A 70,831-nucleotide genomic window follows, 5' to 3' on the forward strand; every position below is an offset into this window, starting at 1 on the left:
CCAACATCTGCATGATTATTTCCACAGTCTATCTTCAGTCTTTAATAAACTAAAGACTTTTGGGTTTTGCCATCATGTTCAGCTTCCCCCGCCTTTTTTTTTCTTGCTTTGCCATGCAGCCTTCTGAAGAGCCCTGTGGAACTCAAAAGCTCACTTCCATGTCCACACTCTAAGAACTTAGAGGGAGTGGAAATGTTGGAAATGTCTGGAGACCGTGTGTGTGTGTGTGTGTGTGTGTGTGTATCCAGGATTGCTTTCAGCAGCCCCTTGAAGATAGATACTGATTTCTGGAGAAGCCAAGTCAATCCTGAAGGGTTGGCGACCCTAGCTTTGCCATCCCACCCAGTATTTAAAATAAAAAACAACAACAAAAAACTTGCAAGTTTGCTGCTCACACAACATTGTGCCATTTGGTTTAGTCCTAATAGAAAGTATTACACGACTTGTGCCTTTTCCCCTTTGTTTTGTTTTCCCCTTTGTTTTCTAAGAGACCACCACAAGCACCACAGCTACCTACAATTTCCCACTAAAGAACAAAATCACCTCTTCAAGGGTTCGAACCCTCTTTAAACCTTACTAAGGGTTATTTTAGTTCAGCTGTTAGGCCGAAAAGAAATATAGAATTGCTTTTACAGTATACTTGGTATCAGGATCTGCACTTATATTATCTAAATTTATTTTGGACTGATTTGGATAAAATCTGTTATTTGTTAAGAGGCACCAATAAGGAGTTAACTAAGGGCGCAATCCTATCCATGTCTACTTATAAATAAATCCCATTATAGTCAATAGGGCTAACTCCCAGGTAAGTGTGGATAGGATTGCAGCTGGGCAGCCCAATCCTGAGCTGCCCAGTGTGTGGGGTCGCAGTGGTGCCGAAAATGGCTACTGCCCCAAGCAGTAGCCACCACCTCCTTAGGAGGCTGGGACTTTCGTCCCCTTCCCCTGAGTAAAGTGAGTAGTCCCGCAACGGGGCTGCTCAATTCTACAATGACCTGAGGGTGGGCGCATCTGCCAAGTGGCGGATCTCCAGTGCTCCACCGGGGCTAGCCCAGTGCCGGCCAGTGCTGGGCTAGCACCAGCACTCCACCGGCGCTAGGGCCTGCAAACGTGCCTTATGGCACACTTGCAACAGTGCGCCCAGTGGTGAGCCGATGTGCAGTGGTGAGGATTGGATCCTGAGGGCCCAACCCTATCCAATTTTCCAGTGCAGGTGCAGCTGTGCCAATGGGGCATGTGCTGCATCTTGTGGTGGGGCAGCAGTCACAGAGGCCTCCTTAAGGTATGGGAACATTTGCTCCCTTACCTTGGGGCTTATTGTGGCTGCACTGGTGCTGGAAAATTGGATAGGACTGGGCCCTGAGTTGACAATTAAATTAATTCTATTATTAAGAGACACTGCAAAATGCTGCTATTTCCCTCTGAGCTTTAATGCTTTGAATTGGGTCTAATTTTGTTATAGAAAGTATATGTTTTTACTGTGGGGATTGGGTGGGTTTTTTATTTTCCCTTCTGTGCATTGTCTTACAGACATTGTTTTATTCTGTCATGTTTGTCTATGCCAATAAAGGTTCTGAACTGAACTGTTTCAAGATATACTTGAAGGGTTGGAAGTGAAGACTTGTGCGATATCACACAATCTGCCTCTCCTGGTCAGAGGTTTGCCGTTCACACACGACAAGTGTCTCCTCCTCACTTGTGACTTGCAGCTTGCTTGATCGAGTGCCTTCTTACCCCCCTTCCCACAGCTCTGACTCATGAGCGACAAACACCTGAGGCAACAGCCCAGATTTTCCCGCCAAAAGTGAGGAGACTCTCATGAGGGGGAAGCAGGCCCTGTTGCTGCCTCATTCATTCGCCTCCATAGCTGTGCCAACAATTAAATAGACTGGCTGGCCCAGGCGTGCAGCTAGGCCTGCCTTTCTCTTAAAGGCTGCAATCCAGCCCCTTGAATGAGCACAGCGGGGGGGGGGGGCAGAGTGGCCTCTATTAGAAAGCCAGTGTAATCTCTTTCTTACCTCTCCACTCTCTGCACCACTGCAGGGATGTGTGATAGGTAGGGAGACAGGTGAGGCAGAGCCTCCCCACCAGAGTCCTTCGAAAAACACTGCCGCAGAGCACGTGGGTTGTGAGTGCTAGTGCACCTCACACGGTGGTGGTGCTTTTCAAAGCACTCCAGTAGGGAGGCCCTGCCTCACTTGCCTCCTCACCCAATGCATGTCCCTGCACTACTATCATGCCGAGTGCAGGCCTAGCCATTTTGCAGGGTGGGCAGAGTGTGTGGGTTGTGAGTCCTTGGGCACCTCACACAGTGGTGACGCTTTTCAAAGTACTCTGGTGGGGAGGCTCTGCCTCACCTGCCTCCCCACCCACCGCATGTCCCTATACCAGTCATGCCAAGTGCACTATGTTTTGGCAGGCCCAGCCATTCCGCAGGGTGACCAGATACCCTCTTTTCCCAGGACATGTCCTCTTTTTTAACCTCATGTCCTGGAAAAGAACTTCAATGTCCTCCTTTTCCCTGTGAGCAGGCAGTGCACAGCCTTCTTGCAATTAATAAATTATATGTAATAAATTAAATGTAATGTAGTTTTAAGTTTAGTAGTAATATAGTGTTTAATCACTTGAAATCGATATACAAGTGTTTCTAGCTGTCTTGTCCTCTTTTGTGGTCATGATATCTGGTCACCTTGCAATGGAGGCCTTTCACAACCACATGAAAGTTCTTGCCTCTTGTTAGCCTGAGAGCTTATTTATTTTATGCAGGGAACACACATGTATGTGGAGCTGAGTGACTGCTAGGAAAGCATGGCCCAGGCTAATAATGTGATGCTAAGTTTCAGGACTAGATGGCAAGAGCCCTCAGCGGATTCCTCACAGAATCACCATCATGCTCAATCTCACATAACACCAGAACCAGGGGACATCCACTAAAACTGAGTGTTGGGAGAGTTAGAACATACCAAAGAAAATATTTCTTTACTCAGCGTGTGGTTGGTCTGTGGAACTCCTTGCCACAGGATGTGGTGATGGCATCTGGCCTGGGCACCTTTAAAAGGGGATTGGACAAGTTTCTGGAGGAAAAATCCATTACGGGTTACAAGCCATGATAGCTTTAATGAGAAACAAGTGGTTCCCCTGATTAAAATGTTACACCTACAGTAACCATTTCACAGAGAGTTAATGCAATGGACGTTGAGTCTAATTCAGCAGTCTCACTTATGTTCTGAAAGGCAATGTGGTGTAGTGGCTAGTGCTGGAATACAAACGAGGAGACCAGGATTCAAATACCATGTAGTGGAGTGTTTCTCAACCAGTGGTACTTGAGGTGGTGTCTGGTGGTACTTGAGGGACCTCTAATCACCTGCTGTTTGGCAGCAAGAGCAGGATTGTGACACAACAAACAGCAGTAGGAGGTTTGGCTCAGTGGGCAGAGCTCCAAAGCATGCTTTTCTGTGCTCAAAAAAGCCCACCCTGAGCCTCTTACTGGACTTGATCACATCGCATCTTGCCTCCCACCCCAGAAGTAACTGGCGATGGTGTCATCGCCAGTTACTTCCGGAGGTACTTTGAATAGGTGGACCATGTGAAGTGGAATGGCAGAGGTCAAACATTGAAACAGTGATCTAGTGTGGTTCATACCACAGTGATCTGGGACCAGTCTCTATTTGTAAAAAAGTACTGCTTCTTGGAGAAAGAATTTTAATGGGGTGCAGTACTCCTCTTCCACTGGCATTGACTGTGGTAAAGGAATTAGCACACTGTTGGGGATGTTGGTGGGAAAGTTAGAGCATTTCTGCTAGGGCCAGCAGATCCAGAGCCATCGACAATCCAGCTAAGATGACAACGGAGGGTGGAACAGGGAAAGATCAGGTCTGGGTTTGGCAGCAGTGGTAGTTTCTAAAACCCAATCCCCTTTCCAGTCCTGATCACACAACACATGTCCACAACATTAGTAACCGGTCCCTCACCCACATCATGGATGCTTACCCTTGGGTAAGGGAACAACTGTTCTCTTACCTAGGGAAGACCTCCTGGACATTTCCCCTCCACTACAGGATACAGAGCTAACCATTTTGGCATGCATGCATTGGTGGGGGAGGGAGGAGAGAGGAGAATAAGATTGAACTCTAAATATTATAATAATGTTGTCAATTGGCAGTTGAGACATTATACATTACTTTTTAAGTGATGCCCTTCATGAAAATATGTAGCTTATATTATTAGTATGTGAATCATTTATACAATTATATGCTTCATAACTATAGTGGTTCTCAATTTTTAAAAGAAGGTTATTAATACAATAGCGTCCTGACCATGACAGATTGTGTTATCTGGAGATGATTCTAAATATTATCTTCCTGCTGCCCAGAGTGAATTCACCAGGCAAGAGAAGCAAGTCCAAGCAGACTTCAGCATGCTTTAAAACTTTGCTCACAATTTTAAAATACTTTAATAGTCTTTAAAGGTGCACTGTGAATTGCGATGTGTCTCCACAGGCTGCAGGAAACCCTTTCTGCATAAAAGCGAAGAACAGTAGTTTAAAATTACAGAAAATACCACATACTGCTTATGCACATTTGCTTCAAGTAGGTATTTATTTGACACAGATGTTTAGGAACACTTTCCTGAGTGATATATTGGCAAGCTAAATGGTCAGTGTAAAAGGCTAAATCTAACTCCGAACAGTAGAAAACAAAAAAGTGCTTTCGCCTAAAATTGTACAAAGAGCTTGATGATGAACCTAATCATCTCATTTTAAAATAAACGTATCTTCAATGTTTCAGTGCCTTTTGTTAAAAATACAAGATAAAAACCTTATTACAATTTAAAAGAAATTTTAATGATGAAAACAAGAATACTGAGGACAGCTGGTAGCAAATCCCTATCTGGCAATACTTTACAGAACAAAATGCAAACCAAACAGCAATGATAGTTATAAACAATGCACTGTAACCTACACCTACAGCTTGAATGTTGCCGAGGTCTGTGACATGCCATTGTACATGTAGGTGTTGTTAAAAATTACAAATTGTTTTGTAATAATTTTCACAACCTCCTGAGCAGCAGCTCCTGTCAAACAGCAGGGGAAAGAAAGAGGAATAGAGGGGAAAAAAATGTTAGAATTGTTTAACAGATGAGAAATTGCCCTCAGTGGGGCATTCCTTCTTGCTTAGGAAAGTGCATGCAGGCACCAAATATCCTGGCATGGTGCCTTGCAACAAGACAGCAGATGGATGTGAGCTCCTTCTTGCCATCAACTACAGCAATGAAAGAGGACTCGCGAATGTTTGCCCACTATCCAGTTCCTGGTAAGCTTTCCTGTATGGACACTCCGAGAAAGGGCTTACTGGAAGGCAGTGGTGAGCACACAGCAACAGCAGGCCATACTCCTTCGCCCTTAGTGCCATCTAATAAATTTTAGATGCTCTATACCAGGGTGGACAGACAGCAGCTCATGTGCTACATGCAGTTCTTTAACTTATCATGTGCAACTCTCAGAAACGTTGGCTGAGCTCCTTTTAGCATCACAATTAATTTAAAAGGTAAACAAGGTATTTTCAATCTTTTTCAATAAACTGAGAGTCCACTGGAATAAAACATAAGTTTTACGTTTCATGATGAGTTCATGTGAGTAAATATGTTCATGGTGATTAAATATGTTTAAGAATTTAAATGATTCTTAAATATTTCAGCTCTCAAACACATCAAAATAAACCTGGAGCTTTTTGTCAGGTGCTTCTTACCTGAGGTACATGTGCATGGTAGAAATGTAAGTTTTAGAGATGAGAGAAGTTTTAGAGAAGTTTTGTCATCTCTCATGCATATTGGTGTACAGATGCCTCAAATTCTACATAGCATGCACTCCACAGCTAGCATAAAAGAGATGGGTTTACAAATTCTACTAGCACAAACAGTCAGAATCCAAAGTTATGATGAACTTTCCACATGCAGCTCTGCAAGGACCAGTGAAAATGGCAGTATTCCTACCTCCCAAAAATGCAGCAACGGTATGTGGTTCAGCAGCTCCATAGCGACAACTGTGTAGGAAAAAAAAAATCAGTAATATTTATGATAGGATAAGTTCTGGAAAAATTACTTGATACAACACTCACAATTCATGGACATAATCATCCTTCACTGTTACAGATAATCCATATTCCTGAAGAAAACTATTGAGGCAAGATTTCAGTTTTCCAATATCATCCTCCACTTGGTAGTTATAGACACCTGGGTGAAAAAAAAAATAAAAATTATACATAAAGCTACAATTTTACCAAAACGATGTGGGATAAAATTTTGCAAGATGAGATCGATGCAAAGAAGTTTTACTACAAACATTTGTTAATTCACATTTCTTGCCTCTCACTTTCAGAGCCTTTCTTCTGAATCCTGTTAACATCGTTGTTACTGCTTTCTCTGGGGCCAGCTCTCCATTTGCTTGCCTTCCCTGTGTTTCTCAATTTCTCCATCATCCCCATTCATTCCAGCTTTTTCTTTGTAGTTTCTGCTTAATTGCCTTACTGTTTTGTTATTTCCTAGTTATTTTTCTTAGTTCCTAATGTACCTGTTCCCCTAATGAACTGCATTTTTGTTCTGCCCTAGTTTTAACTGCAGGAACTTTTTAAAGCCCAGTCTTATGCATGTCTACTCAGATGCAAGTCCCACTGTGTGCAATGGTATTTACTCCCAGGTAAATATGTATAGGATTGCAGGCTTAGCATCCTTGCTGCTCTCTGTGGTTCTTCTGCTCTTTCTTTTTCAGCTATTTAAAAAATTCCCTCCTTTGTGCTGATTAGAGGCATTAGGGAGGCTCTGCAAGCCACCAAATTCCTGGGGTAAGTGCGCACTGGACAGGGCCCTTGGGCTGATCACAGGGAGCCGCAGGGCACGGCGAGCTGCCAGGGAAAGAGAGGCATGGTGCTTTGCCCTGAACAGGTGGGAAGATGGGACAATGGAAATGGGGAGGGCTCAGTATGTAAAGAGGCTTTTTTGTCCCTTTCTGATTCACTTCGCTATTGGAAAATGGCTGAGAAATAACCCAACTTATTGCTGTATTCTCAGGAAAGTATCGGCCCTGACATCACAATGCTGACACTTCCTGCATGATGATGTCACTTCCTGCATGACAATGTCACTTTTGACCCTCAATAACATGATGGAGAGCCATGGCGAACTGCCACAGGGGTCAAGGGAGCTGCGGGCCAGAGAAGTTTGGGAACCACTGAATTAAACCTGTACATTTATGAACCTGAAATATTGATTATTATTAATTTTCTATCATATAGTGTCCCTCCCAAGGAATTTGTTCAATAAACATACTATACTCAAAAGTACATTGCTGATAACAGATTGTTGTTTACACTACAGTGCAGCAACTGGATATTATTAAAGTAATCTTACCTGGATATCTACCATGGTGTTTAAAAAATCTATCCACGGCCCGTAACATCAAGTATAACACCATCTCACTGTCTGGATTATCCATATGGGAAACTTAAAAGAAACAAAAAACCCAACCAGTTAATGCCTTAGGAATTGTTTGGAAAAGGGGTTGCATTAACAACAAAAAGATCACAAGAACCTAACATACATTTTTATGTATGTTCCAATGTATAGGAAAACATATTACAGCTTTGCTAAGACCACATGAAACTTTATGAATAAAATGACAAATTTAGCAAACATGAAGCAGATGCACAATGGATATCAGTATGGTTTGTGAATTGCACCTGATGTGCATAAATGTATTCTAACTACATGGGTACTGCATGGAAGTACTAGTTATGTTCCCCATATTTGATTCCCATTCCCTCCGCCCCAATAAAAGTTTACCATTCCACATACAGTAAATACTTGTAAAATGTGTAGTTAACAGAGTTCCTGGAAATGGTCTTCATTACATAATGGCTTAGAACTGAAATAGATGCAAGGGAAACCCTTTTCAAACAGCAGCTTCCTCGCTTAATCGCTGCTGTGACAGAGGAAGCAATGACTCACGCATCTCACATGTGAGAACACATCAGGACCACATCAGGGCTCAGCAATTTCTCTTCAGCTAAAATGCTTATTCTGCTTCCCATGGAACAGCACAAATGAGAGAAAGCAGCAGCCGCCCCAGCTCTTTTATGGGTCTGAATAAGTCTTTTAACTTTGGTTAAAAGTTTGGTTCTCAGATGAAAACATACTCAAATATGTGTTGGCAACCTTCAGTCTCGGAAGACTATGGTATTGCGCTCTGGATGGTCGTTCTGGCACAGCGTCTAGTGTGGCTGAAAAGGCCAATTCGGGAGTGACAATCCCTTCCACACCGGGAGCAAGTGCAGTCTGTCCCTGGTCTGACTTCCTGGCTGTGGGCCTTCCTTCTTTGCCTCTTAGCCTCAGACTGTTGGCCAAGTGTCTCTTCAAACTGGGAAAGGCCATGCTGCACAGCCTGCCTCCAAGCGGGCCGCTCAGAGGCCAGGGTTTCCCACTTGTTGAGGTCCACTCCTAAGGCCTTCAAATCCCTCTTGCAGATGTCCTTGTATCGCAGCTGTGGTCTACCTGTGGGGCGCTTTCCTTGCACAAGTTCTCCATAGAGGAGATCCTTTGGGATCCGGCCATCTTCCATTTTCACGACATGACCAAGCCAACACAGGCGTCTCTGTTTCAGCAGTGCATACATGCTAGGGATTCCAAATACTCAAATATATTTGTAGATAAAGATCAAACCTCCTTATTCACGGGGGCTTTGTTCCCCAAACTGCCGCCAATTAAAAAAATTCAAGTTAAGTAAAACCCGAAATGATGTTTTTCCAGCAGTGACAGAAACCTGCTGTGAAAACGTCCCCTTAGTGTTTTTAAACAAGAAATGCATGTGCGCGGGGGTGGAGCTTCCCTTACCTCGCATGGCAAGCGGGCAGGCAGTCTCCAACTCAGAAAGCTATTTCCAAATCGTTTAGCCCCCCACTCCATTGTGGAAACTACCCCATGGAAGGAGCCGCCCGGCACCTTACAGGACAGCCACCCTGGTTCCTGCTGGTCAGTCGGTTGGTTTCTCTCTCACACACACACACTGACACTCCTGTGCTTTCCCCTTCCCCCCTCGCTGCTATCACCACCGCTGCTGCCACTCTGTGTCCCCTCTCTCCTACAAGCAGCCTCAGCTGGAAGCAGAGTTTAAAGAGACACCGCTGGGGCACTTCTGCAAAGCGAATGACTGAGATCTCCAGTTTCCTCAACCACATGCCTGCCTGGTTTGAGGCTCACTCAACCGTCCCCTTAAGAAAAATGAAGCAAGGGAGAAAAGTTTGGGCTTCTACCTCCTAGTGCGCTGGAGGTCAAGGGAAGCTTTGCAGCTGGCTGGCTGGTGGCCCTTCACCTTGTGGGTGAGGAGGAACCAGAGCCGGGCAAAGTCTCCTTGCAAAGTCTCCTGAGGGGCACGGAGTAGCGGCGGCAGCAGCAGCAAGAGCGAGGGGGGGAAGTGCAGCCCTGTGTGTGTGTGTGTGTGTGTGAGAGAGAGAGAGAGAGACCGACCAGCAGGAACCAGGAGGTGCGGCAGCTTCCACAATGGAGGGTGAATGCAGGGGGGCAATAGCTTCCCTGAGCGCCCGGAGACTACCTGCCAGTTTACCAAGCGAGGTAACAGAAGCACACACACACACACACACTTATTTCTTGTTGAGAAACAGTTAAAATAACTTTTTTTAGCAGCTCCATGTGGATGGCCATTCATGTTGAGTCAAATACGTGGATGCAAAATCCGCTGATAAATAGGCTCAACCAGTACATAAGTGATTTCCTTACTTATCTCATCTTTGTTGGAAGTATTCAAGCCGTACTCGTCAGAAAGAGATCTACACCGCACTACTCGAAGAAATGCTGAATTCCTGCCTGAAACAGAAAGCATAGAGAGGAAAAGTGACACAGTATTCCTTTTTAAAAACAAACAATTCCTTGCAATGTAATGATTCCAATAACAACAGTTTTCCACAACAAAGGCACAAATTGGGGAGTTTTTACACATGCAGGTGATTCATGTGGAAAACCCACATGGAACAGGGACTCCTCGCTCAGGGCATACATCCATTTCACAAAGCTGAAATTCCTAGCAAACCCTAGGAACCCTATGGAAATCAAATTTCTTAAAAAGTTCTTGATAATGACTTTTTGTTACACAGCAACACACACAAGGATCCCCCCCAAATCACAGTTACTTACAAAATAGTTTTAAATCTTTCTGAGATATGGATTCTGGTGCCTACAAAGTAAAACAAATTTATTTGGGGGAGAGAATCAGGTTAATGTACCATTTCTCTAAGACAGTGGTTTCCAAAATCTCTGTTCAATGTTAATTCTCCCATCAAAGGAGAACATTCTGATTAAATGTCACTTCCCCCTCATTCTGCATTGCCACAAGGAAATACAAACAGCAAACAATAAAACATTTTGCGATGTATTTTGAAAATCGGAGAACGTTGCTGGATGTCAGACAACTCACTGATTTACTGCACTTTCTAAGCAATACATATTATAAATTGCTAAGGGCTTTTTGTTCTTTTTGTTCTTAAAAGGGGATTGGACAAGTTTCTGGAGGAAAAATCCATTATGGGGTACAAGCCATGTGCATGCGCAACCTTTTGATTTTAGAAATGGGTTATGTCAGAATGCCAGATGCAAGGGAGGACACCTGGATGCTGGTCTCTTGTTATCTAGTGTGCTCCCTGGGGCATTTGGTGGGCCGCTGTGAGATACAGGAAGCTGGACTAGATGGGCCTATGGCCTGATCCAGTGGGGCTGTTCTTATGTTCTTTGAGTGGAGCCTCAGATAGTGGTTGGATGAGTTGCTTGAATATCACAGAGGGGCAAAAGAAAGATGGCTGTGGGAAAGGAAGAGAGTCCTCACAGGAACAAACTGAACACAGGAGGAACAGAAGTGGGAATATGAAGAAGCAACTGCAAACTATTCTCACGCTGAAGTACTTAGGCAGCCAATCATCTATTAATATGAAGGCAATATGAAGGCAGCTTGGGGGGATTAGGCAATAGAAAGCCTATCTGCAGCAGGGAGCATTCACCCATCCCAAACTACAGTGGGTGTTAAGTTTTGCATGCACACTACCCCCTTTTGCTGCCAGGGATTCTCCAGCAGCAGACATGTGCCCTTGCCTGCAATGGTAGTGAAGCAATCACAAAGGGGAGAAACAGCCAGGATCTAATGATACACATCCTCAAATGAGGTGTCAAACAGTTTGTCCCAAGTGCACCATTGCCCACCAACACCAGCCATCTGCTTGCTGCAAGAACTTTATGTTAAAACTTCTGTTTAAAAAAGTCACTTGCTCAGGAAAAAGTCCTGTGCATGACACTAACAAGAAGCTCTCTGGATTGGGCCATTACGTAGTACTCCTTCAATGTTAAGGACCAGGATGGACAACACACCGTTTTCATTTGCTCACCTTGCCTAGTGACTGTAACAACTTGGCAGCATAGTTGCCAACAGCTTCAACATCTTTCTTTGCTTTCTCACGGTATCTTAAAGAGACAGACAAGAAAGCAAAACTTCAATAAGACAATCATTTCCAAAGGAAAGCAAGCTCTCCACCTTCTCCCGAAACCGGCAGCTGACAAAGCAGCTTGCATGAAATTTAAAAAGCATTGATACTTCTTGGTAGCTTTTTCAACCTTATGGATTTTTTTCTTGGTGGGAGGGGGGGATTGTCCCTACTGTGTTTAATTTTAAATAAATAAAATATACAGCAGGAGGCCATTGTCCAAACTGCTAAATATATACTGATAAAAAACACTGAAGAATACTTACACATTTTGCAACTGGATAAATTTAGTAGAATCTGCTATCATATCTGGAATTGTGCCCCTGAGAGGTAAGTTTCCTTGACCTTCTTTTGCCACAAATTCCTTTACAGCTCGAGCCACAATCCAAAAGGGTGATGTCTAGAAGTACACAGACAGATTACACTGACTTTATTTGGCAGAAACTGAATATTTTACATCAACTCTTAGTATGATCCCTTGCATGTTTACTTGAAAACAGGTCCAACGGGGTTTAAAAGAACTAACTCCCTAGTTAAGTGTTCACAGGACTTCAGCCCTGATCTCTTGTGTTTATTACCTGCTGAGAGAGACTGATGCAATGATCATCACTGAAAATGTCTTCAGTGCATCCTGGTATCTATGAAGAAAAAAATTACAAAGACATTTCAGAAAATTTTCTGATCAGATAAAGATTTAGTATTTATACAAGCAGAATATCTGCCGAGAGAGGGAAGATGAAGCTATTTTACCTTAGTAGTTGGGCAGTTAGATCCCTACATCCCTCTTGTAGTGGGAGTACATCTTAAGAGGACTTGGGAGATGGGGGTCACAGGCTAGCTCACTACCTACACTCCCATATGGGCAAGCACAGGTCGAAGTAGCCCACCTTATTTTCTGCCTTAAGCCAGTCACACATCCCCAGATTTCTCAGTAGGTCGGATGGGCTTCTCTATTAGCAGGCAGCTATCGAATTCTCTGGAATCCCAGTCCCAAAATTCATGGAAGACTTGGCTAATCACCTTGTGGTCTGCCTAAAACCCATGAAATGGTTCTCGCCCACAATCACAGAGGAGGAAGACCTTGTTTTTACCTTAGTAGCAACAACAGATGTGTTCACACTTTTAATAGCTTCTTCAAAGTTTTCTTCATCTTCCAGGACTCCATTTTCATTCTTTAAGATTCCTAGTTTAAAAACAGATACTAATTGAAGGAAGAGAACTTTAAGAATAGCAATATTCTTTTAGGATAGCAAATGTCACACCGATCTTTAAAAAGGGAAAGAGGGGGGACCCGGGAAACTATAGGCCAGTCAGCCTAACATCTATACCAGGTAAGATGGTGGAATGCCTCATCAAAGATAGAATCTCAAAACACAGACGAACAAGCCTTACAGAGGGAGAATCAGCATGGCTTCTGTAAGGGTAAGTCTTGCCTCACAAACCTTTTAGAATTCTTTGAAAAGGTCAACAGGCATGTGGATGTGGGAGAACCCATGGACACTAATCTATGGCATTAATCTATACCTAAGGCCACCTTAATCTATGGTAAGGCCACACCTGGAGTATTGTGTCCAGTTCTGGTCGCCGCATCTCAAAAAAGACATAGTGGAAATGGAAAAGTTGCAAAAGAGAGCGACTAAGATGATTTTGGGGCTGTGGCACCTTCCTTATGAGGAAAGGCTATGGCATTTGGGCCTCTTCAGCCTAGAAAAGAGACGCCTGAGGGGGGACATGATTGAGACATACAAAATTATGCAGGGGATGGACAGAGTGGATAGGGAGATGCTCTTTACACTCTCACATAATACCAGAACCAGGGGACATCCACTAAAATTGAGTGTTGGGCGGGTTAGGACAGACAAAAGAAAATATTTCTTTACTCAGCGTGTGGTCGGTCTGTGGAACTCCTTGCCACAGGATGTGGTGCTGGTGTCTGGCCTGGACGCCTTTAAAAGGGGATTGGACAAGTTTCTGGAGAAAAAATCCATTATGGAGTACAAGCCATGATGTGTATGCGCAACCTCCTGATTTTAGAAATGGGTTATGTCACAATGCCAGATGCAAGGGAGGGCACCAGGATGAGGTCTCTTGTTATCTGGTGTGCTCCCTGGGGCATTTGGTGGGCCGCTGTGAGATACAGGAAGCTGGACTAGATGGGCCTATGGCCTGATCCAGTGGGGCTGTTCTTATGTTCTTATGACATTATATATCTGGACTTTCAGAAGGCGTTCGACACGGTCCCTCTGCTACTGAAAAAACTCTGCTACTGAAAAAACTCCACAGTTGGGGAATTAGAGGGCAGGTCCTCTCTGGGACTGAGACCTGGTTGAAAACCAGGAAACAGACAGTGGGTGTCAATGGGCAATTTTCACAATGGAGAAATGTGAAAAGTGGTGTGCCCCAAGGATCTGTCCTGGGATCGGTGCTCTTCAACCTCTTCATAAATGACCTGGAGACAGGGTTGGGCAGTGAGGTTGCAAAGTTTGCAGACGACACCAAACTTTTTCGAGTGGTGAAGACCAGAAGTGATTGTGAGGAGCTCCAGAAGGATCTCTCCAAACTGGCAGAATGGGCAGCAAAATGGCAGATGCGCTTCAATGTCAGTAAGTGTAAAGTCATGCACATTGGGGCAAAAAATCAAAACTTCACATATAGGCTAATGGGTTCTGAGCTGTCTGTGACAGATCAGATCTTGGGGTGGTGGTGGACAGGTTGATGAAAGTGTCGACCCAGTGTGCGGTGACAGTAAAGAAGGCCAATTTTATGCTTGGGATAATTAGAAACAGTATTGAGAACAAAACAGCTAATATTATAATGCTGTTGTACAAATCGATGGTAAGGCCACACCTGGAGTATTGTGTCCAGATCTGGTCACCACATCTCAAAAAGGATATAGTGGAAATGGAAAAGGTGCAAAAGAGGGCAACTAAGATGACTGCTGGGCTGGGGCACCTTCCATATGAGGAAAGGCTACGGCGTTTGGGCCTCTTCAGCCTAGAAAAGAGACGCCTGAGGGGGGATATGATTGAGACATACAAAATTATGCATGCGAAGGATAAAGTGGATAGAGAGATGCTCTTTACACTCTCACATAACACCAGAACCAGGGGACAGCCACTAAAATTGAGTGTTGGGAGAGTTAGAACAGACAAAAGAAAATATTTCTTTACTCAGCGTGTGGTTGGTCTGTGGAACTCCTTGCCACAGGATGTGGTGACGGCATCTGGCCTGGATGCCTTTAAAAGGGGATTGGACAAGTTTCTGGAGGAAAAATCCATTATGGGTTACAAGCCATGATGTGTATGTGCAACCTCCTGATTTTAGAAATGGGCTGTGTCGGATGCAAGGGAGGGCACCAGGATGAGGTCTCTTGTTATCTGGTGTGCTCCCTGGGGCATTTGGTGGGCCACTGTGAGATACAGGAAGCTGGACTAGATGGGCCTATGGCCTGATCCAGTGGGGCTGTTCTTATGTTCTTATGGATGTTCTTCTTAAATTAATGGCAAAGTGTCAGGTTTTAATGGGCACCTGACATATGACTTGAACAAGTAGCATGATTTAAAGCAAAGATAGCAAGATATGTAATGAACATATGCTTTTAAGCCCAAGATAGTAGTGCCACTCAGTACGAACTAAACTCCACATGCCCCAGCCACCTTTGGTGTATCATCAGAAGATCGCCCTCAATTTTACCTTGCCTAATCATCTCTCGGAAAGCTTCCTTTTCTTTGTAGTTCTTCGGTATCTGACCACCATTCTAAATGGAAACAGATACATATTTGAATTATGTAAACATATCATACCAGTTGCTAAGCATTACTAGGAGGAGACAGAGAAACATAAGCAGCAAAGGAGCACTGGGCATGCATCTGTGTTCCAACATACTAGAAACTGAACTGGGGCAATAATTTCTATGGGGTTAAGGCCCTGTCTGATCATGTGACAGTAAGAAGGATAAACTATAAATTTTACCAAAAAGTAAAAATGTGTTTAATATGTTCAAGTGCACTGAATAAATGCAAGTGCACTTAATACAATAGGACCAGTACAAAATGAGTACAGCACACACACCCAGAAGACAGTCCAACAACACTCCAGAAAGCCTTGTGTTCCTCAACTCCCACCAATAAAGTATACAGATGCATTCATAAGCACTACTGTGGGGAATGGATGGTCTGTGTGCGCCCACAGAACTGCATAGACCACAAAGGTGGTTAGTGTAGTTATAAATGGACTTTGCAATTCCTGAAGTGCCCCCTTATGTTGCCTAAACATGAGCCCATGAACCTATATTGTTGGGGGGCAGGGAGGAAGACTGGGAAAAGAGGTCTTTATTGAATCTTGTAGGATTCCTTGAGTTATGCTCACACTAAACTGAAATTGCTCCAACACTTATCCCTAATAAGTCTCAGAATAGCATTCACATTGTTCAGCTTCTAACTGTGATCCTGAATGCAGTTTAAATTCCAGTCAGGTCAATGGGATTAAAGCACACTTGACTGCAAGCTGAATTGCTGCTTTAGTTTTGAAAGCACAAGTAGCATTCTTTAAAGGGACACAAACTTTACAGTTCTGGAGCACAAGGAACTACTAACACATCTGGTTCCCCCCCCTCCTCGGCTTAAAGTACCATGTACACAGACGACGTTGCATAAATAATGTTAGAACAACACCTCAATATGTACAAAAACAACAAAGGGCCTTGTGGCACCTTAAAAGATAAATTAAGTGTGCCACATGTTTTTGAGGACTATAGGCTAGTAGTTGATCACATGAATGAATTGTAATCTCCTGCCTACAGAGGAAGACACCTCATGCATCTGAACATGTAGTCCCTCCATTGTTTTTGCTGCTACAGGTCAATAAGGCTACCCCACAGCAGCGACGTACCGCATCACACCATTTTTCTAAATACTTGGATACAATCACAATCCATGGGATATGGCTGTGGTCCTGTGAATGCAAAATTAAAAGTGAGCATATCACTCACATGAAAACATTTTAAGCATCACACACACAAAATAACCACCCCTTCCTTTATGTTAAAGTGCAAACTCAATTCTCAGTCAAAAGCCCAGGCTCTGGAAATCTTTCTTCCTGTAGGCCTGTTTGGCCCCATTATTGGCTTCCGTTCACTTGTAAAAACATTTTGAGTAGGCATTTGGTTAATATCCCTATGTATATTTTTTGCGTCCTCATTTCCTCAAGAGATCCTGCTCATTAAAAAAAAAAAATTATTGAATTTGAGATAGATTATGCAGGTGGTGTTTTAAGAGAGCTGATTTTTTTTAAAGTTATTTTTGAGTTATTCAGTCCTTCTTGGGCTAGCTGCCACAGCTTTACAATGAGTGCCACTTTAAATACAATCTCTTATTGCTGCAGCAAAGGGCAGCAGAGGTCATTGGTAAACCACATGCTCTGCATGCAGGAGATCCCAGGTTCAATCCCCGGCATCTCTAGATAGGGCAGAAAAAAATTCCTGTCTGAAAAATTCCTTGGATAACCACTGTTAAGCCAGTGCTGACAATATTGACCTAGATAGACCAATGTGGACGGGCTCAGGGTAAGGCAGTTTCCTAGCTGCATGGAGAAGGCAAGTCTGTGACAAAGGATCTGATTCATAATGCATGTTCACTATATTTTTCAAAGAGGGCATGCACTCATTCATTTACTTAAAAAAAATCTCTCCTACTTTCCTCAAGGCAACTTACAACACCATAGCATGACAATAGAACAGAATACAAGAGAACAAGGCAACATAAAAATACTTCATCCTAGAATAAACTTGTGCATTGCCTCCAAAACTTGCATGCCTATTTCTAAGAAGACTGCAGAGCTTGTACCAACCCTTTTTTCCATATGATCCAAGTCGTAAGATCCCACATGCTCCCTCAATTCAGGAAATGGATTGTCCAGCCTCAAATCGTCCAATGCGTTATCGGGATGCGATTCTACCACTGTTAAATACATATTAAGCAAGATTTTAATTCTGAAACAAAATTCTAAATAAGACTTGAATCTAAATTTGGACACTATTGCAGCCATTAGCACACTAATTTGAAGTGACTGCAACATAGTAACAGTAAAATCACTGATAGCACACAGTGAGAGAATCCAATATTCCCTGTTTAACAATTAAAGAGATAGTCACTGAAAGGTATAGGTCAGGGGTCCCAAATAAACAGCTGCCAGGGCCACATCACTCAGTCTTGCAGAAGTGGGCAGCCTTATGGTGGGCAGAGGTGGCCAATTATAGAAAACAGAGATATTTTGTACATAATGCTTAAGAATTTTCAAAATAGGAAAATCATACTTGCAACCCCCATGGCTGCTTGCTTGTTCTCTCACTCTCTCTGTGAAAGCAGCCTTGCTCAGTTCATCCAGTACAAGGAAGCAAATGTGTGGTGGTGGGCAGGGGTAGGGAAAGAAGAGGAGACTGCATGTAATTATAATGCCACTGGTTCAGGAGGCAGGTCATAAGGTGCTGGTGTGTGGATGCAGCCCTCAGGCTATAGTCAGGGCAGGAGGTCTGGTCTAGAGGGTTGAGCCTCCATTTGCCTGAAGATAACATCCAAAGGTCGCCAGTTCGAGGCCACCAGCACCGTGCGACCTTGAAGCAGCTGACAAGCTGAGCCGAGCTATTCCATCTGCTCTGAGTGTGGGAGGATGGAGGCCAGAATGTGCGGCCAGATCAAGAAAGAAACATCTGAATGTTGTGGTTTCTTGAAAGATAGAACCTTTCAAATTGTAACAATCCCTAGGGATTTAAAAATTGCCTGCCTGTGTGAACCGCCTTGAATAAAGTCTAAGGAGAAATCTGAGGACCAAGAAAGGCGGTATAGAAATACCTGTATTATTATTATTATTATTATTATTATTAGTCTGGGGGCCCCTACAGCAGGTGAAACTTTTAATTACTAAATAAGTCTCTCACCTAGGTGTTCTTTAATAACGATCCTCATGTAGCCAATTAAGCCATAAGTCCTACAAACTAGAAGTGGAATACCATAATTCCAGAGAACATCAGCTAGCCGGAGCAGCGTACTGAAAAACAAAAGATAATTAGCCAGATTTGAAGAAATACAAGTGGGGGGAAAAGACTCACGCAGTGCTATAACAGACGAGTTCCATAACTGGTTTCAAGCTTTTAACACGCAGAAGAACATTTTAAGACTTTTTCACTTTTTGCATGCAATGCTCTAGTGCAGCAGTTCTCAAATATTTTGGTCTCTGGAGCCCTTTACACACCTAAATGGAGTCTCAGGGAACCCTACCAGTGCACACATGGAGTCTTGGGGCCCAGAGTGCTGTTAATTGAGTGGAAAGGTGCAGCACCAAGCAGATGGAGGCAACTTATGGTATTCTCATGGAGACCCAGGACTCCTGGGAGCACACTTTGAGAAACACTATTGTAGCATGAAAGAGCCCTTTGTGAACAAAAGACACTTTCCACATATCCCTCGGGATGCAACCCATTCTTTTCTAAAACTGCTAACTCAATAATTGCAAAACGGAACTTTTCTTCTCCATGGAAGACCAGATACCTCCACTGAATATGACTGCACAGAGATTAATTACACAATCACAAGAGAAGTGAACCATTCCCTTAAGGAACAGAGACAGGGATTCCCTGGGTGGGGTGTCATGATGCCCCAATTTGAAAACCTCTGGATTAATGAGTTTGTAAGCATGGGTTAAAACAGGAGGTGTGTGGAGAAACAAAGCCTTCACAGAAGAACCCCTAAGCATCAAAGTAAACATTTGGCAACATGTAGGGCTGGGAACCCAGGGTGCTACAAGGCAGGGTGGAGGAGGGCAGATTTACAGAAGCAAAGCAGTAATTCGAGAAAGGTGCATAACCTTCCTAGATAGACCAATTCAAGCATTGTGGTTGTTCCTAACTTGTTCTAAAACAGAACTGGGAGTAGATTTGTTCCTCCCCTTGCACACAAAGGTGTGTGTGCCTCAGGCTAGGAGGTGTGGCACAAGGCCAAGGTTGAATCATGGCTTCATGCAACATCTCAACCAGGCCAACAGAAAGTATTTACAGTTCTGGTTTACCTTTCTGGAAGCTGAGTGGCAATCACTACATTAAACCGACAGAAGAACGAAGGATCATTGTCTAGAAGTTTATCTGGATTCTTAAGAAATACAAAGACACAGACACACATGTTGGATCCAGAAGCAACCAACACCAAAGTATGCAAAATTAAATTTTTATGCATCTAAACATCTATTCAAAAGGTGCAAATTACATGCTTACTTTGTATTTAACTTTAAATTTCAAAAATGAGCAGCAAAGCAAGTCCCTGTGATAACAAATCACTCAACACAGTGGTTGGAGTTTAAAGGAAGTAGGGTGACATTTTTTGACACTGGCAGAGGCTACAAAGTGTGTACAACTTAGGGTGCAATCCTAACCCCTTATTTCAGTGCTTTCCAGCACAGGCATAGCTGTGCCAATGGGACGTGTGCTGCATCCTGCAGTTGGGTATCACTCACGGAGGCCTCCTCAAAGTAAGGAAATGTTTGTTCCCTTACTTCAGAGCTGCATTGCCCTTATGTCAGTGCTGGAAAGGGGTTAGGATTGCGCCCTTAGGTGATTTGGCTAAATTCATGTTCCTTATATTTGCATGCAGTTATTTCAGCAAGTGAGGAACCAGTCCTATCCAACGTTCCAGCACTGATGAAGCCATGTAGGCCTAAGGTAAAGGAAAAAAGGTTCTCTTATCTTGAGGAGGCCTCCCTATTGGCACGGCTGCATCAATGCTGGGAAGATGGATTGGACCGGGCCCAGAAATGTATAACCTACTCTTTACAAATGTGCCAACACACCACTATATACAATAAAATTGATACAAACCTCTTCCACAAAATTCCCTGAAACCTCATTATTCAATTCTTGTAATAGTTCTGTGGTACACTGGGCTCGATTCTGCCAAACAAAACAGCTGCATTAGATTACTAAGACTGCAATCCTAAACATGCTAGTCTGATAGCAAGCCCTACTACACAATTTGCTTCAAAGTTAGCATACACAGAATTGTTGTCTATATTCCATTTCCAAACTCATGACATTCTGCCTCAATGCTGTTTGGTTGGAGAGATACGAATGGAATGCAAGACTAGTAAACTTCCAGTCAATCTGAAAAATAAGACATTGGCTGATCTGCTGTGATGTCATAGAATGCTCAGAGGTAACCACAAAGGGCCTATAACAGAACAAGCCATGTGCGGTTAGCAAAAGGTGTTATGGGAAGATGAGGATGAATGAATTTGATCCACTACTTTAAAGGGAGTGGCATTACTTTCTGGTAACTGGCATCATTGGGGACAAAAATATTGACTAAATTTCTGCTTAAGAGAAGAAACTGACATGCACATCTTGGTGACTAGGAGCATAGTGAAGATATTGTTATTCAGAGAGAACTAATAAGGGTTTCAGTAATTTATATAAAATTTTGATTTGTAGCCTATTTATTTGCACTAACAGATTAGAGAAGTACACACATTAAATCTTGGACCCCTGAACCAAATACACTCCCATTGCTATGAGAAAGAAAGGAAGTTGCATTTCATCAAGTAGATTCTCTGTATTCCCCCCATAGAGGTCTTTGTTTCAGGTGAGTAAGACAGGATTACAGCCCAAGTCTTACTGAAAACAATGGGCTTAATTCTGAGTAAAGTAAATAACACCATTTCTAAGCACCTCTACCAATAAATCATAGTTGGAATCTACTTACTTGGCCAATATTGCTTCTTTGCAGGAAAAAACTAAAAAGGAGGAAAAAAAAACAAGTAATTCGTTTAAAGTTTCAGTCTGATGGACAAAATCTGGAAGTCTTGTGCGTTATTTTATGAAACACATGCACAAAAAACTACCCATGTCTCTCCCTCCAGTAATAAATTTTTTACAATATTTGCTGCCTCAGTATAAGGTACCTTCCAATGAATGTCCATCTAACTAAGTACTGCTGACAGCGACTGGCATTTTGAAAGCAACATGACTGTCCTCCTCCAGCTGATAAAGGCTCTAGCACAGTGGTTCTCAAACTTTTTAGTGCTGGGACCCACTTTTAAAACTGACACTAAGAACATAAGAACATAAGAACATAAGAACAGCCCCACTGGATCAGGCCATAGGCCCATCTAGTCCAGCTTCCTGTATCTCACAGCGGCCCACCAAATGCCCCAGGGAGCACACCAGATAACAAGAGACCTCATCCTGGTGCTCTCCCCTGCATCTGGCATTCTGACTTAACCCATTCCTAAAATCAGGAGGTTGCGCATACACATCATGGCTTGTACCCCATAATGGATTTTTCCTCCAGAAACTTGTCCAATCCCCTTTTAAAGGCGTCTAGGCTAGACGCCAGCACCACATCCTGTGGCAAGGAGTTCCACAGACCGACCACGCGCTGAGTAAAGAAATATTTTCTTTTGTCTGTCCTAACCCGCCCAACACTCAATTTTAGTGGATGTCCCCTGGTTCTGGTATTATGTGAGAGTGTAAAGAGCATCTCCCTATCCACTCTGTCCATCCCCTGCATAATTTTGTATGTCTCAATCATGTCCCCCCTCAAGCGTCTCTTTTCTAGGCTGAAGAGGCCCAAACGCCGTAGCCTTTCCTCATAAGGAAGGTGCCCCAGCCCCATAATCATCTTAGTCGCTCTCTTTTGCACCTTTTCCATTTCCACTATGTCTTTTTTGAGATGCGGCGACCAGAACTGGACACAATACTCCAGGTGTGGCCTTACCATCGATTTGTACAACGGCATTATAATACTAACCGTTTTGTTCTCAATACCCTTCCTAATGATCCCAAGCATAGAATTGGCCTTCTTCACTGCCACCGCACATTGGGTCGACACTTTCATCGACCTGTCCACCACCACCCCAAGATCTCTCTCCTGATCTGTCACAGACAGCTCAGAACCCATCAGCCTATATCTAAAGTTTTGATTTTTTGCCCCAATGTGCATGACTTTACACTTACTGACATTGAAGCGCATCTGCCATTTTGCTGCCCATTCTGCCAGTCTGGAGAGATCCTTCTGGAGCTCCTCACAATCACTTCTGGTCTTTACCACTCGGAAAAGTTTGGTGTCATCTGCAAACTTAGCCACTTCACTGCTCAACCCTGTCTCCAGGTCATTTATGAAGAGGTTGAAAAGCACCGGTCCCAGGACAGATCCTTGGGGAACACCGCTTTTCACCTCTCTCCATTGTGAAAATTGCCCATTGACACCCACTCGCTGCTTCCTGGCCTCCAACCAGTTCTCAATCCACGAGAGGACCTGTCCTCTAATTCCCTGACTGTGGAGTTTTTTCAGTAGCCTTTGGTGAGGGACCGTGTCAAACGCCTTCTGAAAGTCCAGATATATAATGTCCACGGGTTCCCCCGCATCCACATGCCTGTTGACCTTTTCAAAGAATTCTTTAAGGTTTGTGAGGCAAGACTTACCCTTACAGAAGCCATGCTGACTCTCCCTCAGCAAGGCCTGTTCGTCTATGTGTTTTGAGATCCTATCTTTGATGAGGCATTCCACCATCTTACCCGGTATGGATGTTAGGCCTATAGTTTCCCGGGTCCCCCCTCTTTCCCTTTTTAAAAATAGGCATGACATTTGCTATCCTCCAATCTTCTGGCACCGTGGCCGTTTTGAGGGACAAGTTGCATACCTTAGTCAAGAGATCTGCAACTTCATTCTTCAATTCCTTAATAACCCTTGGGTGGATGCCATCAGGGCCCGGTGACTTATTGATCTTTAATTTATCAATGAGGTCTGAAACATCTTCTCTTTTAACCTCTATCTGACTTAACTCCTCGGTCAGGTGGGGCCGTTAGGGCAGCGGTATCTGCCCGAGGTCTTCTGCCGTGAAGACAGATGCAAAGAACTCATTTAATTTCTCTGCCATCTCTAAGTCTCCTTTTATCTCCCCTTTCCCTCCCTCACCATCCAGAGGGCCAACCGCTTCTCTGGCGGGTTTCCTGCTTCTAACATATTTGAAGAAGCTTTTATTATTCCCCTTAATGTTGCTGGCCATGCGTTCCTCATAGTCTCGCTTGGCCTCCCCTATCACCTTCTTACATTTCTCTACTTCTTACATTTCTCTTACATTACACTCTACTGGGACCCACCTGCACTATGAGCCAAAAAAAAATGTGTCACTTTACCAGCCACTTAAGCCTCTGTTTTTTATCCTTTTTAATAAAGTGGGGGGAGGGACAACCTTCTGGTGCATTTGTTGAGCTCCATGTTCATCAGATTAGGATCATTCTGGTGGCCTTGGGTTCAAAAGAAGCAATCCTAAAACGACTTCTGGTACACGCAACCAGAAGGTGGTTTGCAATCACTTTTTTTTTAACATTCTAAGTGTCGGGGAGCCCTGCGGAGAGCTGTGTAGGGCTCCCTGCACCTCTTGCTGTTTGCACAAGCCCTCTGTAAGTACAGGTATCCACCCTTCATGACGCAATCCTGGGGATCGCGTTGCTGCCCTCAGCCCCTCCCCCCCAAAGAATTACCTCAGGAGTAAAACTCCCGAGAAGTTTGAGAACCACTGGTATATACAATTAAGATATATATACAAGCATGTTATTATGAAGGCTGTGGCAAATTTTCCTATACCAGCAGAAAAGAAAAGCAATGTTAAGATTTGAGGAAATTCTCAGTGACTTTTATTTTGACGATGGTCATTTTTAGTTTCCATATATTGTAAAAATTCATTTAGTCAGTAATAGTTCTGTGGTTCCATAGTTTTCACACTGAGAAAAGTACTTCCAGATTTTTGTAGATATCACTTACTTGTTTCCAACATCTTCGCCAGTGACTTGATTCCCATCTACAATTGTAAACGATCCAACACCTTAAAGACAAAAAACAGAGTGTGTTGTGTTGAACCACAAATCAAACAACAAAGTTATAGCTTTGTTTTCAATTGTACCTGGCAGTACTAAGTTTTTGAGGATCTCTGTTCCTGTAGCAGTTGCATTTATCACACAGACATGAGCAGATTCTAAAGCTTGTTGTCCGTGGTCACCCCATAACCTGTAAAACAAAAGCACAAACATAAACTTGATACTTCTGTTTTGAGGAAGGAGTACACCTGAATTAACGCATTACAAATGTAACTTTTTAAAACTACTATTTATTGATATTTATTCAATAAACAATTTCGTGATTGATAAGGTGCTGGCAACGTGCATAGCAGTTTACATAGTGTGAAAAGTCAGGTTCCCTGCCCCAAGGACATTACAAGCTAGATTTACAACTAGTGTGCCCCAGCACAAGAATGGTCTGCAGGTGTGCCACAGGAGTTTGGGGGAGGGTCAGGTATTAGTAGGACCATCAGGAAATGTGAGCTCCCAGCTAGCAATGCGGTGTGCCTTGTCAACTGTCAAAAAAGTGATGATGCGTCTTGACAATTTTTAACATCTTCCCAGTGTGCTGTGAGATGAAAAAGTTGAAAATCGCTGAGCTAGATACTGATCCAAGGGAAACAAGGACTGAAAGGAACAGAAACAGGGTTAGCAGGGAAAATATACATAATTACATGTGTACTTAGCTTATAGTAAGGGAAGAGGACATCAGAAAAGGTATTGAGAATAAAACAACTATTATAATGCCATTGTACAAATCAGTGATAAGGCCACATCCGAAATGGAAAAGGTGGAAATGGGAAAAATGCAGAAGAGAGCAAACAAAATGATTACTGGGGTGGGGCACCTCCCTTACAAGGAAAGGCTACAGCATTTGCAAGGGATGGATAGAGTGGATAGAGGGATGTTCTTTTCCCTCTCACACATCAGAACAAGAGGGCATCCACTAAAATTGAGTGTTAAGACAGTTTGGATAGACAAAAAAATTTTTTTATCCAGAAATATTTCGTCTGTGGAACTCCTTACCTTTGGAGTCATTCCAGACAGTGAGAGCACTGCGAGGGTGTCTCCTCTGCTTTTCTCTCACTGCCAGAAATGGCTCCAACGGCGAAGGGGAGAGGCAACTTGCACAGCATGTTGAGGCACCCTGCAAAACCTATTGCTGTGCCCCCACTGTAACTATATTACTGGGTTACAAGCCATGATGGGTATACACAACCTCCTGGTTTTAGAAGCCAGATGCAAGGGAGTGGTAACAGAATACAGGTATTGCCTTGACTGCTCTGGGTGGGCCACTGTTAAATATAGGAAGCTGGACTAGATGGGCCTTTGGCCTGATTTAGCAGGGCTCTTCTTATATTATGACTTTTCCCAAACAACTCATCCTCTCATTGGCAGTGTGTAATTAACCTATAGAACTCCTTGTGGCAGTATGGGGTCGTGTTGCCTAGATGCCTTTAAAAGGTAATCAGACATTTCTGGAAGAAAAGTCCCATCACGGGTTACAAGCCATGACGGGTTTGTGCAACCTCCTGGTTTTAGAAGTAGGTTGCCTCAAATGCCAGTTGCAAGGGAGGGCACCAAGATGCAGGTCTCTTGTTTTCTTGTGTGCTCCCTGAGGCATCTGGAGGACTTGTTGGCAACCTTCAGTCTCGAAAGGACCTCTGTGAGGACATCTGTAGGACCTCTGTGAGATATAGGAAGCAGGACTAGATGGATCTTTGACCTGATCTAGAACAGCTCTTCTTATGTTGGTTTGAGGATTACCGATTATTAAAAAATTTTATATGTATCAAAGCAGTTCTAAAAGAAAGCCTTAAAACAGTGGTTCTCAAACTTTTAGCACCAGGACCCACTTTTTAGAATGAGAATCTGTCAAGACCCACCAGAAGTGATGTCATGACTAGAAGTGACATCATCAAGCAGGAAAATTTTTAACAATCCTAGGCCGCAATCCTAACCACACTTACCCAGTAGTAAGTCCTATTTACTATCATTGTTAAAAGCATATGCATAGTAAGTAGCCTGTTAAAAATTCAGAGCTGTAGCATTTCCCTAAAAGCAGTCACATACCATCAAGTCTAACATATTAAAAATAAAATATTGAACTGAATGTGGATCCACCTGGAATTGGCTCGCGACTCACCTAGTGGGTCCTGACCCACGGTTTGAGATACACTGAGAACTGACAGGGCAAAAGAGAGAGCTGGCAGGCTTTTGGAGTGAAAAAGGCCTGAATGCATTAGGCTGGATGCCAAGCAAGGCAGGAGAACAGCAGCCACCCAAAGGAGCAGGGCATAGGGGAGGTAGAAGCTGCAGGGCACAGTGTGCCAGAAGGGGGGCTTGTGGTGGGGGCTGCTCTGGGGTTGAGCCTGTTCTGCGGTTGAGCCTGTGGCTCTTGCAAAGCAGGGAGGCTGGGCTAGGGGACAGGGGTGCAGCCCAGAAAGGCTGGCAGGGGCCAGTGGAGAGCCTGATGGGCATCCCTAGGAGACTGGCACAGCCCAAGTCCCTGCAGTCCTTGGCTGGCATGGGGAGGGGCTCCTTACCCACCCAGCAAAGGCAAACAGAGCAGGCTAGACTCCTCTGCCCCCTGCTCTCAGCAACCCCACCTGAGCTGCCGGTCATAGCGCTGCTCCTTCAAGCTGACTCTGCCCTGCTGCTGCTGCTGCTGCTGCTGCTGCACAGGCGACGCCATGACGCTTCCCCTTCCTTCCACAACGCACTTCCCAAGCCGCCCTGCAGGGGGAGCCCGCGCGCAGCCACAGCACCGCAAGGCGCATGCGCAGTCGACCAAAAGCTCGCGCGAGGCTCTAGTTCATGTTGCAACCCGGAAAGATGCTGGTGGAGCTCGTTGCTCTGGCTCTGCGCTGCTCGCCCCGCCCCCCGGGCAGCTATTGCTGCTGCTGCACCTTCACAGGAGAGGCTTTCTTCTCTTCTGGTTGGGGGGTTTTGCATCACAAGCCAGGCACGTTTACTCAGAAGTAGACCCCATTGCATTCAATGAGGTTTTACTGCCCAGGAAAGTGTGGATAGGATTGCAGCCTGACCTTGCGTGCAGCACAATCCTATGCACATTTGCTCAGAAGTCAGCCCATTGTGTTCAATGTGACTCCCCAGGAAAGTGTGGATATAGGATTGCAGCCTTGGTTTCTGCTCACCTTGCATGCTGCACGACCCTATGTGTATGTCTGCTCATGAATAAGTCCCATTGTGTTCAATAAGATTTACTTCCAAGTAATCATGCATAGGATAGCAGCCTCACATTCTATAAGGGCTTGACTTCCCCCCCCATGGGAAGACAGAGTGCCTATACCAGGGGTGCCTAACTCATTTCCTACAGAGGGCCAAATAGCATTCATTGTTCCTGCTGAGGCCCAGAAGTGATGTCATTAGGCAGGAAGTGATGTCATTAAATAGGTCATAAAAAATAAGCATGTTTTCTCACTTAGGAACTCATTAGCTGCAAATGACAGAAGAGAAAATATGCAAATCTTGGTCATCTTTCAAGACATTGGAGAGCCCAATTTTCATCTGGCCTGCCCTTTCAACAGTAACATCTCAGCACTATTCAGCAGCTGAGATCCTGAGGGCCGAATGAAAAGTTTCCGCAGGCTGCATCTGCCCCTCCCCCCGCTTATGTTTGACACCCCTGGCCTATACCTTTCACCATTGTACAGCAGAGGGAATTTTGGTAGGTGCTGCTCAGAGTGGAGGGGTTTAAAAAGCTGCACCTGCCAAAATCTGCCGGGCTCCCTCTCCTGCCCTGACCTGCCCACCACCCACCCCAGCCCTGTGTGGCTCCCCAACCCTGCTCTGCCTACACTCTCCCCCTAACCTGTGGTGCCCCCACTCCTGGTATAAGGGGTGCCCTCCCTTTGGGGGTAGAGAAACAGCCATTCTATCCCCGCCCCCTCCACTTGCTCATTCACTCACCCATCTTTGTTTGACAGGCCGCCCTCCTGCCCTCCCTCTGGCGTGAGGAGCTGTTGTGACATTTTGGGACTAGGGCTGAGCACCTGAGCACCTCCTGGCACCTGGGAGATGGTGCCAGACACAGCTCCCCTTGTGCCTTTCACCCTGGCTCCTCTCACTTCCTGGATTGAGGCTCTCTAGCCCACTGCTTTTCTCTCCTCCACACTTCCTCTTGCACTTTGATCTCCTCCTCCTACCATAGTCTTTCGAGACTGAAGGTTGCCAACTACCTTTTCCAATCCAGCAAGTGGGACAAGGAGGGAGAGCAGTGGAGGCCAGTGGGCAGACCAGGGCCAGCATATCCATTGAGACCAACTGAAGCAGTTGTCTCAGGCAGCAGGTTGGTGGGGGCACCCACTTTAATACAAACAACTTGCTTCCACTAATCCGTCACCTCCCCCATCCCTGGATTGGAAAAGGAAGAGGGGGTGGAGCAGGTGTGGAGAGGAGAGTGGTGGGCTAGATTGTCAGAGCAGAAGAAGCTGGCACTTCACCAGAAGCATTTGGCACGCTGCCTCAGGCACCAGGAAGACCTGGGCTGCCACACAGTGCTCACTGGAATTTCCTCTCCAAATAACTGTGCCTGGGGTTATACCTCATAATGGGGATGAGATAATGGTTTGAGAGGAAGCATTTCTTTTCCCACCTCTCTTATCTCCCATTCCTTACTTTTTTCTCAGACTTTGCACCTGCTGCGCCAATGAATTGTTCCTCATTCAGGAATTTTAACATTGAATAAATAGTTTTCATTTATTTCACATTTTGGGGTGGATGGTCTTTGCTGATCAAACTGATTGCCAGTTATTATGACATATACAGTCTCTCCTATCACTAGAGAAATAGAAGAAAAAGGGAAGAAAATAATGAAAAAGGAGGAATGGAAGAGGTCCAGTTGGTGACCGTTTTGATTGGGCGCAATCCAAACCCCTTATGTCAGTGCTTTCCAGCACTGACATAAGGGCAATGCAGCTCTGAGGTAAGGGAACAAACATTCCCTTACTTTGAGGAGGCCTCCATGAGTGCCACCCAAGTGCAGGATGCAGCACACATCCCATTAGCACCACTATGCCAATGCTGGAAAGCCCTTAAAGTGTTTAAGAGAGGATTGGTACCCTGATGATTTACAACAACAGTAACTGTCAATAAAGCAGCCCTCCTGGCTGTTTCCTATAGCCCTGAAAGTATCAATAATTCCAGTGTAACCTAAGGGGAGAGACGTCCTGCAAGGGTAGGATACTATTTCAGAAATGTGAGCAGAGTGCATTCTTGAACCGAGTAAAATGTTCATGCGCAATCCTTGGGTGTGTGTGGGTGTGTGTGTCTGTGTAAATGGGCTCTCAAGATGGCTTATGTAGTAAACAATGCAATAAAACACAATAATTGTAAAAAAAAAAAAATCAAAATAGTGAACTGCAAACAAAAACTGCCAACAATCACTAAAACCTGATGGTGTGAGAGGGCAGGAAATAAAAGCAACCAGAGAAAAGAGAGTGGGCATCAACTTGATGAAAATGCTTGTCTGAACTAAAACTCTTAACCTGGCAGACAACCAGGGGAGGGGGGGTTCCATACATTGGGAGGGCAGCAACCAAGAAGGCCCTACCACGTGCCCCTCCTAAATGGACTTCAGATGAGGTGAGATTTTGCTCCCGAATGAAAACATGAAAAGTGTCCCAGCCTATCACGGAGCCTGCCCAAGGAAACTGCCGGTTCAGTTGTGGCCCATCATTGCTTCAGTGCAGTGTAAACCTCAAAGTTTCCCCAGCAGAGTGGAGTTTCTCATTAACTTATTCTAGTTGTAATGTTTTATAGGGTGCCATTCATCTTTAGGAAGAGATAACAAGTGAAGAAGGAATTATATTTTTCCCAAGCTTCACTGGGGGAGGGGGCGGGTAAGGTTCTTCTCTACTTCTCAGGGTTGGATTGACCATGAAGCTGACAGGTGGCAGATTGGTGCAGGGGAAAACCACTTCCACCTTCCCATCTGTTCCTCTTCCCACTCCCTGGATTTATAAAGGAAGAGATGAATGAAGCAAAAAAGGAAGTGTGGAGGGTGATACTCTAGTAGTGCCAGAGGTGCTCTAGCCCACCGCTCTCCTCTGCTCTTCTGCTCTATTCCCTTCTTTCTTTTTGAATCCAAAGAGTAAGTGGATGAGCAGTGACAGGCACACTGCCTGGTAATGGGGGTGGCATTTGATGTGCCACTTCAGGCACTGAGAGGTTTTGGGCCAGCCATATCCTCCTTACATACACAAAATCATTAGAGTGCATTATAGTTCCCTTTTCATCCAGTAGCATGTTTTGAAAGAGGGGAGGATTCACCCCTATTACTGCCCTTTAACCACCTGCAGTGTGTTGGGGTAACTAATCCACATTACATTCGTTGCCCTTCATCTTCCAAGTCCTTCCAAGTTCATCAGTTCAATCAATCAGATTTTTATCAAGTTCCTTCAAGGAAAACATGTTTCCCTCCCCTTCATCCCTACAACAGCCCTGTGAGACAGACTAGGTTAAGAGACAGTGGAGGAACCAAGATCACCCCATAGGCTTTGTGGCTGAGTGGGAATTCAGATTCAAGTCTCAGAAGTCCAGTATTCCAGTCTGTACACTATATTGGCTCTCCCTTAGCCAGGGTTGAAAGCTCTGATGCCTCAGTCAGATCCACTGAATAAATGCACATTGCACACCATCCCTGTTGATGCTCCAAAGAATCCTGGAAGATGAGAGGGACTGTGGGCATAATGTACACAGGAAAGCAGTGCACAGAACCCCCTCTGTTAGATCCTGTTTGTAGCCTTTCTGGTGTTGTACATCAGATCAGGAGCAGGAATTGTGTCTGCCTCTTTAAGAGACCGATACTGTCCTGCAAGTCAGCTACTATAAAGCCAGGTAAGCTGCAGCTGGTGGATTAAAAGAGCTGGCAGCAAAGTAGAAGGCGGCCTACAGCATGACAGGTCATAGCTGGGGATATGGGCGGAAGGATGGTAAGTTGTTGGCAAATTCTTCACCCACCTACCCACCCTCCATTTAAAGCTATCCTTCCCTTTCTCCTCCTTTCTGCTCAATGTACTTGCATCCTCCTTGAACATGTTGAGTTGCATGGCATCCTTTCTGCACATCAGATCAAAAGCAACAGGCAGTTAAGGACTTGACCAATAAGCAAATTTTAAATGACTGCAAATTCCATTGCCTTTCTGTGTGTGCTCAAATTGCGACCCATCTAAATTTGAGCCTTTGCGGGAGCATCTTGCCAGTTCATCTGCAACGAGAAAACAGCACTATCCTTTATCCAGTTGCTCCCCACTAAGTTTTGCTTGTGGACCATGTGCTTCTTCAAAACACATCATCCACATGCAACACCTCCACAGGTGCCAATCGAACACCAAACCCCATACAGCAGAACATGGACTGACTTTACTGTAAGAGAAAAGTTGTATCCCAGATGTCTGCTCCAGCTCTGGCACAGTGTAGGTTCTGGGTACTGGAAGGACTATTTTTTTTGCACATCAGCCTGCCAGATCATTGAAAATTTCTGAATGTGCAGCTGTCTTAGCTTGTTGCAGCAAAAAATGACAAGGAGTCTTGTAACACCTTAAAGACTTTCCAATTTATTTCAGTGTAAGCTTTTGTGGAAGTGCAGTTCATAACCCCTCATTCTAGTATTTTGAGAGAGGGAGACAAACATTTCTTTCGCCACTGTCTCCATGTGTCATTTTTATACGTCTCAGTCATGTCCTCCTTTTTTCCCAATCTAAAAAGTCCCTGATACTGTAGCCTTACTTCATAAGAAATGTGTTCCATCCCTCTGATCATTTGAGTTGCCTTCTTTTGTACCCTTTCAAGCTCTACAATATCCTTACACCAACACTATGAGGTAGGTTAGACTGATAGTGGCTGGCCAAGCTTACCCTCTGACCGTCATAGCTGAGTGGGAATTTGAACTCGGGTCCCCCTGCTCATAGCTGGCTCATTCACAGAATGGTCTCCCAGGGAGGCTTATGTAGCACCTTCTTCTCTTTCTTTCTTTCTCTCTCTCTCTCTCTCTCTCTGGGGCAAAGACCTTTTAATTTTCCCAAGTCCTTTTAAACCTCCCTTGAGTTGGCTGTATTGTCTATATTTTGATTTGCTCCTTCTTTCTTTATCTTTTCATTTGTGTATTTTAACTTCGTTATCTTGATATTTCATTGATGTCAGCTGTTCAGCAAAGGATTCTCTGCAGTGTATTCAGAGTTCCTCCCCCCCCCTCCCCAGTATCCTTGTAATAAACTTGACTTGTCCTAAATGCAGAACTCAAAAGAATTCCAGGGAGAAAAATAAAAATAGCCCAACATTTCTGAAAACAAGAATGAAGTGACAATTTTCTTTCTTTCTTTTTCTTTCTTTTCAAGGACCTTCTGAGTGGTATGAATCCTATCCCATTGCCCAAGGAAATCATCAGTCTCCCATCGACATCGTTCCAGCACAAGCCATTTATGACCCCTGCCTGAAGCCTCTTAGGGTTTCGTATGCACCATGTTCATCTCTTGCCATTTCCAACAATGGACATTCAGTCATGGTGGAGTTTAAGGATGTTGATGACAAAATGGGTAAGTGGTGCTACATTTACAGTTCAGGACAGTGGCGTCACTAGGGTTTGCGTCACCCAGTGTGGGAGGCCAGTGCGTCACCCCCATGCAGTGGGTGGGGCAACACTCCAGGTGGTGGGCGTGGTAATCTACAATCGCCCCGCCCTCACTGGTTTTTTGGCTGTACCTTTCGATAGAATAAAGATATTTCAATGCAGTTTGTTTCATTGTATTCTGCATGAAACCACACATTGATTGATATATAACATGATGGTATTATTTTTACAAACTGTGATTTTGGTCACTAGTGGTGTCATCTCCCCCCCCCCCCCAGTGTGTCAACTTACTAACACCTTATTGGAGCAGTTCTCAAACTTTTAGCACTGGGACCCACTTTTTAGAATGACAATCTGTCCAGGACCCATCATCAAGCAAATTAAAATAATTATAAATGATTAAGTTAAAATAAAAAAAATAATTAAATAAGGGGGAGCCAGTCTTATTTCACCAAGTGAATTTTCTCTGTAGCCTGCCTGCAATAATGCCCCTCCCCCCAAAAAAAGTAAGATTTTCACCCCTACCCAGTTCAGTTTAAGTTCTTATGTTTCAAGCATATCACTAGCAGGACCCACCTGGCTTTACAAGTCTGAGAGCCCAATCCTATGCTTGTCTACTCAGAAGTAAGCCCCATTATAGTCAGTGGGGCTTACTCCCAGGAAAGTGTGGATAGGATTGCAGCCTAAAACAGAAAAAAATTCACCTTACCCTGTCAACCCTCTGTTTCATTCTTTTTATGGGGGGGTTGCCTTTTGGAGCATTTGTTGAGCTCCAGTTGCATCAAATCAGGACCATTCTGGTGGCCTCCCATTTCCCTTTGCCTGACTTGCCCAGGAGCCAAGGTACGTTTGCTTACTTGCGAGTAAATGCAACCATGTGGCTTCGCTTCGCTTTCCATAGGTCTCAATCCATTTGACTGCTTGGAGGGAGGGACCGACCTCCTTCTCGGGTGTTTTTGGGGGGCTACATTCATTGGATCAGGACCATTCTGGTATTGTTGGATTCCTCTCAGTCTGCCCTTTCCGACGACTAAGGCTAGCTTGCCTACTCACAAGTAAACACGCGATACAGCTCGGTTTCACTTTCCATTGGGCTCCATACAATTTTCCAGTTTTTTGCCAATAACTTTTGATAGAAAGGAGATATTTCACTCTGGTTTTTTTATTGCATTCTGCTGGAAATTCTGCATCCAATGGTATATAACATGATGGTATTACTCCTAACTACTGCAATTTTAGAGCATCACCCCCCTTGCGCGTCACCCGGTACCACCCGCACCCCCCTAGTGATGCCACTAAGGTTCAGGAGTAATTGACTTGTATGTTTTGGGTGTCTTCTGAGCTGAAATACAAAAAAGTCAGAGCCACAGATTGGTCAGGTCTGTTCTAAAACCAGCCAGGGTCCGTATCAACTCTACGTAGGGCACATACTGTATCTTGTACTTGATGGGGGTGAGGAAGAAGACATTGTGTGGAGTGCTAAAGGGACAGGAAAAATATAGCGACTTTCCTCTCATTTACCTCAGAATGACAGAATTGTACTCACTGCTGTTGTCATCTAGGGTATTTCTCTCTACAAAATGCCAATTGGCTTTTTATTTTATACCATTTCAACTGGCCTGGCTTTCACAACAGGGCCCTGGGAAATGGTGACTGAAGTGCTGAGAAGACTCCTTTAGAGAGGGTGAGCACCATTCCTTGAAACAGAGATTAATTCCAAGATTCTGGGGAGAGAGAATGACTAGTAAACTAGCATAAGGTGTAGTGTAGGTACATCCTTAGTGTTTACCTAATGTGTACAGTACGTCCTTATCTGATGGTGCATCAGCAACCACCACTCTTCTTCCTTCTGCTCTTTGGATTTGAAAAAAGAAGGGAATGGATTAGAAAACACGTGGAGGAGAATTGAAGACATTCTAGCCCAGGAGTGTCAAACCCGTTTCATGCAGAGGGCCGAAATTAGCATTCATGATGCCTGCTGAGGGCTGGAAGTGCCATCATTAAGCAGGAACTGATGTCATAAAGCAGATGATGGCCAGAAATTAGCGCTTTGTTCTCACAAGAAACTAATTAGCTGCAAATGACAGAAGAGAAAATGCCAAAGCTTAGTCATATTTTCAAGCTGTGAGAGAACCCAGTTATCACATGGGCTGCCCTTTCAGCAGTGCCACTTCTGCCACAGCATTACTTTGCAGCTCTGCAGCTGAGAGGTGTTCTGTAAAGTAACCCCTTGAAGCAGGCTTGCTGAAAGGGCAGCTCTGGGAAAGCCCAATTATAACGGGAACTGGATAAGGAGCCTCCAGGGCCAGCATCTGGCCTGCGAGTCTTACGTTTGACATGCTGCTCTGGCCAATTGCTCTCCTCTCCTCTCCTCTCCTCCTCACATCCTTTTCTGCTCCATTCCCCTCTTCCATTTCAAATACAGGAAGCAGAAGAAGCCGCAGCTCTGTACACACTTTCCTAGGACTAAGCCCCACTGAATACAAAAAGACTTGCTTATGAATAGACGTGCCTAGGATTGTGCTGTCAGTTGTCATAATGGACAGGCCAGCTGGATAGTGTCCACTATCCAATGACTTAATTGCAAACTACCTGCACAGAAAGTTATTTTGTTTGCAGTAGAAAATGGCTCCAGAAGATGGTCTGATGAGGGTGCTGCTGTCTTCCTTTCCAGCATTTCCAGGAATTAGGAGGCAGCTGGAATATGAGAGCAGAATTGGGGAAGCATTTCCTGTGGGGTCCCCCATGTAATGTGGGAAACACACCCTGCTTTTCCTTTGTCTATGCCCAGGGACTAGCTACAGGTTTCCTCAGGCCAGAATATAATACAGGAAGATGCCTTAAATGCTTTGGTTTCAGAGCAACCGAGTCTCTGGTGACAGGGTGAGGAACGTTCATGAGGCCACTCAAGATGCTGATAGCACATGATCAGCCACCATATTAAGTTGCAGCTGTTGAATCACTTAAGACTTCACCTGTGAACGGTGGCATAGCCAGAGGGGGTGCAAAGTACTAAGTTTTGCAGGGAGCCTCACCACAGCATGCAAAAAGCCCTTCCCCCTCCCCTTTAGAGCCACTCCAGACAGGGAGAGCAAAAAGGAGGCAAACCATCCAATTTGCTTCCACTACTCTGAACGGCTCCAAAGGGAGGGGCTGTTTGCATGCTGTAGTGAGTCCCTACAAAAGTTACCAGTGCTTTGCACCCCCTCTAGCTATGCCCCTGCCTGCAAAGCCCAATAGCGGGAGCTGTTCAGTGAACATTTCACTTCCAAACTATAGGAGCACTGAAGTGCCAGAATAAATCCATCCTCACTAGAGGCAAGTAAAAGTGCTTTCAGGGAAAACTATATCGGAAGCATTTTATCATTAGTTTGTTTGCTGTTTGACTTGCTGCCATTTCAGGTGTGGCAAGGCTATCTCTGCCATCTGAGAGTACAAATTAAAAACCAGTGCAGTACTGGATACTCTGCAACATATGGCATCATAATCCTATGCATCTTGACTCAGAAGTAAGTCCCACTGTGATCAGTGAGGCTTTCCCTGGGCCAGCCCACCACTGAGGCAAGGTGAAGTGGCTGCTTTGAGTGGTAGGTGGGGGGTGGTGGCAATCTAATGGAGGGCACCGTGCACCTCCCCTGGATCATCACCTGCTTAGCCATTCCACCTGGCTTCAGTGATGTAGCTGGGGGGGGCGTCCATTGCCCCATGTCTTGAAGAAGTTTCAAGAGGGTACCTTTCTGAGGCCTTCTTGCACCTTAAAAATGCACTTCTGATTTACAGTAAAAACTGGAAGGGCCTATCTAAGGCGTTCAGGGTGCCTTTGGAGGCCCAGTGGGGTATATGGGGGTGTTAAAAGTTTATGGCCAGGTGCCCAAGCTGTGCCACTGCCTGGCCTTATCCTCTTTTTGATTGCTATCCTTGGAGAGTGAGCAAGGACTTACTCCCTCCTCTGAAGCTGCTGTTGAAAATCACAGCAGAGACATGATAGGGGGCGACTGTGATCCTGTCCCTGGTGGCTTTCATAGAAGGTAGGAAGGATGCATGACATTTGCCAATTTCAAGTGATGACCAGAACCTGATCAGTTTTTATTTTCTGTTCTAGCCATCAGTGGGGGCCCACTGGAAGATCCTTATAGACTGAAACAGTTCCATTTTCATTGGGGGATGAACAGAGATTCTGGATCAGAGCATACCATCAACGGCAAATCTTTTCCTTGTGAGGCGAGTCACAAATATTTGACATCTTATAAACTTTTATAAGGAATGACCTTGTCCTGACACTGCAAACCAGAGGGTACTGGGCTTCAGTGGACTCTCTTCAGAAATTCCTCATGGAGTCACAAATGACTAACTTTTACAGGATTTGCAGAAATGGGGCTTAATGCATCACATGGGCTTGGTATTTAGTTTAGCACCTAAATTACAGTACAGCCCTGTACAAAAAGATAAAAACACAAAAGAATAGCCTACTTACAGTGTGGCAGCTGCCACTTTTCTTCCTCATTTTCCCCGGATTAGAAATGGAAGGAAGAGGGGAACGAAGCAGAAGAGAGAGTGGTGGGCTGAAGTGTCTCTGACGCTCTAGCCCAGTGATTTTTCAACCGGTGTGCCACAGTACATTGGTGTGCCATGAATGATCAGCAGGTGTGCTGCAGAAGTTTGAGGGAGGATGATTTACTATAGGGCCATTGGGGATGTGAGGCTCCCACCTACCGTGTGGTATACTGTGTCAATTGTCAAAAAATGGATGGTGTGCCTTGGTAATGTTGTCACCTCATCAGTGTGCAATGAGATGAAAAAGTTGAAAATTGCTGCTCTCGCCCAACACTCCCTTCTCTCTATACTTCCCTTTCTGTTCCGTTCCCATCTTCCTTTTCTAGTCCAGTGTAAAGGAGGAGAAGGGGGGGAAGGCAGCTGGCATGTCACCAGATAAGGGTGCAATATTTGACAAAGGAAGAGGGAAAAGGAGGGGTGGAGGCTGGTGGGTGGAAAAGAATGAGCCACTGGTGTACCTGGGGGAGCGGAGGAGCGAATGCCCCAGGGCGCTACCCAAAGGCAGCGCCACGACCCCCTCCCCCGTGGCTCTGTTTTTAAAAAACACACACACACAAAAAGGCTGTTCCAAGGTCTTTTGAGGGTCGGCAAGGCCACCCACGGCCTCCCTGGGCCCCCAGAAAGCCTTTTGAGGCCTCTGGAAGGTCTAGAAGTGTCACTTCCAGTTTTCGGTGAAAGCCATAAGTGACATTTTTAGACCCTCCAGAGGCGTCAAAAGACCCACTGGGGAGGCCATATGCCCTCAGAAAACTTCCAGCTGTGCCTGGTGGGGGCAGTATGGGAGGTGGCACTTTATTTTCCTTGCCCTGGCTAGCACAGGGGCCAGGATCGCAATTGGAATGAGTACCCCACCAATGTTCCTCCTGAGGCGATCGTCTCGGTTAACTTCAAGAATATAAGAACAGCCCCACTGGATCAGGCCATAGGCCCATCTAGTCCAGCTTCCTGTATTTCACAGCGGCCCACCAAATGCCCCAGGGAGCACACCAGATAACAAGAGACCTGCAAGGCTTCCTGGGAATTGTAGTTAAAAACATAAGAACAGCCCCACTGGATCAGGCCATAGGCCCATCTAGTCCAGCTTCCTGTATTTCACAGCGGCCCACCAAATGCCCCAGGGAGCACACCAGATAACAAGAGACCTGCAAGGCTTCCTGGGAATTGTAGTTAAGAACATAAGAACAGCCCCACTGGATCAGGCCATAGGCCCATCTAGTCCAGCTTCCTGTATCTCACAGCGGCCCACCAAATGCCCCAGGGAGCACACCAGATAACAAGACACCTGCATTCTGGTGCCCTCCCTTGCATCTGGCATTCTGACATAGCCCATTTCTAAAATCAGGAGGTTGCACATACACATCATGGCTTGTACCCCGTAATGGATTTTTCCTCCAGAAACTTGTCCAATCCCCTTTTAAAGGCATCCAGGCCAGTCGCCATCACCAAATCCTGTGGCAAAGAGTTCCACAGACCAACCACACGCTGAGTAAAGAAATATTTTCTTTTATGTGTTCTAACTCTCCCAACACTCAATTTTAGTGGATGTCCCCTGGTTCTGGTGTTATGTGAGAGTGTAAAGAGCATCTCTCTATCCACTCTGTCTATCCCCTGCATAATTTTTTATGTCTCAATCATGTCCCCCCTCAGGTGCCTCTTTTCTAGGCTGAAGGCGGCCAAACGCCGTAGCCTTTCTTCATAAGGAAGGTGCCCCAGCCCAGCAATCATCTTAGTCACTCTCTTTTGCACCTTTTCTATTTCCACTATGTCTTTTTCGAGATGCGGCGACCAGAACTGGACACAATACTCCAGGTGTGGCCTTACCATCGATTTGTACAACGGCATTATAATACTAGCCGTTTTGTTCTCAATACCCTTCCTAATGATCCCAAGCATAGAATTGGCCTTCTTCACTGCCGCCGCACATTGGGTCGACACTTTCATCGACCTGTCCACCACCACCCCAAGATCTCTCTCCTGATCTGTCACAGACAGCTCAGAACCCATCAGCCTATATCTAAAGTTTTGATTTTTTTGCCCCAATGTGCAAGAACAAGCCCGCCCTGCCTCTCTCCTCATCCAATTTCACAGTGACAGGACAACTGTGCTGTCAAATGCGTCCCAGCATTTGTGTCCCAGTTCCCAAATGCATGTAGCTAGACTGCAACTATTAACTGGTAGGGAGTCAGCACTGTAGACATGCTCAGTGTGGCAAAATATAGATCATGATGACAAGCAGAAAGTAGGAGAGTAGTCCTGCCAGGATCCCAGACAGCAGTGTTTGTGGGAGGGGGTAGATTTTTCACCACCAGCCCCAAATTGTTTCCCGGATAGCATTTATTTGCATCAATTCCCAGTAAAAATGGGAATGGCTGAAAATGTGCTCTGCCTCGATCTGCTTAGGCCTGCTCCTAATCTTCAAAGCACGTACTTCTGGCTCACATGAATCCAAGGACTTGGGTCTGAAACGGCATCTCCTTTTCCATTTTTGCTTTCCTTTGCTGACTGATCCAATAAAATCATGCCTGTTTGTGGAACCTGTTGAACTTTATTGACTCTTCCCAGACATTCTGGCAACTTTATCTTTGTGCAAAGCAACATACTGCCAATATTGCTTGCTAACCACAGTCTGCTCAAGGGAGGACAGGACCTTGTCACAGCACATTTATCATACCGATGTATGCCTCTCCTCCCCAGCTCCACTTGGTCCACTGGAATGCCAGGAAATATACAGCATTTGAAGAAGCCGTGGCAGCTCCAGATGGTTTGGCTGTGGTTGGTGTTTTCCTGGAGGTAAAGCCACATAAGTCATCCATTGTACTGTGTGTTTGTGAGAAGGATAAAGGACTTGGAGCTCAATCCTAAACTCACCCAGCACTGGCACTGAGCCCTAGTGCCAGCGCTGGGTGCATAAACATGCTGTAAAGCACATTTACAGCACCTGGTGAGTAGGGAGTGCTGGCGCTGGGCCCACCCCACTCAGGAGTCAGGCCCAAAGCCAGCAAGAGCCTCTGGGGGTGGGGGGAGGGCAGAAGAAAGGCAGGGGGAGAAACTGGGGCAGGCGGGGGAGGGACCAGCAGAGCTGTGTTCTTCTGAATCCTGAACTCCATGTTGGACCGAAAGGCAAAATAGCTGGCACAGACATGAGAAACCCCATTGTGGGGCTTTTCTCTGGGAGACTCCAGTGGCTTCCTGGCACCCATTGAATACAGCGGTAGCTGCTTTGGCACCGCTGCTCCAGTGGGCACTGGGAAGCTTAGGATTGGGCTGTTTAAGCACTTGTTTAACAAGCAGACAGGGAGTGGGGAATGAGGTGCCTACAACCAGACCCAATGAAGTCAAGTAAACTGTGGCAACATTGGCTACATCTGTAGGCAGCAACTGACATGCTATGTATTCCATCCACTACTGTTTCCAAAATCTCATGCAATTCTCTCTTCTTCAACTTTAGACAGGGGAAGAGCATGCTGGTATGAACAGATTAACAGATGCCTTGTACATGGTCAAATACAAAGTAAGTCTTTACAAGAAAAAACAGGAAGTTTTGTGTTTGCTATGTTCACTCTAGCCCTCTACAAGGGCAGATGGAGGGCAAGACAGGCTCAGCACCTAGTGGTCAGTAACCATCATGTACCTCCATGCTTCCCCTTTGAATTGGGTAAGTTGGCAGTGAACTGGAAAACGGTAATTCACTGCCACCACACAGAGCTGGAACAGGCTGCCTTGGAGAAACCTCTTTTTCAGTAAAGCAGAGACCCCACCAAAAAAAATCTGGTGTCCCTTAAAACCAGACAATAGTGGAACATAGGCAATCTGGGAGACATCTGCTTCTGCCCACATGAACTGAGACCAAGGAGATAAAGCCGTAAAAATACAATATGTTTATTGAAAAGCTGCAAAAGATATTGGAACAATGGAGGGGGACAGAATGAGGCAAATAAAAATATGATTTCTCTGGGTTCTTACCCTATCCTACTCACTTACCATGTCCCAGGCTCCTGGTCTTCGCACCCAACTTTTAGCAGGGAAAGTCAGGATGCCCCCATAGAGCATGTTGCCGTGGACTTGCTACAATGTTGTTACATTGTGCAAAAGGGCAGCAGGTGGTGTTTTTTTTAAGAGCCTCTTAAAGCATAACTTTGAGTGACTTGTACAAGGTCATGTAATAATGGTGCATACCAACTCTGCAGAGCATCACTGTGACTTATCAGCCAGGTATGTATTTTTGAAGCCACTTCAGCATGCTCAGAACTGCATTGCACGCCTGCAGTCCTGAGCTTGCTGCTCTTGAAGTAAATCCAGTCAAAGTCAATGAGAGAAGTTCTTCAGCGCAAACATAGTTATGGCCGTACTGCAAAAGTTTTCACTTTTTTTGATGAAACAAAATCTTGTGAAAGTGAGCGGGTGGATGAGCAGGAAGACCTCTAGATGCTGACGAAAATTGCATATTCCAAAGAAGATATGCAAAGGTAACCATTTATGACGGCATTATTTTTCACTGACTGTCAGAGGGAAGAGATTTCTGAGTAACAAATCTCCTGTGATCTCTTGGCAGTTCTGACTCAATGAGCAGCTAATGCTGGTCCTTGCAAAACAGTCACTTCTCGAACAGAGTTTTATTTTGGATAATATAGCATATCTCTATGCCAAATAAAAGGCTCAGATTCATTTTTTCTGCCTCTGAAAATTATATTCAAAGATGGATTTACAAAAAATAAAAGTTAAAAGTGTAAATTCCTTCCAATTTTTTAATATAATTAAAATTCACATTTCAATAAGGAATAAATTGAATTTGTTTTTTCTCTGAAATCACCAGACATAAAAATCATTTTTTTCTGCCAATGTTATCTGTTAGTCTGTCAACTTCTGTCACTTGCAATAACTCGGTCAATCATTCAATTATTGATGGCATGCCATGTGTTGAAGTTATTGATGCAACTTTTCAGTGCTGGACAAAATTAGTATTTTTTGCAGCTTCCAGAAAGTTTTGCAAGTGCAGTTTAATTTGCTGCTAGAATTTCTGGTTCTTAATTTAAAAATAAAACAAAAGGGCAGGATCTGAGACAGTAGGTTGAAAATACAGGGAAGTAGACTTAAGTTAGACATGAGGAAGAATTTTCCAATTATAAGAGTTGTCTGGTGCTTCCTCATGCAGTTGTGGGCAGTTGCAAAGAGGGAGGGGTGAAACAGAGCTGGAAAGGGTGGTGACAGGTGAGCAGAATGGGGGCAGGGAGGGACAAAACAGGATGGGGGAAGGGTGGAGACAGCTGGAAAAGTCGTTGGAGCCCAGGTCTATCCACCTACGTAGCATCAGCAGCTAGATACAGTAATATGGAAAGCCAAACACACTCCTAAGTCTCTCTAAAATCTTTTAAATATAGAAAATCATGCAGAAAATCAGCATCATTGTATTTATGCTCACACTAGAATGGAAAGTGTCCTGTGTGCACCAAAACTTGTTTCTGCAGCAGGTGTAGCCCTGCAGCAGTGTCCCTGAGCTCCTATACTTCATGGTAAGCAGATCCACAAGCCAAAGACCTACTGCAGCAGGCCAGTTTCCTCCCAGATTTGACACTGTGTTAAAGAGAGTCATGTATTCATTCCTCAGCCCAAAAAATATGACTTGCCAGTAGCTGCAGCTACACGTTTGTGGTAGTGTCCCCAGCACCCTGTGTGGGCAACAGTGAGTAGATAGGAAAATGTCAGATCCCAGGAAATTTCTGGGCCCCCTCCTTTGGCTCCTGGGCCCCCTTTTTGACCCTGGGCCCAGGTACAAATTACCCCCTTTACCCCCTCTCCAAGGCCCTGCTTGATGATCTCCATCATCTCTTCCAAATCTAACGTTCTATGATTCTTTAAAAATATCCTAATCCATGTCAATGCTTTTTCTTTCTTTTTTTTAAAGGGAACCAAAGCCCAGTTCAAGGGTTTCAACCCAATCAGCCTTTTGCCCCCTTGTCTAGATTATTGGACATATCCTGGATCTTTGACAACACCTCCCCTGAATGAGAGTGTAACATGGATAATACTGAAAGAGGTGATCAAGATATCTGACAAACAGGTAGTTCTTCTGTCACTTGCAGCTAACAAGTTCCTATGTGAGAACAAAGTGCTTATTTCTGGCCATTATCTGCTTAATGACATCACTTCTGACTTAATTATTTCCTTTCTGCCCCCTAGCAGGTACCATGAATGCTATTTGGCCCACCAAATAAGAAATGAGTTTGACATCCGTGTTCTAGAGCAGGGGTGTCCAAAGTTTTTGGCAGGAGGGCCACATCATCTCTGACAATGTGTCAGGGGCCCAGGGGGGGGATAATTAATTTACATTTAAAATTTGAATAAATTTACATAAGTTTACATAAATGAATATATTAAAGAACTTATATGAATGAATGAATGAAGGTCTTGCAATAGCTCAAGGCCTATAAAAGGCCTGGCACAAAGCAAGGCTGGCCTTTCCTTTGCTGCCATTACTGCATCACAGATGTGAAACAGCAAGCAGTGGGGGGAGCCCTCATCCCACAGCTCACACGAGAGGTCAAACAGTCGCCCTCACGCTGAGAGCAGTTGCATTGGGCCAGTGCAGGCTCTAACAAATCTCCGGAGGGCAAGAGGCTCATTGGAGACTGGGGGCTCCCTGAGGGCCGCATTGAGAAGCCTTGAGGGCCACTTGTGGCTCCTGGGGGCTCCCAATCCGACCCGTGGGGAGCCCCCAGTCTCCAATGAACCTCTGGCCCTCCAGAGACTTGCTGGAGCCCATGCTGCCCTGATGCAACTGCTCTTAGCGTGAGGACAACTGTTCTACCTCTCACCTGAGCTGTAGGACAAGGGCTCCCTCCACTATTTGCTGTTTCACATCTGTGATGCAGCAGTGGCAGTGAAGGAAAGGTTGGCCTTGCTTTGTGCAAGATCTTTTATAGGCTACTGCATGACCATCATTCATTTATATAAGTTCAATTTCTAATAAATTCATTTATGTAAATTTATTCAAATTTTAAATGTAAATTAATTATTTTTTCCCAGTCCTTGAAACAGTGTCAGAGAGATGATGTGGCCCTCCTGCCGAAATGTTTGGACACCCCTGCTCTAGAGCAAGGACTTTGACACCCCTGTTCTAGAGCAGCCAGTGTGTTCAGGTGCTGCTTCTGAAGCTTTTTTCAAAGGACCTGAGCTGAGGAGATGCTGCAGGCACAGTAGGAAGCAAACTGAGAAATGTATCTAGGGGCATAAGCACCAGTCTACCTCACCCTCAGATGCAGATGGGATGGCAAGGGAACATAGATGGATAGATAAGGGAAGGGACAGATGCAGTGAAGCAGGGCTGTTGCCCATCCACTGCCTGGTTCCAGAGCACCATGCTGGGAAGGAGTTGGCATACATCTGTGCTTCCAAAGCAGCAGGGGAGTGTACAATTGGAGGAGCCTCCAACAGGGCTTTTGCCACAGGACTCCCCAAAAGCCATCACTAGCCAGATTTGTAGAAGAGAGGAAGAAGGTAAGCCTGGATCATGTCTCCCAGGGAGGAGCGGAAGCTTCATTTAAAAGATGTAGCTCAAAATATAAGTAAGTGGCAGGAAAATGAAACAAAGAAACTTAAAGCTGTTTTTTTTTTATTTTGCTGTGCTTTCCTTATTGTGGGTATGGTGTTGGGGTACCATGATGAACTCCTGCACTTTGAAATTTTTGACTACAGCGCTGCTTACATAGGAATGATGTGATGACTCAGGAAAGCAAATGGGGGCTATTGCTTTTTTGAATGCATCCCCATGTTAAAAAAAAAAAAATCTCCCTTCAAGTAGAAAGCTGGTATATAGGGGAGAATAGTTTTGGCCCAGACCAGCCCCTGTTGTGCTAGTTTTCTGCTTGCAATCAGTTTTTGTTTTTTTAAATTTAGGGGGAAAATGTTACATTCTAAGTGTAGTCTGAACAGTATAGATTACTACTTTACTTTCTAGAACTACTTTACTTTACTTTGTCCCTAGAACTAGACGAAGATTACGTGGAAAAATAGGGTGTAGAAGAAACATCATTCTTTCTTGTGTGTAAGTTTCATTGTGTTCAATAAATAATTGTTGAAGAAAAAAAATGTGGTGCATTACTTTCTGGGCGACCTTCGTATCACCCCATTTTCACAACATTCTGCTGTGTGTGTGGACCTTGCCTGCAGATTGACTCCTATATGCTAGAAATTCTGTTTGTGAAGGATTGTAAATTTGTAAATGAATTTACTGACTGAAAACACAGACAATTGTTCTGAATCAGCAAAATGAGTCCTCTAGTTAAGATTCCTCCTACGCTGTTTAAATATTGGGTACTTGTTTTAGTGAACAATGCTGCATAATTCCCTTTTGGTCTTATTTTTGAGAACTGACACTTAATGACTTTCTAAGCAGTAATATTGTCTCACCTGTATTTTCAGATGGAGAAATTCCGAACTCTCCTCTTTACTGCCGAGGGAGATGAAAGGGTCCAGATGGTGAATAACTATCGTCCTCCTCAGCCTCTTAAAGGACGAGTGGTGCGTGCATCATTCAAGGCTTAAAGGATGGAAAAAACAAACAATTAAGGATGAAAAGCAAACCTCAAAAGCCATCCAAAGTGCTTCTGTATCAGCAAACACAAAACAGAACACCTGATCTTCAGAGGAGAAAGGCAGATCAAAGGGACATCCACAGCATTTGATCCAAGAACGGATCATCCTATCTATGATTATCTTGCTAATCTTCACTGTCATTACACTGAAATGGGAGTCTGATGAACAACTGAACTTACTTAGTTTTCATTTTTGATGCAGCAAATTCATATGCTCTCCAACTGTCCCCTATTTACCAGTAGCAGGCATAAGTCCCCGTGGCAAGCAAAGAAGATGCCCTACATAGGAGGGGAGGGGTACTTAGTCATTGAGATTTGGTGTGAGAACAGGGCACTGCAGGAGCATCCATAGTTTCAACTCTGAAATGCAGTGCCATCACAAGGGTTTGCATCACCTGGTGTGGGAGGCCAGCAGGTAGTGGGTGTGGCAACTACCTGCTCCTACCTACCTACCTCCTCCCATGTAGTGGGTGTGGCAATGCCCAGTCATTGGGCATGGCAACGCATCATCAGCCTGCCTCTTGCTGGTTTTTTGGGTATAACTTTTGATAGAATAGAGATATTTTAACGCAGTTTGTTTCATTTTATTCTGCATGAAATTACACATTGAGTGATATATAACATGATGGTATTATTCCCTAAATCCTCCATTTTAACTGTTTTGGCCAGTAGAGGTGGCACCCCTTGTGTGTGTCACCTGGTGTGGCCCACACACCCCCCAGTTACGCCACTGGTGAAACGGTATGTAGGCTATGCAAGCTTCTATTCTTCAGGGCTACAGAGAACAGTGTGGAAAATGTGCTATCATTATAGATGGTTCAGAAACCAAAAGGCGCCATCAAGGGAGACGGCAGTAGTCACAATACAGAATCCAGCTCCCTACAGCAATAATCTTGTTCTTCCTCCTTTCCATCCTTTTCATGGTAGTCTTTAAAACACTGAATCCTGAGAAAAACCAGATAGTGCTGTCTGAACAAATAGTGCACTAACAGCATTAAAAAAAGGCATGGTGTAACTGAGACTTACAGCCCCGTCCTTTGCACATTTACTTGAAGTCATTCTTACTGTATTCAATAAGACTTGCTGCCTGGTAAGCATGGATTAGATTGCAAACTTACAGTCCAATCCTATCTGCACTTTCCTGGGAGTAAACCCCATTGACTCTAACAGGACTTACTTCTGAGTAGACATACATAGGATTGGGCTGTTAGTCTACTCAGGTCTGGTTGGTTTGATAAGAGACTACAGGTGAGAGGCAAAGTAAGTTTGAATAACTGAAGACCAAACTAATGCAGTGTGACACAGATGCCTGAATTCATTTCCAATCTTTTTTTTTGGGGGGGGGGTGTCATTTTTCATAGAAGCTGTGGGGGCGGGGGAGAAAGGCTGGAATCTGAGCTGAGGTACATGGGGAGGGAGTTTTGTTTCTTGTTGCAGCCCCCAGTCAAAATTGCCACTGAGCTCTTATTTGCTATGGAAGAGAGAATATCTAAGCATGAGCTCTAGGGACTGAAGTCATGGGCTGGGGGTGGAGATCCCCCCCTTCCCTTGTGCTGTGATCTCGATCCAAATCAGGAAGGTCCCCCTTGTGGCTTCTTTTGGTAACTAAAAAGACGTCAGCTGCATTCACCTGTCTGTTATATTCGTTCAGCTCTTAAGTGTATCAGGTAATAGCAGTTTTACATATATTTGGGAGCATTCCTAGTGTAGGTCCAGGCTGATTCAGATGAGAAAGAGGAGAGTCACCTGTGCACGATAGAAAAGGCATAGCAGCCTGTTGGGCCTGTGTGCACCGGCATAAACCTCTTTAGCATTAAGACAGGAGAGTTAGGAAGTCTTATAATTAGCTCAGCATAGACTTGCAAAAAGTAGTAGGGCTGTTTGGGAAATGAAAACTCAGAATGACAAGTCCTGCAGTATTTGTGATTTAAATGAATGAGGCAGTGGAGGGACATCTTTTTACAGGCTTCTGCATTTAATAATCGTGATGTGAAGCATGCCCTTGAAACAGTGAAATCTATAAAAAGCAAAAGATGGTTTTGCTTGACTAAAGCCTCCACTGAATGCTTGCAGCTCTTGACTGACCTCCACTTGCCCTTAGAGGTGCATCCAGTAGTGTAGCTATGGGGAGTCACAACGCTAAGTTTTGCAGGGCACCTCACCCTGCTGTGTAAGCTGCCCATCCGCCTCACTGTCAGAGCAATTCCTGGGTGCGAGAACAAAGCGGAGGCTTTTCTGATTTGCTGTCACCACCGAGAATGGCTCCCATGGTGAAAGAGGAGGGCAGCTTACATGGCACTATGAGGCACCCTGCAAAACGTAGTGCTGTGACCCCCACCCATAGGTATGTTACTGGATGCACATTTCATTCACACTGATACCCTGTCCAAGTTGACTCACAAGCTGTTTAAATGATTCTGGTGCTGAACCTGATTCCCTAATTTGAATCTCTCTTGATCTTGGCAGGTCTGCTTTGATCTCAGTAGGTCAGTGGTTCCCAAACTGGTGGGTCAGGTCTCTGCCTCTTTAAAGAGTGGGAGGGGGGCAGCAATGTGATCCCCAGGATCATGCTGCTGCCAGGGGAGGGGGGAAGGGTTTTTTCTAACTTACGTGAGGGAGTCCTGGCTTCTGGGGGGTGTGGGGATCCCTACAGACACGTCTGCAGGGCTCCCCAAGGCTCTAAAACAGTAAAAAAGTGATTGAAAACCACTTCTTGTTTTTGATCACTTTTTTTTAACTTGTTGAAGGCTTGGGGAGCCCTGCAGACTCCTTTTTTCTTCGCACTCTTCCCCCCCCCCACACGCTCCTTCAGCTAACTTAAACACCCCTGCAACATTGCTGCCATAGCCCCTTCCCTTCTCACACTTACAGTGCTCCCAATGCCCTTGTAGGAGTTTGGGAAGCACTACAGTAGGGATAGTAGACTAGCTACTCCCTCTCAGCCTCAACTTTCCCATCTTCAATATGAGGAAAAGAATTCTTATCTTACTGAATCAATGCAAAGACCAGACCAAATACTAATTCATGTGACAAGCTTTGCCTATTCAGAAAATGCTGTACAAGGGCTTATTATTCTAGGTGTGTATTTATGGAAGCATTTTCACGATGCCCTGGTTCACGGACACACCAAATGTAGTTCCTGGTTTGTGGACTAACTGCAGCTTGTCCCAGTTTCCTGCAAATGGAAGCTCCTAATCTTCTCCCCTCAGATGGGAAAGAAGAGGATGGAGGAAGCACGTAAACCTGATACTTGCTCTCAGAGCAACAGATCATGGCTTGTGAATCCAAACTGGGCCAATTTTGTGCCCATCCTGCTGGATTCTTGCATTAACATGGATCAGAAATAGTCACAGCCCTTGATGCATCCCTGGATACACTAATTATGACACATCTAGTCCCAGAGTCAAGATATTCATCACTTTTGTCTATGCTAATATTGGTCACAAGAGCATTCCTTAGAATTGATGATAATGAACTAGTCTAAAAATGCCACCTAGAGGCTTTCATTAACTTAAGAAATACTTTTTCTTAATTGCATTGCTTTCATTGTTAAAAAGTGCTCTGGAATTCATTACTAAGAATGAATGACTAAAAAATGACCTGAAATGCCCTAGAACAGTGTTTCTCAAATTGTGGGTCAGGACCCACTAGGTGGGTCACAAGCCAATTTCAAGTGGGTCCCATTCATTTCAATATTTTATTTTTAATATATTAGACTTGATGCTCCCATGGTGTGTGACTGCATTTGGAGAAATGTTACTAACCTGTACTTTTAACAAGCTACTATGTATATTCTTGTCACAATGATAGTCAATGGGACTTACTCCTGGGTAAGTGTGGATAGGATTGCAGCCTAGGATGGTTCAAAATTTTCCTGCTTGATGATGTCACTTCCGGTCATGACATCACTTCTGACAGATTCCGATTCTAAAAAGTGGGTCCGGGTGCTAAATGTGTGAGAACCTAGAATGATCTTGCCCTGGAATCGAAGAATAGAGATAAGGGCAGATTTCAATGCTCCTTAGTTTATATATTTATTGGAAAATTTTATATCCTGCCTTTCTATCCTGGAGGAAGTTCAAGACAACTTACCTTTATCTGCAGGTGAACGCACAAGTTATTTGTACCCAGCCCACAGGTGTACACATTTGATCCCTGTTGCATATATGCAATGTTGGGCAGAGATGGCTTAAGGCTACACTTCTAGTTATTTGATTTTTCTCTGTAAACCGCTTTGTGAACTTTTAGTTGAAAAGCGGTATATAAACACTGTTAATAATAATATATTTAGATGGGAGTATGTGACTTTGAGTAGACATGCATAGGATTGCACTTTAATAATTTAATGCGAATGTGCTTGGTTCTGTTTTGTTTTTTTTACTTAATAGCATCCTAACCGGGCTCCTTGAATAGGTGATTTAGTGCCCAATCCTATCTAATTTTCCAGCATGGATGCAGCTGTGCCACTGGGGTATGTGCTGCATCCTGCAGTGGGGTGTAGTCACAGAGGCCTTCTCCACGTAAGGGAACAAATGTTCCCTTATCTTGGGGCTGCATCAGTGCTGGAAAACTAAAAAGGATTGGGCCCTTAGAAAGCCAAGGGAAACCAGATCCAATTGGTCTCAATAGACACTTGTTTATAAGGACAAATAGTACTAGGATGGGAGGGGCAGATTGGGACTATGGTTAACCCGTCTTCCCAATACCATGATACTGATCAAGGGGAGGGGGATGTTCCAGCTGCTGTTTACTGAATAAAAACTAAGACAAGCACACCAGCCACTAACAAGCTAACACTAGCCACTAACAATAATGTCTGCCCTGAACCCAGGCTGACCACAACCACAGTTCCAGCTGTCAACACCAGTACTCATTCCCAACTACTATAGCACATTTGCACCACTTGAGATTAAGCTAAAAGAGGGTTTAGGATTCTTTCATGATCTGAACTCCAAAGGGCCAGGAGTTTCCAGGAGGTGCTCAAGACACAAAAGTCCACATGAGTGGCATGCACAGTGTGAATTATCAATGAACAGGTGCGGGTAACAAAACGCAGCAAGGTGACTCACACCAATGGGGCTTCAATGTTGCACAAAGGTTGTGGAGATAGAAATAGGAAAGCAGCAGGGAGAGAGCAACAGTGGCTGTGCGATAAGGCCAAGTGATAAGGCCGTAAGATAAGCCCCATATTGCAGCGGTTCTTAGAAAGGGTTTCAGCAACACCCATCTTTGACTTTTGATGGTATTTGAGGTCATTCTGGAGAGGAACCAAAAAACACTCTCATACCAGGCGGGCAACTTTCACTGCCCTGTTTCAGCCACTTGAAAATGATAAATTCCTGATAAATCTTACCTTGGAATTCCAAACATGCTTTCCCTGAAGCAAGTGCTTCTGAAACTGGCCAATGAAACTGGCCAATGTCAGCCCCGGGTACTGGAGCAGCTGCCAGGGCCCAAATGATCCAAGGGGACTCAGTACAGATGCCTCTGTACTATGTTTGGTTGGTTGGTTGGCAACCTTCAGTCTCGAAAGACTATGGTATAAGCCTACAGCACCAGGTATTCCCATGCGGTCTCCCATCCAAGTACTAATCAGGTCTGACCCTGCTTAGCTTCCGAGATCAGACGAGATCGGGCATGTGCAGGGTAACAGTTGTACTATGGATGCCAGCTGATTTGTAATATGGGACATTGAGATTCCTGGGTTCAGCTACATGGCCTTATTCACCATTATGTTATGTGCATTGTAGAATCAGGCTACTTTGGGGTATATGACACACACCCCCCCCCATTTTATGCTTTCAACAACTTTGTGAGGTAGTTTAGACTGAGAGATGGTGAGTGGTCCAAAGTAGCCCACCAAAGATTTGCAGCCAAGTGAAAATTTGAACTCAGAAGCCTGCTACACCTAATCAAAAACTATTAACTCTTGTATCCCGCTAGTTTCTCTGGGCAAACCCTGAATAGCTAACAACCTAAACAGCACACAGAGCTTGCTGGGTGGCTTACAGAGGGAATCTTTATCTGGCCCATGTGATAATTGGGCTCTCTCATATCTTGAAAATATGATCAAGATTTTCTCTTCTGCTTTTTGCAGCTGATGATTCCTATGTGAGAATGAAGTCCTTATTTCTGGCCATCATCTGCTTAATTATTTCACTTCTAGCTCTCAGCAGGCACCATGAATGCTATTTGGTCTGCTGAAGGAAACAAGTTTGATGTCCCTGGACTAGAGTGTTGGAGATGCTGAAGCCCACCCCTCCCCTCCATACTTCCTCTTCCTTCTCCAGTCTAGGGACTGAGAGAAGGAGGAGCAATGAAAGCAAATGGTTGGACAGAGGTGGGCAACCACAACAATCTTACACCTGAAGCAACCACCTCAATTGACTACATAGATGGGCCAGTGCTACAAATCAGGTTGACTTGAAGATTAAAGTGTGAGTGTGCAAGGGTAAAGAAAGTTCTTTTGTGACTCGCAACTCTTGAACTATGTTTCTTTTAGTGGGACCACAGAATATGCTTTGTGTTATTTTGTAGGTTCAAAGGCCAGAGTCTGCTCTCATAAAACCAAAGAATGTGAGTGGAACTTTGCGCTAACTTGTTTGACCCAGGTTCACCTTTATGGAACTATGACTGTGCATATATTAAAATACTCAACTGGGATATGATATACCAGCTGTTACTGCTGTCTTACTGGCTAGAAATAGCATGGGACATGTGTGACCACTGCGGTAGGTGGCAATTTGAGCAGGAGAGAGATCACCTTGAGAACCCAGTGGAAGCCCCAAAATCTCAATGTCTTCACAAATAGCTAAGGATTGCCATTGAAAAACTGCGTCCTTTGCATTATACGTGCCTAAGTTTAACTAAAGAAATTGTTTCACTTTCAATATACAGTATCATTTTCTTCTCTCCCCAAGGGCACATCCCCTCTTTGAAATATATCTGGCTTAGCCAAGGATGTGCAGGGTCAGATGTTATGTCTACCTGGAGCAAAATGATCATCATCTCTGTGAAAAGTCAGCATTTTTCACTGTACTATGGACCATATCGGCACAAAATGTCCCTTCAGTTGTCACTCGTTTTATGTGCTCAGAGCCATGGAAGAAGGGAATGCAATGGATCATTGCCATGACTAGTAGAGGGGTCTTCATTGTGTTCCTTGTTCTAGCCCCCCCCCCTTGAAGTCTGTATAACTGGAGAGCAGAGTTCCTCTGGATCAGGGGTGCTCAGTACGTCGATCGTGATTGACCAGTCGATCGTGAGGCAAAATGAGTAGATCACAGGCTTCTCTCCCGTCCACGCATCCCTGGGAGTGAGCCCCATTCACTCTACTGGGGCTGACTTACCTTTCCCCTGTTTTTGCACTGGTATGTATGGAGATCTGCCCCCCCCCCCAACTTCCATCTGTTGGTTCTGTGTGCAAGGGGTTTTGCACTGGTCTTGCTGTGATGTCTATATAGAGATCTTTCCTCCCCCACACCTTTCCCGTTTTTGCACTGGTCTGTATAGAGATCTGCTCCCCCCCCCACTTGTATTGGAATCTTGGTAGTTCTGGCAAGGAGGTAGGGTGTGGTGTCAGCAGTGGCCCCTTTAAGGGTAAGGCCTGGGCATCCAGCAGAGTGTGCTGCACAGCTGCAGCCACTTGAAGGCAATAGGGCCCTCAGGGATATAAGAGCACCTGAGGCAGGAAGGGCTCCACTTATTTATGTGAGTCAGCCTTTTCCTACATGAAGATCATTAAGTCCAAGTACCGTTCCAGCATGACTGATGAACATTTGGAAGTGTGCTTGAGGCTGGCTGTCAGCAGCTACTGTCTGGACTATGCATCCTTGGCTGATTCACTTCAGTGCAAGTCATCAAAGTAAACTCACGTAATTACAAAAAATGTTTATAGTTAATTATGTTGTGTTGTGCAATATTGGCTTATGCGGTTATGCAAGGTACACCAACATACATTGTACACATAAATGTTATATGTTATGATGGCGCGAACATTGTAAAAAAACTCTGGTAGATCTCCGGGCCTTGCTGGGTTTCAAAGTAGTTCTCCAGCCAAAAAAGTGTGAGCACCCCTGCTCTGGATGATAGGCAAAAACAGGTTGTTACAATTACAAACAGTGGCATCACTAGGGGGTGCAGGGCGCACCCGGTGCCACACAAGGAGGGAGGATGACACCACTACTTGCCAAAATTTTTAATATCTTGGTATTTTTGAATAATGCCATCATGTTACATATCAATTGATGAGTCATTTAATGCAGAATGCAATGAAATAACCTGTGTTGAAATATCTCTATTCTATCAAAAGTTATAGCAAAAAAAAAAAACAACTAGCAAGGGTGGGGTGATAGTACATCACCACGCTTACTGCCCAGGATCTTGCCACGCCCACTGCATGGGAGGAAGTCCATCATAGGGGTGATGTGCTAGCCTTCCACACTGGGTGACACAAACCGTAGTAACGCCACTGATTATGAATACTCAGTGCCATGCCTCCCTGTGACCCATGCATACAGGCCACCCTGGAATATCATCTCTGAATAGCTGAGGTCTTCTATATTAAAGCGATCCATGCTTTTAATAGATCACCCTGCTGGCAGCAGAGGCTAATCACAAGGAGTGTCAATTTTCACGATGCCTACCCCCTAAACACTTAAGGGATCAAATTAGATGAGCTACATCATCTTAGGCACAGATACCCCCACAGATACAAACACTTCCAATTGGTATAATTGGGTCAGTTGGGTAATAATGTCAAGCAGTGGTTAAGAGCTGTGAGCAAGAAAGTTCCCGATTCAAAATTTGCTGAGCAGGTGAAATACAGAGGATACAAGCACATAGTCAAAGCTTTTAGCAGGTAGATCCATGCAATGTTATCAGTAAACCAAAACAAACTGTGTGGATACCACCTGTTGGGAACCTTCAGTCTCGAAAGACTCTGGTATCGCGCTCTGAAAGGTGGTTCTGGCACAGTGTCTAGTGTGGCTGAAAAGGCCGATTCGGGAGTGACAATCCCTTCCACACCGAGAGCAAGTGCAGTCTGTCCCTGGTCTGTCTCCCTGGCTATGGGCCTTCCACCCAGGCTCCTCAGTATCATCAGATCTTTCCACAAGGACATGAAGGGCACTGTTGTCTTCGATGGCTCCACATCAGACCCCTTTGACATCCGAAGCGGAGTAAAGCAGGGCTGTGTTCTTGCGCCAGCCTTGTTTGTGTGGATACCAATCATATAAAATCATTTATGATTTGTGCCCACTTCCTTTGCAGATAATGGAGCCATAAATGGACTCCTTGAGGAATGAGCTGAACGCTTAATTGCTTGAGCTCATAACAGCATTTTTATGCAAATAATGCAGCCACTTATTAACTCAGGAGTGTTTTATCTCTGCTTTTGATTACTCTCAGTACGAGTTGCTCACAAGACCCAGATATGTGCCCCACATATGCACAGCCATTTCCATTTGTAGCACAGCCCCTTTGCAATTAATCCTGACTCAAGACTATAATTTGGAGATCTGAGCGGGGTCTTTGAAAAAAGCCTAATGATGTTTGCTCCCCCATAAGGCAGGCTTACATTGAGATACAGCACTGCAGGCAGTCACATTGCTCCATCCAAGGAAAAAAAAATCCAAACAACAGTAACATTCTTGATCACAATCACAGAATGTTCGAGCTGGAAGGGTCTTGGGGGTCATCTACTCCAACCCTCTGCTCAGTGCAAGCCACTACAGCATCCCAGTGCAGCCTCTGCTTGAAAACCTCCACGCTCTTAGAGTTAAGAAATTCTTCCAACCTAAATCAAAGACCCTATAGTTTTGGCTCGGTCATATCATGAGAATGGATGATGGCCGGATCCCAAAGGATCTCCTCTGTGGAGAACTCTTGCAAGGAAAGCACCCTACAGGTAGACCACAGCTGCGATGCAAGGACATCTGCAAGAGGGATCTGAAGGCCTTAGGAGTGGACCTCAACAGGTGGGAAACCCTGGCCTCTGAGTGGCCCGCTTGGAGACAGGCTGTGCAGCATGGCCTTTCCCAGTTTGAAGAGACACTTTGCCAACAGACTGAGGCAAAGAGGCAAAGAAGGAAGGCCCATAGCCAGGGAGACAGACCAGGGACGGACTGCACTTGCTCCCAGTGTGGAAGGGATTGTCACTCCCGAATCGGCCTTTTCAGCCACACTAGACGCTGTTCCAGAACCACCTTTCAGAGCGCGATACCAGAGTCTTTCGAGACTGAAGGTTGCCAACAACAAAAAATAGTTTTGACTCATCGGTTCTCTTTCTGGCCTCAAGAGCAATGGAGGGCAAGTCTTCCCCTTCTCCTGTATGACCCCCCTTCAGATATCTGGCAGATAGCCATCATATCTCCCCTTTGTCTTCTCTGCTCTAGGTTATACATACCAAGCTCTTTTAACCAGTCCTCACAGATCTGCATTCCAGACCCTCACCAATCTCGCTGCTCTTCTCCGAACCTGTTTTGGCTAACCAATGGTCTTCTCAAAATGTGATGCCCAAATGATGATTGCAACCAATTCAAATGTCCCAAAGAAGCAAGCAAGCTTCTGAGAGTCACCGAACATTTCTTCAAGCTAGATCTTAAGCAAACAAACGAACTTTTTATTAGACAATATTTCAAGTTTGTAAATCATAAAAATAAGACAGGATGGCGGTGCGAGGAGGGGAAGAAAGCACTTGGACTGTGGTGGAAAATCCCCAGTTTGGAATAGTTTCCCATCACAAACTCTGGCCTAGTTTTCTTTTTCCCACCAGGCCCACCAAGATCCTTCCTCTCTTGGCCCCACTTTCTCATCACTTAACATCCAGCCCCAAGAAGAGCCCTGGAAAATCTGAAAGCTGGCTCACAACTTTGTGAGAACAAAGGTTCCCCTTCCCTGCCTTGCACCCACTTGGACAGCATTGTGTCTACTCAGAAGTAAGCCCCATTAAATTCAATTGGACTTCTTCCCAAGGAAAAGTGCATAGGACTTATTATGCCTGTGACCACCTTAGGCTGCAATCCTATCCACACTTACCTGGGAGTAAGCCCCATTGACTATAATGTGGCTTACTTCTGGGTAGGCATGCATAGTCTGGCGATCTTTTAGCCCCGAGGACTTTGGGAGGGGCTTCAAAAAAACCCCAAGGGACCCTAGGCACCAGCCTGCGTGACCCCCCACCCCGTGGGAGCTGCCCCAGCCCCAGAGGCGGAGCCACCGGAATGAATGCGAGCTGAAGCGGGGACACCGGAGGCGTGGACAGCCCGGGCAGCAGGAGGAGGAGCAGCCGGTACGCGCCCGTGGCACGCGGTCAGCTCCAGCGCGGGGCTGTTTTGGCTTCCTAAGCCAAGCGGGTAAGGACCGTCCAGGCCTAGGGAGGAAGGAAAGCCAGGGCCAGCAGGCCTAGTGGTTGCTGCTGCCTCGCAGGTTCGGCTCTGATCAGAAGGTTGGCTTCTGGCAGGGGCGTAGCTACAGGGGGGCAAAGCACCCCTGTAGTCTTGCAGGAAGCCTCACCGCAGCGTGCAAGGGACCCTTCCCCTTTGGAGCCATCCAGGCGGGGGAGGGGGGAGCAAAACGGAGGCTACGCTCCTGGGGCCCGATCCTGATCCTCACTGCAGCGTGCAAGGGGCCCCTGCCCCTCCCCTTCGGAGCCACTGCTCCCTCCTGCAGGGGCAGGGGCCGGACACGCGGGTGGCTACATTCACAGCTTCTTGGGATACTGGGGCTGGGATACAGCTCCTCCTAGAATGGCTCCGAAGGGGAGGGGCAGGGGCCCCTTGCACGCTGCAGTGAGGCTCCCTGCAAGCCTGGGTACTTTGCCCCCCCCTCTAGCTACGCCAGCGGCTTCTGGGAGGGCAGGACCAGTTGCATCTGCGGGGCTGCAGCCTCCGCGGCGCCCCGAACGGATACAGTGCCCCCAGTGCCTGGGGATGCTGCGCAGGCAGCGCCCGCCCTCCTGGAAGCCAGCCCCGCAGCAGCCCCCTGGGGCCCAGAACGTGCTCTCCTCGCGCTCCTGCGAGCCACCCGCGTGTCCGGCCCCTGCACGTCTCCTTAACTCCGCCCCGGGCGCGCCTGGGCTCCGCGCGAACCCCCCACGCCCCCGCCGGCAGCCAATCGCTCTGCGCTCCCGGGGAGGAGTTAGCCGAGCTGTTCCCACCTCCCCAGCCGCGGCGCCTCAGTCCACAATGGGGAGAATGGGCTGACCGGGAAGGGGGTGGAGACGGAGCTGTGGCTGGCCAGGCAGGGCTGATCCCTGACCAGCAGGAGAGGCATCTGTGGCCAGGCAGGCAGGGCTGACCAGGAGGAGAGGGATCTGGGGCTCGGCGCGCAGGGCTGATCCCTGACCAGGAGGAGACAGCTTGTGGCTAGCCAGGCAGCGCTGATCACTGACCCAAGGGAGGAAAGAACTACCCAAACCATAGCCAGGTCTCCTCCCGCCATCTCAGTCTTTTTCAGAGATGAGAACCAGCTGCAGCAATCAGCAGGCAACAGTCTTCCTGGCATGGAGCTGAACAGGTGGAATTGCAGCTCTCCAAGGGAAATCTAGAAGAGCAGCTGGTGAAACCGCCCCCCCTTCCTCCAAAAGAATTTCCAGTTTCTAAACTCCAGAACCAAATTCTTCAGAACCCGCCTTCAGCTGCAATCCAGTGCATGCTTACTTCTAAGTAAGCCCCATTGAACAGGTGCGTAGGAGTCTGTGCTTGATTTGTTTTTTGAAAGCCATAGCCCCTGACACAGAGGTGGGGTGGCCTGGGGGGAGACTCTAATTTCGTAGGGGCCTGCAGTAAGCGTTCAATAACCCTTCCAACTTTTAGACATCCAGAAGAGGTAGGTCAAAACCGTTCAGGCCCTTTTATGTATGATTGTTAGCAGTGGATTGAAACGATGCTTGCTTCTTCTTCCTAATGCTCATGGTGCATGCATGCAGATCCACGTGGGTGTGTAAGGTGCATGTTGTGTATTTTGCAATGTGAAAATTGTATGCTTTTTTTTTTTTGCCTTCACTGTTCAATTCCCTCCTGTGTTTACTTTTCCTCGCCTTCATTTCCTTTTGGAACCTGTTTGCTGGCATTTTTGGAACCCTGTCAGACTTGCCAATAGTACTTTAGCATGATAATTAAAAAAAAAAAAGTAAGCAGACTTCACCCAAGTCCTGCTATAGCCAACGAGATAACCACTCTTATCCCGATCTCTCCAATAATAATAGTTACCTTGCCTGACCTGTTAACAGAGCAAATCTTGTGACAAAGCCAGAGTCTTGCCCCATGCAACCTTGTATGAACTTGCTTTTAGGGAAACTTGAATACTGTTGAATTTTATGTGCACGCGTTGCTGAACAACTGGTGTGTGGGCTGGAGCTCCAGGAGGATTGACAGGAGCTGGCATACAGCTTCCTTTCCTCTTCTGAAGCTATCATTGTGGGAGGATAGTTGAGATCAGTGGCATAGCTAGAGGGGGCTGCAAAGCAATAAGTTTTGCAGGGAGCCTCACTGCAGCATGCAGGTGGCACCTCTCCTTTCTCTTTGGAGCCAGGTGTACACCTCCACCACTCAGAATGCCTTTGAAGGGGAGGGGAAGGGGCCACCTGCACACTTCTGTGAGGCTCCCTACAAAACTTTGCAGTGCTGTGCACCCCCTAGCTATGCCACTAGTGGAGAACTCCTGCCATCCAGATGCAAGGTGGGTGCCCTTGTTTCACACAGTGCTGTCCTAGTTGATGCTGCATGTGCTAGGGAGTGATGGCTTCAGTTCTGCCACTATTTTATGAATGTCCTGTTTGCATCCCCCTTTAATAACCTTCTTGTTTGTTTTGATTTTCAACAGGCTGATCGAGACGGCACCTACATTCGTCATACAGTGGGAGACAGCAGAAGCCTGGCTTACTAACAGGGTAACATACTGCCAGGTTATTTTTTTTTAATATTTCATTCATCATATGTCCATAAACAGATGGAGAACATATTGTTTGTAGGCTGGAGGAATGGTGGCAGGGCATAGAGGGAGATAAGGAAGCAGGAGAACAAAAATAGAGAAGAAAGGTAGTGGGAGGGGAATATTTACCTATTGACACATGCAACATCTGGTATTTTCTAATAAAAATTAGCTAGACAGAACAGACACAGGTGATTTGTGTGCTTTGGGATCAGGGAGGATTCACAACTCATCCAAGACAGACAGTATCTGTGCACAGACATGATTTGGGGCAAACTGTTGAAAGGAAGGGGAAGTAGGTCCCTCTCCATAGTTCATAACCTTGCACCCTAAGAACATAAGAACATAAGAACAGCCCCACTGGATCAGGCCATAGGCCCATCTAGTCCAGCTTCCTGTATCTCACAGCGGCCCACCAAATGCCCCAGGGAGCACACCAGATAACAAGAGACCTCATCCTGGTGCTCTCCCCTACATCTGGCATTCTGACTTAACCCATTCCTAAAATCAGGAGGTTGCGCATACACATCATGGCTTGTACCCCATAATGGATTTTTCCTCCAGAAACTCGTCCAATCCCTGACCCAGAGGGCAGAGCTCTGATTGCTCTGGGCAATGAGCAGCTGACAGCCTCATCACTACCAGCACAATCCTATACATGTTTACTTGGTGGTAAATCCTAGTCTGTTCAAAGGAGCTTACTCCTGAGTGTGCTGAGGATTGTAGCCTCACACCTCCCTGCAAATGGCATGAAGAGGCAGCTTTTTAAGTGGTGATTCTCTTACATTTTTATGCTACTGGCCCAGCATTGCATTTCTTTCAGTGGCTCTTTGCTGGTGTCTTCCTTGTGTTTCTGTGGATTTTTTTAAAGTTGCTAGCTCCTTTGGGAGAAAAAACCATCTTCTCATTCCTTGTGGTTGAAAAGTGATAAACAGATATTTAAAATAATAGCTCTCCCAACTTGCTGTAGCAGGCAGAGCTTTGTACCTGACCCCCCACCCCAGCAGGCAAGATAAGTATGTGATATTGTAGTGTGCTCCCCTGCTCCTAGAGCAATAGGTTATCATGAACACTTGAGTGTTGTAATAGGTCAATAATGGCCTGGTCACTTTGGCTAGAACATTTCTGGGAGCTCTCAATGCAAGATGTACTATTCAGATATTCCCCACTTTGGAAACATCTCTTGCTTTTCATGATTTTGCAGGTATAAGAACCCATTTCTCTAGGGGAAAATGCCCAGCTGTTATTGAGGATTTGTCAAGAATTACATTGTAAGTACAGATTTGGAAAAGGATTCTTTCTGTTCCGAGATTGCCCTCAACCAACCCACCAACCTTTATGATAGTTGGTGGAGATGGTGTGTAAGCATGTTCAGGATTGGAGCCTGTTTGCCAAATTCCCATTCTGCCTTTGGCCTAGAGAACTTATGCCCACGTCAAGCTACTTAGCCCCTCCCCCAGCTCCAGCACAGCTAGCTCTAGCAGCATATCCACTGACTGCTAAACCCCAGCACCAGGAGGAAGGAGACTAGTAGGTGGCTTGCCTGTACGTTTGCAGGGTCCTTCCTCCCAGTTCTCCAAGCAGCAGTCCTTTCAGGTACAGCAGCACCACCTCAGCTCTCCACCACTCAGCTGTCTCTGTTTGATTAGTCCATCAGTTAATCTGCCAGTCAGTGCACCAGTCCATTGTCTGTCCTCCAGTCCATCAGTCAGGGTGCAAGCTTGTTGTTTGTTTGCCAGTGAATTGGTGTGCCAGGAAACTGTTTGTTCACCAGTCTGTGAATTGGTGTGCCAGTAAGTCAGTTAGCCAGAGAGTGAGTCCAAGAGTCATCAGGCCAGTAAGCTAAGAAGTCAGTTTGTTTAGCCAGTAAGTCCCCTCTCCCTCTTCCACTCTCCATCTGCAACTCACCAACTCTCTCTGCATCAGGTGCTGCTTATATCCCTCAAGACCTCTTTGCCTCTAGTGGCTGCAGCTGTGCAGCACACCCTTTGCTAAAAGCCCAGGCCTTAACCCTTTGTTCCCCAGATTCACCAGAGCTAAGGGCCACTGCTGACACCACATCCTATTTCCTCGAAATAACTTCCAGGATTCCAATACAGAGCCCACATCTGCAGTCTTCCTGTAAATTTCAATGGGAATTATATAAGATGGCTCCACTGTTTTACAATGGAGTGAAATATCTCATTTTGCTGTGTACAGACATTCAGAAATCCACTTGCCAGAGGCGGCAAGTGCTCCTGTTCAAGTGATTATGTCAGCACCATACAGAGTCCCTCCACAGAGCAGTTTTAGCTGTGATCTTTGATGTCAACTGCTGCATCCAGCAGCGCCGCTGGAGGTCTCTCAGGGGAAGGGGGCTTTAGACCTCAAGCCCTGCAATGGGAGTTCTCAAGTCTGTGCCAGCTATTTTGCCAGCATCGACTTCAGAGCCTCTGTCTTCTAAGGCTGCATAATGCTAAAACTAGGGCTCAATTGCTTTATGGTTCTGAGATCGCCCCATATTTAAACACCAGGTCTTTAGAGGTGATCCAGACCAAATTTTTGCATCAACTGATGTATGTCCCCCGATGTGTGCCGAATACTGTGGTTAGGCTGGAATCTGGTACCCCAAGTATAGAGATGTCGATGTGGCTAAATGCCTTGCATTATTTTTTGAAGATTCTCTCGAGACAGGGTAATTTTACTCATTTGATCTTTTTGGATCCCTTTATAGGCTCCTGGGAAAAGAGGTGCCTGGATTACTTTAATTTTTGCGATCTTTCCCCTGAGTCTTTAATGATGATGAGCCTGGGAGACGCAAAAGAAATTTTGCGTCAGAGGTTGGTGGATCTTGAAATGAGATCTGCGAGAGCCAGACTTTCTACATATGTTTTTCTTGGGGATCAAGCTCTTACGCTTTCTCTGCCAGGTATTTTTATAACATCATTATTCCAAAATTCAGGATTGCTTTTACTAAAGCCAGGTGCAATGCACTCCTATCAGCAGTTCTTTTGAGGCGTTACGCAAAGCGTCCTTATTCAGAGAGACTGTGCCCCTGCCATAATAATGTGGTGGAGACAACTGCCCACATTATTCTGCAGTGTCCAAAGTATGATGATTTGCTATCTAAATTTATTTTCCCGATCTTTGGCGCTGTAATGGGGATGCAGGTGGAGGAGCAGCTTGCCTTTCTGCTGTCTGATGTAAATCCTGATATATCGCTCAGGGTGGCCCGTTTCTGTCATGCTGCACAGTTGATAAGAAAGAAAACTGAGAGTATAAATTGATGATTTTATGATTTTATATATGTGTAAAGGGATGTTGGTTTTAATTTTGTGTATTTTGTTGTGTTGTTTTGTGACTAGCTGGTCGGGTGACCGTTAATAAAGTATCTATCAAAAGTTGCCTCTCCCCATCCTCAAAATACCATTGCAAGAGAGCCGATCAGCTCTCTACGCAATGCTGAGGCTCAGCTCTGACTGGCGCTGGCCTTATGGCATGTTTGCAGCCCCCAGGAGCTGGAGCTCAGTGCCAACACTAGTCCCAGGTAGGATTGGGCCCTGAGACTCTAAATATAGAACAAAGGAGTTTAGTTGCATAGTTCAAGAACCTGTATTGATTATTGTCTCAATCAGAGCTGACAAAGAGAGGCAGAAGGAAGGAGAAAGAAGAGAAAGAGGCAGGAGAAGGAGAGAGATAGTGGGAAGGATAAGGGAAAGGAGGTAAAGAGCTGAGTTAAAGGACTTTTATGGGCTAGCTAGCCTGATATCTCAGCAACACTTATAACACTGAAAGTGTGTTCCAAACAACCAGTTTACAAACTTCGGGAGCACAAGCTGTTTCTAAGTTGGGAACTTCTGCTTTGTGAACTTCTGGCTGAAAAGTGATATATAAATATTCTTAATAATAATAATAATTAATACTGATTTTATGTTGTAGTTGTAAGGCTTGCGTTGAGATACCTGTGAAGTACTTTGCACACTGTAAAAGTGCTATAGGAACCCCAAGAATTATTATAAATTGATTTGAATTAGAATACAAAAAAAGAATTCTTCTGTAAAGCTTCTATATCCTCAATAGCCAATTAGTCCATAAACTCAGCATTTAACATCAGTGCTGTGTGTCGGGAATAGCATGAAGTTTTATTGCATGTTTCTGATTTAACTATGGCTTTATTTTATTTCTTTACTTGTAGGCTTTTCAAAATACCCTGCTTATAATACAGCAGAGTTGTTAGGATTCGGAGTACAATGTCCTCCTGGTTTGTAAACTCTGCAAGAAGCACCATCTCTGCTCTGCACGGTCAAGGACGTTTGTATTCCAGGTGTGTTTCAAGCCAACACAAAGCCGTGTGGAGGGGCTTGCTTGCCAAAGGGCCATTTTCATCTCTCCTGGCAAATTGCAGCTGTGGCGCAGAAAATGTTTTCACAGTGAGAAAAGCTTTCAGACACACCTCCACAGAAGAAGAAGACTTCTCCTTCCATCTAACACCATCGCAAGTCAATAATATATTAAGGGCAAGTGAGTTGTCACACACGCTACCGGAATTTGATGGGAAGAACCGTAGCTCTGTGCTGAAATTTGAGAGCAACCTTTTGGCGGCCAACACCCCAAATGAGGACCGTAGGAGTGCCGCGGCTTGCTTGCAGACCAGAGAGATGATGTTTGGGGTCTTTGACGGCCACGCAGGATACGCTTGTGCTCAGCTGGTCAGCGAGAGGCTGTTTTTTTACATCATTGTTTCTCTTTTGTCTCAGCAAACGCTGGAAGAAATCGAGTTGGCCATGGAGTCTATGAAGCCAGTCCAGCCTATCCTGCAGTGGTACAAACACCCAAAAGACAGCTTCTTTCAAGAAATGGCCTCACTGCATTTGGAAAAGCTCAGAGTTTATTGGCAGGACTTGCTGACCTTGGACATAGGGCAAGGCCTGAGTGTGGAAGATGCCTTGATCCATGCATTTAAAAGACTGGATTCGGACATCTCGTTGGAGGTTCAGGCTCCCACAGAAAATGAGTTGACAAAAACTATAGCTCTCCAAGTGGCCTTTTCAGGTGCAACAGCATGCGTGGCTCACATCAATAGCATTCACTTGCACGTTGCAAACACTGGTGACTGCAGAGCCATTTTAGGGGTCCAGAACCAAGATGGATCATGGTCCGCACTGCCTCTTACTCAAGACCACAATGCCTTCAACAGAATGGAAACCTTGAGGCTGAAGAAGGAGCACCCAGCATCCGAAGAGGATACTCTGATTGTGAACAACAGGTTGCTGGGGGTCCTTATGCCCTCTAGAGCTTTCGGAGATGTCCGATTCAAGTGGAGCCAGGAACTGCAGCGCAGCGTGTTGGGAAACAGTTGCAATTCAGAGGACTTGAGCATTTATGAGTATGTCCCTCCCAACTACCACACCCCTCCTTATCTAACTGCAGAGCCTGAAGTCACCTACCACAAAATAAGAACGCAGGATAAATTTTTAGTGATTGCTTCCGATGGCTTGTGGGACATGTTGACTAATGAAGAGGTGGTCAATCTTGTTGTGGGGCATCTGCTTGAAACTGGTGTCCAGAAAAAGCCACTTGGTTTGAAGAAACCCACCAACCTGGGATACATGCAGAACTTGCTGCTTCAGAGGAAAGCTCAGCACGTCCACTCCTACGACCAGAATGTGGCCACCCATCTCATCCGGCATGCAGTTGGCAACAACGAACATGGAGAGATAGACCCAGAAAAGCTTGTGGCCATGTTGACTCTTCCTGATGACCTGGCACGGATGTATAGGGACGACATCACAGTGACTGTGGTATATTTTAATTCGGATACAATTGAAGGTTACTACAGGGAGAATGAATGAGGGACCTGCCTAGTTTTGAAGCGAACGTGGTTAATTCTGGGGGGACCATTAAGGGTTTTTGTTCTTGCTATTTGCTAAGTCCCTAGAAATGATGTTGTGTAAAAGTCCCCTAAACTCTATCCTGGCTCCAGCAGCCTAATCTTGGCTGATTCCAATAATATTTACATGAATTCTTGCTTACGTTCTAGAAGACTTTAAGACACTTGGGGGTTGGGATAGAGATGCTGCCAGCTTTGTAAAGCTCCAGTGGAGGCTAGGTCTCCACAGGGTGGCCAAATCTTCTTGTTTGAACTGATGGTGAACGATGCTGTGTTCACAGAAGCTGCTTGCATTGAATGAACTTAATATCAGATTGAGAGCCAGTGCTGTTCTTTTCAAGTCCAGGTGCCAAAACAGCTACCAGTGCAAAGACTGCATGTGTGAAGACTGTCCCCGCCAGAGTGCACTCCTAACACACATTTTTTAGTAGGGAAATGTCTGTTTTTAGTAGGATATTGTTCTAGTGCCACTTATATTGCTAACGTACAAGGGCTTGCACAAAAAAGGCTTTTATTGATAGCTACTACAGGCTTCCCAAGAGATTGTTTCCCCAAAGTGCTACGTTTCAGTGAGGCTTCCTTCCAAGCGAGCACACTAAACCGTCTTAGTTCATGTGCTTATTCCCACGGGGAAATCTTGTTTTCGCTGAACAGTGCATCCATTCAAAAGAAAGCATTGATTTGATTGGCTTCCCTCCCCTAACCTATTTAAAGCTTGACACTTCAGCTTTCGTCTTGTTCTGACTGTGACACTGTTTGGGCACTGGACTAATTGATGCTAGAACACATTTCATACTGTATTTTGGGAACTCAAGGCGCTTGTGGATTGTCCCTGCTCCCGTAGCACTAACTGTATCTGTGCCTCAAAACTTTGTAACCTATGGAATTTTGTCTATTTTTAAAAATTCCTCAGAACTTATGCCTTTTCTTAGCTTGCAAGGCACTTGGCAGAATGCCTCTAAGGGGAAAAACCGTCGATCCCAATAGATTTTAGCATATCTAAACACTGGGACCTATGCTGCTGTTACTTGTATACTTGGAAATAAATAATTCCAGTTGATGCTGTCTATTTTTGGCTTGCTGGTAGGATAAAAACATGATGTTCTTCAATTGCTTGAGAAATGTCAGGATTTTTTTGATAAAGTCACTAGTTTTACTTACGGGCTAAGGGCACGATCCTAACCCACTTTCCAGCACCGACATAAGGGTAATGCCGCTTCGAGGCAAGGGAACAAACATTCCCTTCCCTTGAGGAGGCTTCCATGAGTGCCCCCAAACTGTAGGATGCAGCACAAGCCCGATTGGCACAGCCATGCCAGTGCTGGAAAGTTGGTTAGGATTTGTGCCTAAATGGGATGGGGCTGTAGCTCCATGGAAGGGCCTCTGCTTTGCATGCAGAAGTCCCAGGTTCAATCCCTGGCATTTCCTGGTCTAACTGAGAAAGACCTTTGCCTGAGAGAGAGCCTGTCAGTGTAAATTATCCTCCGCTGGGTGGACCAGTGGCCTGACTTAATGCAAAGCAGCATCCTATGTTCCTAAGTGGACATTCAGTCCAGAACTGGCAACCAGTACTAGTTGTCTGTCAAATCTGATTGTTGAATGCTCCCTTGAAAATGATTTCCATAGGGTTATATAGTATTGCAGATCGCTGGTAGTTTGAAGTTCAAGGGAGAAATTACCTTTGCATTTCAGGTCAAACGAGTGGATAAAGCATATATCAGAATAAAGCTACGTGCTTGACTCCAAGCATTGAGACATTCTGCCCTACTGCAGCGTTCTAGTAGATAATCAGGTGAAGAGGGTGGAATTTTCCATCCTGTCTGTTTAAAGTCTGCGACGTGCTCCAAGCTACATCTGATCCTCTGGTTTCAGGAATAAAGCCTGGGGAATTACAATCTTAAGTGCCATGTACTGCATGATGCAATAATGAGGCTGAGAAAGGCAGGAAGTGAGAATGAATGATTAAACTTCATAACAATAAGAGATCAGCCTGCAATCGTTTTCACACTTATCTGGGAGTAAGACCCATTAAACTAGTCAGGTGAGACTAGGGGCAGTGTGGGGTGTCAGGTACTGAACAAGGGCTTACCCTCATCAGTAAAGCCCACCTGACTTGGCCAACATCTGAACCCCCCTCCCCCCAACAGCATAGCATGGATTGGCCAAGACACTTCAGTGCCCAACTTCCCAGTTGGGAGCATCCCTCCAGAGACCCTGTATCATTACAGGGCTCCTAGGGTCTTCTCCTATTGGCTGGTGCAGAGGGAGGACTTATTACTACCCAAGAAGCTTCCCACTTGCTGGTGGGGATGATGGGAGAAGCCATTAACCAATACCATTTGCTATTAAGCGGGGTGGGGGGGTGGGAGAGGATACAGAGCTTTACCCCAAGGTCTGCAGCCATGTAGTTGTTGCACAGAATGGGCTTTGCTTTTGAGAAAACACACCTAAGATTATGTTGCCAATGTGTCTCTTTTCTTCAAGTAAGGAGTAGGTTGGATCTGTTGGTAAGGTCTCTTCTGACAAGGGACAAAAATGGTGAAGGAAAAGAGAAGGAATCTAAAAAGAGGGCAGCAGGTATTAAGATGTCAAAGTTCTGAAGAACTGTACAGTTTTTGTATTATTACTACGAGTTCATTTCTAAAAATATTTAAAGGGAAAGTTTGCATTTCTGCGAGCACTTTAAACAAACAAAATGACTGCATGGTTTTTGTGCTCAGATTAAATAAAAATAAAATACTGCTGGGTATGAATTTGTATCTAGGTGCTTTTTAAAAAAAAACAAAATGAGCAGCATGCCCAAGAATTGTGGTAAGTTGTCATCAAAGTGTAGGAAATGGCTTGCAGATTTGAGTAAACTTCAAGTACTGTACAGTATCCAATTTCTGCATAAAGGGCTCTTCTTCAGATTTCATCAATTGTACATAGTCAAGTGACTGAGACATTTGTGTCCCTCTTCACAATAAACAATCCCTGTCATTTTAAGAGCTCTTGGGGTGTGTTAATGTTAACAATGGTTGTGTCAACTGATGTGGTGTTCATATTGTTATTGCAAAAACAGAAATAGTGGTACTTCTTGCTGTGAGTACCTCAGTTAGGAAATGAGTATTTTTTCTGTAGAAACCAGGACCCTTAAAGCAAACATTGAGTGTCCCAATATGCAAATAATATTGCTACCTGCATAACCCGTTCTTGCAGCAACACAGTTAACAAGGAGTGATCAAGGAGGTGGAATTTTCCATTCTGTTACAAATGTGTGATGTCTTAACTCAAATGCCTGCAGTTCCACAAATTAACCATGGGGAAATTAAAACTTTAAATGTCATAGACTGCAGAAAGGAACAGGGTGTGATTAAGGAAGGGTTGAAGCTGCTAAAGCATCATTTCTATGGAACCAAGAAGCACATTTGGTTTTTTCCTTCCTTTCCCCCTGTTCCATTCACACACAAATAAGACTCTGGGGGTGCAATCCTAACCCCTTATGTCAGTATTTTCCAGCACTGGCATAGCAGTGCCAATGGGACGTGTGCTGCATCCTGCAGTTGGGTGTCACTCACAGAGGCCTCCTCAAAGTAAGGGAATGTTTGTTCCCTTACCTCAGAGCTGCATTGCCCTTCTGTCAGTGCTGCAAAGCACCGACATAAGGGGTTAGGATTGCGCCCTGAACCTCTGAATGTTTTTGTAGTCATGCTGGTTGCTGTGTCATCCCAGCTATAGGAGCTTGCTCCATGTGTTCTGTTATTTCTTGCGATGTGTCTCTGAGTGGCCTGTGTAGTGTTGGGCCAGCAAAACCTGCAGCATTCTTCAGATTTTGCTCTCCAATTGAAGATGGGCAAATGTTTTCACCCAAGAGCCACAGTGGAGTGTGGGAATTGTAGGGTAGGTCTATAGCGCATGCATGTCACAGTGGAGGTCCTCATCTTGATTTCAGCTCTGTAGCAAAGTCTTTTGCATGCCATTCTTCTTTGTTCATTTTTTTAGCCCCCCCCCTTTTTTTTTTTTGAAGAAAAGAAGGAAGTTTCCCATTCTTGCACACTCTTGCTCTCTCTCAGTTGTGGCCAGTTCTCTTAGACTTGCTCTGCTCTTGGGCAAGATGCCTGTTTGCCCATCCTAATGTGGTCAGCCACACCAGTGCTACATCTGAGAGTGAGGTGCTGTGTGCATAGGATAAATTCCTGAGGCCCAGATTATTAGCCATGGATACGGAGCCATTGAGAGACGGAGATGAATGCTCTTGCAGCCTGGATCCAGACCTCAGGCCTTACTTTGTCCATCTCTGCTGTAGTCATGTAGACTATAACAACTGCTTCTTTTTGCCTTTCCCTCCTGCCACATTTCACCCCTCCAAATAGTTCAGTCTGCTAAACTTTTGTCTTCCATCTACCATCTTCCATCTGTCCTCCTCAAGTTGTTTAGATCTCATCCACGAAAGTTCCTTGCAGGCTTTCTTGCTCCTTCTGTTTTGCAATCACACCTCTGCTAGGCTGGAAGTTTTGCTCTTCTCCCTCTACTCTTGTTTCTACGACTTCTGCCTTGCTGCCCCCAAGGAACCATCTCCTATGGATCATTAACCATTCTTAAGTTCTTCCTCCAAACCTTCTTTAGCAAAGCATTTCTGTCACCGTAGTATTGCTAGGTATTATTATTATTTTATTAATTTATACCCCGCCATTTTGCCCAACGGGCACACAAGGCGGCTTACAACACTTTAAAAAATACAACATTAAAAACAATCATTAACAACAATTTACAATAATTAAAAAATCTAAAAACAAACAAACCCCGTGGATTTTCATATAAAAGCAAGAATACCAGCCAGCCTGTCAACAATTAAAAGCTTAGTAAATTAAAAGGTAAATTAGTAAATTAAAAGGTAAA

The 70,831-nt window shown here is 45.1% G+C and overlaps 3 protein-coding genes and 1 pseudogene across 6 annotated transcripts; 2 read left to right on the forward strand and 2 right to left on the reverse strand.

Moving 5' to 3' along the window:
- Positions 1-4,570: 4,570 nt before the first annotated feature.
- NAE1 (NEDD8 activating enzyme E1 subunit 1) lies at positions 4,571-27,124 on the reverse strand. The gene is made up of 20 exons (XM_066636959.1): positions 27,024-27,124; positions 24,480-24,583; positions 24,341-24,401; positions 21,278-21,308; positions 20,398-20,469; positions 19,596-19,675; positions 18,469-18,578; positions 17,382-17,491; positions 16,425-16,487; positions 15,228-15,291; positions 12,626-12,717; positions 12,113-12,172; positions 11,801-11,934; positions 11,439-11,514; positions 10,201-10,240; positions 9,787-9,873; positions 7,405-7,497; positions 6,117-6,231; positions 5,992-6,041; positions 4,571-5,073 (listed from the first exon to the last, which is right to left on the reverse strand). The coding sequence occupies exons 1-20, from the start codon at positions 27,107-27,109 to the stop codon at positions 4,964-4,966; spliced, it is 1,638 nt and encodes a 545-aa protein (XP_066493056.1). The 5' UTR covers positions 27,110-27,124; the 3' UTR covers positions 4,571-4,963.
- Positions 27,125-31,333: 4,209 nt separating this feature from the next.
- CA7 (carbonic anhydrase 7) lies at positions 31,334-46,202 on the forward strand. The gene is made up of 7 exons (XM_066637320.1): positions 31,334-31,370; positions 32,775-32,972; positions 37,110-37,228; positions 40,256-40,351; positions 41,010-41,072; positions 43,464-43,619; positions 45,980-46,202. Exons 1-7 carry the CDS (start codon positions 31,334-31,336, stop codon positions 46,100-46,102), a joined length of 792 nt encoding a protein of 263 aa, XP_066493417.1. The 3' UTR covers positions 46,103-46,202.
- A 5,494-nt stretch (positions 46,203-51,696) lies between these two features.
- LOC136660713 (5S ribosomal RNA) lies at positions 51,697-51,818 on the reverse strand (annotated as a pseudogene).
- A 6,536-nt stretch (positions 51,819-58,354) lies between these two features.
- PDP2 (pyruvate dehydrogenase phosphatase catalytic subunit 2) lies at positions 58,355-68,307 on the forward strand. 4 transcript variants are annotated; one of them, XM_066637812.1, is made up of 4 exons: positions 58,355-58,835; positions 59,977-60,058; positions 61,289-61,355; positions 64,259-68,307. In XM_066637812.1, the coding sequence occupies exon 4, from the start codon at positions 64,314-64,316 to the stop codon at positions 65,913-65,915; it is 1,602 nt and encodes a 533-aa protein (XP_066493909.1). In that variant the 5' UTR covers positions 58,355-58,835; positions 59,977-60,058; positions 61,289-61,355; positions 64,259-64,313; the 3' UTR covers positions 65,916-68,307. The 4 variants fall into 4 exon arrangements, with proteins under 4 accessions (XP_066493909.1, XP_066493910.1, XP_066493912.1 ...); XM_066637813.1 differs by having other exon boundaries at positions 59,977-60,043; XM_066637814.1 differs by lacking the exon at positions 58,355-58,835 and adding an exon at positions 59,755-59,832.
- The last annotated feature ends 2,524 nt before the right edge of the window (positions 68,308-70,831 follow it).

The sequence above is a fragment of the Tiliqua scincoides genome, chromosome 9 (genome assembly GCF_035046505.1).
Source record: "Tiliqua scincoides isolate rTilSci1 chromosome 9, rTilSci1.hap2, whole genome shotgun sequence".
Taxonomy (NCBI): Eukaryota; Metazoa; Chordata; class Lepidosauria; order Squamata; family Scincidae; genus Tiliqua; species Tiliqua scincoides.

Bases quoted from the DNA above. Each gene is read 5' to 3' on its own strand.
- CA7 (XM_066637320.1), top strand. From the start codon at position 31,334: ATGACAGGTCATAGCTGGGGATATGGGCGGAAGGATG. The intron at 31,371-32,774 runs GTAAGTTGTTGG...TTTCTTTTCAAG, and splicing joins GGGATATGGGCGGAAGGATG to GACCTTCTGAGTGGTATGAA. The intron at 41,073-43,463 runs GTAAGTCTTTAC...TTTTTTTTAAAG, and splicing joins TGTACATGGTCAAATACAAA to GGAACCAAAGCCCAGTTCAA.
- NAE1 (XM_066636959.1), bottom strand. From the start codon at position 27,109: ATGGCGTCGCCTGTGCAGCAGCAGCAGCAGCAGCAGCAGCAGGGCAGA. The intron at 17,492-18,468 runs GTGAGAGACTTA...TGTATTTAACAG, and splicing joins CGTTATTAAAGAACACCTAG to TGGTAGAATCGCATCCCGAT. The intron at 9,874-10,200 runs GTAAGTAACTGT...TTTCTGTTTCAG, and splicing joins GAAAGATTTAAAACTATTTT to GCAGGAATTCAGCATTTCTT.
- PDP2 (XM_066637812.1), top strand. From the start codon at position 64,314: ATGTCCTCCTGGTTTGTAAACTCTGCAAGAAGCACCATCTCTGCTCTG.